General features: G+C 37.4%; 2 protein-coding genes across 3 annotated transcripts in view; one reads left to right on the top strand and one right to left on the bottom strand.

Moving 5' to 3' along the window:
* LOC139147334 (uncharacterized) overlaps positions 1 to 27,746 on the bottom strand; it is a 29,489-nt gene extending 1,743 nt beyond the window's left edge. The window contains exons 1-22 of one of the 2 annotated variants that reach the window (XM_070718393.1): positions 27,556 to 27,746; positions 24,142 to 24,367; positions 23,552 to 23,731; positions 22,174 to 22,232; positions 16,730 to 16,816; positions 15,263 to 15,361; positions 11,545 to 11,664; positions 11,061 to 11,163; positions 10,313 to 10,437; positions 9,628 to 9,796; positions 8,590 to 8,718; positions 7,308 to 7,485; positions 6,231 to 6,340; positions 5,518 to 5,643; positions 5,155 to 5,415; positions 4,455 to 4,603; positions 3,777 to 3,939; positions 3,017 to 3,127; positions 2,430 to 2,710; positions 1,791 to 1,873; positions 1,415 to 1,455; positions 1,181 to 1,277 (exon numbers count right to left, since the gene is read on the bottom strand). In XM_070718393.1, coding sequence (XP_070574494.1) covers positions 1,181 to 1,277; positions 1,415 to 1,455; positions 1,791 to 1,873; positions 2,430 to 2,710; positions 3,017 to 3,127; positions 3,777 to 3,939; positions 4,455 to 4,603; positions 5,155 to 5,415; positions 5,518 to 5,643; positions 6,231 to 6,340; positions 7,308 to 7,485; positions 8,590 to 8,718; positions 9,628 to 9,796; positions 10,313 to 10,437; positions 11,061 to 11,163; positions 11,545 to 11,664; positions 15,263 to 15,361; positions 16,730 to 16,816; positions 22,174 to 22,232; positions 23,552 to 23,633 — 2,573 coding nt within the window. In that variant the 5' untranslated portion in view covers positions 23,634 to 23,731; positions 24,142 to 24,367; positions 27,556 to 27,746. Of the gene's footprint in view, positions 1 to 1,180; positions 1,278 to 1,414; positions 1,456 to 1,790; positions 1,874 to 2,429; positions 2,711 to 3,016; positions 3,128 to 3,776; positions 3,940 to 4,454; positions 4,604 to 5,154; positions 5,416 to 5,517; positions 5,644 to 6,230; positions 6,341 to 7,307; positions 7,486 to 8,589; positions 8,719 to 9,627; positions 9,797 to 10,312; positions 10,438 to 11,060; positions 11,164 to 11,544; positions 11,665 to 15,262; positions 15,362 to 16,729; positions 16,817 to 22,173; positions 22,233 to 23,551; positions 23,732 to 24,141; positions 24,368 to 27,555 lie in introns of those variants that run through there. The other variant, XM_070718394.1, reaches the window with a different exon arrangement.
* Positions 27,747 to 31,777: 4,031 nt separating this feature from the next.
* Positions 31,778 to 71,767, top strand: LOC139147332 (uncharacterized). The gene is made up of 23 exons (XM_070718392.1): positions 31,778 to 31,902; positions 32,571 to 32,761; positions 33,118 to 33,170; positions 34,579 to 34,665; positions 37,790 to 37,888; positions 40,716 to 40,835; positions 41,225 to 41,330; positions 41,875 to 41,999; positions 56,755 to 56,917; positions 57,808 to 57,936; positions 59,035 to 59,212; positions 61,307 to 61,416; positions 63,527 to 63,658; positions 63,851 to 64,111; positions 64,834 to 64,982; positions 65,498 to 65,660; positions 68,623 to 68,733; positions 69,053 to 69,333; positions 69,744 to 69,826; positions 70,177 to 70,217; positions 70,349 to 70,445; positions 70,808 to 70,919; positions 71,114 to 71,767. The coding sequence occupies exons 2-23, from the start codon at positions 32,680 to 32,682 to the stop codon at positions 71,177 to 71,179; spliced, it is 2,748 nt and encodes a 915-aa protein (XP_070574493.1). The 5' UTR covers positions 31,778 to 31,902; positions 32,571 to 32,679; the 3' UTR covers positions 71,180 to 71,767.
* The last annotated feature ends 322 nt before the right edge of the window (positions 71,768 to 72,089 follow it).

Below are 72,089 nucleotides of genomic sequence, written 5' to 3'. Positions count from 1 at the left end.
TTTCCAGAGAGTTTCATGTATGTCTTGGTCAATTTTTTGTAACATTGTGTCGTCTATCTCCCGCAAGGTCGTCTTACAAATTAAAATGTTGTACCTAAAGTTCAAGTTCAAAGAGTTCAACTTTTTTAGAACATTACTGTTACCAGATTCTGAAAGTACCTCATTTAAATGCAGGTGTACGGTGTAATTATACATTACATGTAAAAAAGGAAGTGGTAGGTATCTTCTATTTCGTCACAACAAAGTTTTCATTTTCAATTGCCTTTATAATTTGCCCAGTAGAGTTTATATCCCTCGAGATCAATAAAGTTTGTTCTAATTTTATAAAATACAGAAATGTCATAATGGTCTTCCAGGGTCATTCACATGTTTTTCTCGTGTATTATCGTTTTTGACCCAGCTGCAGGAATAGAGTTGTAGAGATTTCATATTTCAGTGGTTTGTTTAAACAAAAACAAGACATCATGGTTATTCAGAATTCTCAATCTAGTCAGCCATCTTGTATTTATTTGAGGGTCTGGTTTATAGAGATGATCTAATCTGTTGTCAATGAGAATATCTTGTACATACTCTGGTTGACCCCGTCACTAACTTGGCATTACTTTGATAAGATTTATTAAGTGCAATCAAGGCTACTTTGGTCCACCTATAAATGTTCATTTTCGATAATCTATCCAGGTAATTTACACGTAATCTCTCAAGCAAATTGTGAATATCCATCTAGCCTAGATCACCTAAAACTGCAGAGCTGGCAACATCTTTATTTTCTTTGAAAAGAAATTTTAGTATTGTAAACTTCTCAATTTCCTAATGTCTTCTTTACTATGTAACATACATTGCTTCCGTTGCTGATGGATGGCAGAACAATATTGATCCATAGAACATCACCATATAGAAGATGATTTAAACTATTGTGATGATTAATGAATGATTTACAATATGCAATCAGTTTCGTTCCTTTTTGGTAAAATCATATTAAAGAATTACTTTCCCCTCAGGCTCTGTTTGATAAAAGATAATAACTGTCATGGTGATAAGGATAAATTTACAAGAAAACGCTATCTGTTGATTTACTATCAGTTCAAATAATTTCGGTAACTTGGATATACCATAGAGCTAAAAATATTCCCATGGATATACTAGGCTACAGAATCGAATACTGGAAGACACGATTACTTACGCTGTAGGTGTACATCCTTCTGGTTTTAAAGGTCTACAGCCTTTTTGTAAATACTCAATTAAATCTTCCACTCGGACATCCATCAATGGAGAACCGCCTAGTCAAACGACCAAAATGCAACGTTAGACTGTTGAATCTGATATAACTACCGCAAACGTAGTGTGATGGAAAGTTTTCGCTGTTTCACGTACGAGGGTCTACTTTCATTTTTATATGATGAGTCTCAGCACTTACCTAGTGAACCTATTTCCCACAGTAGTATTCCGTATGACCATCTGTGATATGAATAAAAAGGTACAAAATTACTACGTAACAGGACATTAGGAACGACACGTACACAGCAATAAGAGAACACTTTATTCATATTTCAGATGAGAAGTAATCCTAGAAAAGTAATGCCAACAGAACATTCCAATTGTGTAACAAACACTATTGGTAATTTGAATCCTAAAATGTTTCGGGAAAACTCATCGATACAGACGGATGTACATGTAATGCTATCATGTTTACCATATTGATGTGATCGAATTCATTATTATTGATCACAGATTATTGAAATGACATATATTAAGCCTCATTTATGTGTTCATTCTTCGGATCTTAATCTTACCTGTCTCCTTCAAGTGTAAAGGTTCCATCAACGAGAAATTCTACAGGCATCCATCGCAACGGGAATCGACAGTGTTGATTTGCCTGAGAATATATATATATATATATATATATATATATATATATATATATATATATATATATATATATATATATATATATATATATATATATATATATATATATATATATATATATATAACGACAGTTACTGTGGACAAAAAGTAAATGTGATGCGTATCATCCCGGGACAAACCTCTTGCCATTAGAAGGCACATTCAATAATGCAACACCTTTCACAAGGAGGGCAGTATTTCAATTCCTAGGTCAAAAATTAAATAAATAAATAAATAAAAATAAATAAATAAAAGTAAACAAAGAAACAAGAAAAAACGATTTAAAGAGAAAAGATATCAAATCCCACCCGTGTGAGTGAATGATTCACTTCGAAGTCTTTCATAAACGAAAGTCACGAATAATAACAAACATTCCTGTTACACGGTTGAATGTTTACATGAGGTTTTTGTCATTGCAGTCGAACATCTGTATGTGAGTACCTTTTTAAAGGACGGCAACATTTTCCTTGTTCAAAGGAAGACTCAAATGATTTTTCACCAAGCGAAATCTATCAAAAACCCACCCACAAGAGTGAATGATAGTCACTCCCAAGTCTTTCGTAAACATCTCGTCCAAGTCCAAAATCTCCGATCTTGGCTGTGAAATCGCTAGTCAGGAAGACATTGCGAGCAGCGATGTCTTTGTGCATCACACCTTTCATGGACATGAACGACAGAGCATTGGCGATGTCTCTGGCAACTTTTATCAGTCGCGTTTCTGTTTCTGTGCTGAGAAATGTCAGTGATCTAAGGTAGGTCTTCAGATCACCTTCGGATGCATATTCTGTCAGTATGTATTTCGAATCTTGAAGAAAGAAAGCATTTACAAAAGTAAATGAATTTGCTTTTATGGTAAATAACATTTGAAAGGGTTTTGTAAACTTATATCAAATAAAGCAAATTATGGGAACTTTGAAAACAATTACGCATGTGATTCACGTATTGTCTAGTGGTTAAGATTATAGATATTTTCATTGGTCAAGAACGCCTTCATTACTCACGACAAAACTTGACTACATAATTTGGGTAGCTGTTCTATTACACCTTATATCCTTGTCAAATTGCTAGTGTTGGTAATAGTATAAAGCTTTTTAGAATAATATAGTCCTACCTCCGCTGATTTCAATGCCAAGAAAAGAAATAATATTTGGATGGTTTGCCAATTCCATTAGACACCGTACTTCGTTGACGAAATTTTTCCGGCTTATAGCATCTGATCGAGCTGAATAGAAACGAAAAAAATAAAGTTCAGTAGGCACGATCAAGCAAAATCTGACTGATTAGATAAGAATACAGTATACACGAAATCTAGTTTAAAACACATAAAAGAGTGGGTTACGTGTGACTATATTATTCAAAGAAGACTTGGATTTGGCCGAACGCTTTTTGACTTTGATACCTTCGCTAGGTGACTGGGTGCCGTATAATGCGAGTGTGATTCCGATCGAAAATCTACAGTATTAGAATCAGAGAGAGAATCACGATAAGTTGACTCCATCATCCATCAATGATGATACCATGTATATTTTTGTTTGAGTTCGAGATTCCTGTACCGTTTATTCATAGTTTAGAATTTTGAATTTCGTACACGCTGTTGATGAAAAAATAATCATATGATCGTACATGACCATGTCTTTACTTTAACAGCTCACAAGGGTTTCGCCTGAGTTGAAGCACTGTCTCGCCAATCTTCTTGTTTGCGTCGACAGTAATAATGATGAATCTTCTCGACACATAGCTATGTGACGGATATCATAAAATTTGCGTAGTTTCCAATCACTTTCATATCATTTATTCCCCAGGCAAGACAATGTGCAATCCCTCTCGATGTGGTTACTGTATAACCTACGTTAAGAGAAATTTTGACTCACTTTCACAGAGAGTTTTTGCAGCAACTACTTGTTCCCTTCCATCGATGGTCAATCGAGCTTCGTAGACTCGTCCGTACTCTCCGACGCCAATCATCTCTTCCTTTGAAATCTTCAAAGCTTTCCTCTTAACATTCCACGCTGATACTGCTATTGGTAAATGTACCTAGTCCTCAAAGATATAGCAAATTTTGGGTAAAATGGGTGTAACAAAAAAAAGTTAAAAATTAAAACTCCAGGGAAATCAATTGACTCGTACCTTTCATAACCTATGATCTATTGTTATTGTTCCCTACTTGCGAATTTACATGAAAGAATAAGTAAGGCTGAAAATTTTAACAGTTTTATCATTGTTAATAGTCACCATCTAGAGGAATTTGATTAAGGATCTTTCTCAAACATGAAGAAGCTTGGAACTTTAATTCTGTATACATTACATTCGTAATATGATGTGAGCCACCAATAGAAAATCGTAATCCAGAGGTTTCTGTTTGAGAGTTAATTATCTTACGACAACACCCTCCAACATTTGTGCTAAATGTTAACTATTATATGACATGTAACGGAAACTAAAATATACACACTTTCATTCTCATGCGCGGACATTATCAAACATCACTTAATATTCACATAAAATATGCATCTACATTGATATATCATGAATTATAGTGAGCAGCTTGCCTTTAGATAATCGTCAAACTCTTGATCTTTTCCATCTACAGATACGTAAGGTCGTTTCTGTTTTGCAACATACGCAGTCAAGATTATAAGAATGAATACGGCACTTGCTAGTATGACCCATAAATAAACTGGTAAAAATACGGTTCCAGCTGTCGGTAATAAGTTTGCAAAATGAGGTTAGAATATTTAGCTGATCGAACATGTCATGTTTTTTTATTAGTTGTGCAGTCGAGGATACTTTCTTCATTCATGAATTCGTTTGTGTTTTGATTATTACGGTTTGATCGGGGTGCAGTGTCATCACCGATATTAAAGACAGTCCAGAGAATTGTTTCATGTGAAAGGTTTCGTATTTTTTCATTGCGTCAAAAGACTAAGAACAATGTCTCTCCAGGAGAAATGTAATTTTTCGCATTGGCCATTGGAGTGACAGAATCATTTTTTTTCTAAAAACACTTCACAATGGTGTATTTCGGTTTGCGCTCCTGATAATCCGTAAATTTCGAATTTTATAAAAAATATTATACCGAATAATTTTGCGGTCGCATTTCAAGAGTCATTAGTCAACAGTGCACTGAGCTTCTTTGCAATATTCATGTGAAATCTTTACCATAATAACGACTTTTGGATAAATATAAATGCTTCTTCAATGAAATGAATATGCGATTTGCTTTATTACAGAGCATTGTACGCAACTTACCAGTTTCTTCCAGTCTAGCAACAATTACTGAAAAATTGCAAAAAGCTGTGTTATTAGACTGATCAGAAGCCCACATGATGATGTCATGCTTTCCAATGGCAAATCTCTCGCCAGATTCCCGATTTGATTCCAAAACCATTTGCTGACCCGAGTTGTCACTTGATGACGGGTTAATCCATTGGACTATTGCCGAGTTGTCATCAACGTCTGCTAATACGGTTTTGTCAGTCGGACAGCCAGTGAGATTTGGAGCCTGGACGTCTGTTGAGTAAAAAAAACTGGATTAAGTCACGCTTGCCCTCTATTTCAAGGTACCCACAATTTTCATAGCATCATAGAAATATGAAGAATACGGCCTCTCACCCAAGTCGCATATCTTCCCGGTCCATCCATCTAGACAAATGCAACCAAATGATCGATCACATCTCACGGCATGCGTACAATTGCACGTGTTGTTGCAGAAATCACCAAACAAGTCTTCTGCACAATCTATGAAAAAAAATTATAAACATAGCGTTGTTAAAATGTACCAGCTATTGTATTTATATAATATGATCAGCAGCTGATATAAATACCTAGCATAGTATATATTTCAGTTTTATTGATAAACACATTATTTTAGACTTGAAGCCACATCACCTGTACGGTTTGATACATTTTAATGTTTATTTATATATATATCTTGATAACAGTTTTTAAATCTATCAAATCATGTCACAGTGAACATTGTTCAACTTATTAATAAAGTTCAGTGTGTTTCAAATAATGACAATAGAAACTGATTCGTGAGAAGAATTTATTTTTCAGAAAATAAGTCATTGCGTATGTATACGCTGAGTGATGTTTGAAAGGTTCTTAACTTCATATGTCATCTTAATTTCCCAGTAACAAGAATAAAACAATATAATTGTGATTCTAGAACTAATAATATCAAATAGTTTAGCTTCAAACGTTTAACCTATTGTCCCTTTAGAATACAAAGACAAAGTTTAGGGAGGGAAACTAGTGTACAATTAAGTCAATGGCACAGTTGCAATTAGGTTGAGTTATCAGCTAAAATGACATAAAGTAGTTACCTGCATAAGTAACTGTACTTTCAGCAGTGTACTCTTCTCCATCTTGATCGGTAACTGAACACTGGTAAGTTCCGACTCGCTTTCCATCAAAGTGAGAGATTGTCAGCTGACTGAAATATGAAAAAAGATTTTTTATGACAAGTCCTTGGTTGATGTCATATTATTCTTATATTAAACATCTGCAAACTGATATCTTGATTCGGCCGGGTGATCTTAACTTGTTGGGATTGTTACTTAAGTTATTGGATCATCAGGTTGAGATTGTTTATTTTGAGATTTTGCTATCCATACAAGAAAGTATAAAGCCATTTATTTCTGCATTTTCGCTCTGTTTGTTGAGAAATATCTTTCATAATACGATGCGAAAAGGGTTCGTATATGCTTACAGTCAGAAGTATGTTTTTTAATTAGACGTAGATTATATTATTTCATCAAATATCAGTAAACTGCAATTATTAAAATAAATGCATGATCTTTGCCTTCCTATGTATATTATAAAGGAAAAAAGCTGCGGGTTCCAAGTGCTGTCCGGAAGTTTTCTTTTACAAAGGAAATGTCTATTATGCAACTGATAACGAAAAATGTCTTTCTTGTAATTTATGAAATCGCAAATTCTTCTTATTGTATCTGCGCTTTTAATTTGTTTTTGCCCGATCTTTAATGTTGACAAATAGTATTCTTCCACAAACAAGACATGCTGCATAACTTCTTAATAATTGGGTGCTATGGCAATGCCAATGGCGACGGTGTGCGATTGCGTTGTTTTCGAGGTGTTTGCGCACAGATAGACGATATCGCTTCGACGAACAAGCATAGGTAATTGTTAATGTCTGTCAAAGTTATCGTCTGTGAAATCTTCGATGCCAACCCTTACTTTTTCTTGCTAAATCGCATTGCTTACAGACATCAATTTTTGGTTTGCTTAAATTTAAAAGTAGTTCTGGTTAAAAACGTGCTCATAAATGAAAGTTACGGCGTAATTTGTCGTTGTTTGCATAGCAATGCAAATGTACCATTGATATACGCGAGTGCTGAGGTAAGTGAACTTTGGGGTGGCTCACGGCACACATTACTGACCTGCTATACAGTTCATACGAGATCTGCTCCCTTCCACCGTGTAGTATTCTACTCGACGATCCGTCAAAAAATGTCCAGATTGTACCGTTGGTTTTAAACGTGTAGTGGCAGGAAAGATAGAACATTTGGCCGTAGATCGGCTCAGCGCCCATAGCTGTTATCCAAATCTCTTTTAAAGCTGCAATGAAATAAATACACATTGTGTTATCGAGAAAGTATACATGTATTCCTCTGCTAAATTTCACTGTGGTAATTCAGTTATTAAGACTAAAGAATTTATCTGCATTTATTCTCGACTACTCTTACATCAGTACGTGACCCTTTAAAAAAATAATCTTCTAGCACTGAATGAGGTAGCACTGAGGTTGTGACATTTTGTTGTTCTTTTCACTTCTTCCGCATTTTCGAAGGGACGTCTGTGAGTGAATGATGAGTTTGTGTATGAGAGAGACAGACAGAGAGGGGGAGAGAGTCCGTCAGAGTTAGTCAGTCAGTCCGTCAAGTTTTTGTGTCTGTCTTAACTTAAAAACTGTTTCCCTGAAGGAAGTATAATTTTGTATTTAACATAATCATTGATAGAGTTACGTCTGATTAGATTTTACTAATGTGATTTTGTATAATTGACGATGACTTGCATAATTAATAAATATGTGTATTGGGCTTTATCACAAGGATTATTGAACCAAGTTTAATGCAACCGTCAATGCACTCCAACTGTTTTATGGTCTTGCTATATTAAAATGTTGGTAATTGTTGATTACAAATTAGAAGCTCAAATGCCCATTTAATGAATTATTGTACGATAGGCTATTAGATTCAAGGAATACAAGGAATTTTTGTGAGACCTGTAAGGTACGTTAGCACTTAGGTGGCTTATATGCTGAGATGTGGATGGCTTTGACATACTGATTGTTTGCTTAATCATGTATTAATGACTTTTTCTGTAACAGGGACACAGACACACACAAACACACACACACGGTATATATATATATATATATATATATATATATATATATATATATATATATATATATATATATATATATATATATATAGCTTCATACATCGATTTTTAGCTGACCTCTGCGAATCATCGACCATACTCACTGTAGTTTTATTACTGATGTAAGTTTGATGATCGTTATATATTGATTTCAATATTATATGAAGTTTTGTAGTTGTAGTAATCATAGCCAAGCTTATATTGGCCTATGCAGTAATCCATACAGTGAGGCATAAAAGAGGTTTTCACGGCCCTTTAGTGATTAAATGCGATTACCTATATCGCAGGCTGGTCCAGTCCATCCTTGGGAGCATTTACAAGCACCATTGAATCCATGGCAAGTAGCACCGTTTTGACATATGCAGTCTTTATCACAGAAAAAACTATATTTACCTTCCGGGCAGCCTGTTGGACACAATGGTCGAAAATGGAAGAGATATAGAATCTAAAAGTTACCAATTAAAACATTTTCAAAGCGAGAATATAGACTCATTTTGCCAATGTTTAATGCTCGGTGATAGGCCGCACAACTCTTCACTGCTACCTATCGGTATAAAAACTGGCATTACGGAGGTGTTTTATTTATCTTGATATTTAAAAGTTTAGATTTTTATCAGGCTCCTTTCATGAACTTATTTACATACACGGTGTACCAAATTTCAACATTTGACAAGTTTTCTATATAATAACGATTTTATTTATCTCATTATATTTCATGAAAATCTATTTTTATTGTTATGTTGTACTTTAACATGGCAAGCGAGAAATAAAAAGACAAATAAATGTATGTTAAAATGATATAAACATAATAAAAAGTCATAATTTTCATCAACTATAAAAAGTCAACGACAATCGTCTTTCCTCTTGAGGCAATCATTTGTGCTCTAACGTTTATTAAAGCTACTATGTATTTTATGTATTGATAGCACTAAAGCAGCTATAGCTTTCATAATAATTGTTGCTTTGAATCTCAAAATTGTGATTTTGAATCAATGGAGATTTCGCACGGTTGCCAAGGAAGTATATTTAAGCTTATCGAATATCAATGATAAAAAAGTATGCATATTTAAGATCATTAAATATACATCTATGTCGACGAGTCACAGAGAAAGTTGGCCTTGTACTACTAACTTGATTTCCATTTTCTTTACATATAATTGTCACGTTCCGCTGAAGATCGTCTATTATCGTTAGAGTGGCTTTGTGTGTAAAGTGATGTAAGGCAGTTATGTATAATAGGTAAAGCAATTGACATGAATTAGACCGTTATAAAAGTACAGGCGAAGCCACTTCGGTAAATGTTATCTTGCTCACCTTGGTTAACAGTTCTCATCGTAACTGTTTTAATCAATACTTCATGTAAAGTTGCAGCAGACACAAGCATCGATAAAGGAGCGCTTGTTGAATACCCCTCAACTAATAATTCCCCAATACAATCAGAGCGTACCGCCGAATTCTGGGAGAAGTGCCCGGGAAACGTGTCCTGGATCAAAATGAACATGAGTGAGCGATGAATTTTATTATTTTTGAACACTTCCGGTGGCAATGATGAGAAGAGTAACCTCTAATTTGTTTGTTATTTACATTCTCCCTTGACATGTTAAGTGTATGGTTCTATAACAAGATACGGGCTCTGAAAAGGGCTGAATGGACACTGAAAATAGTCAGAATAATAAAGGCGAATCGACCTATCTCTGGTGTCATCTTTTGAATCGATAGCCTTATTTTTAGTATGTAACTAAATTTAACTACTCTAGTATTTGTATTCACAAATGTGTGATTGTTATACTCATTATGATTACCTTAATTAGACCCATGTAGCTATTTATTACATAGTATTTCTAAATAATATCTCATTAATACTTTTAATTGTAAGAGTTTTGCATAGAACGAAACTTACTTTTGGTCATGCAAAGAATATTTTTCCATAAAATAGACTGAAAATATCATAAGATCAACATGATAAAAAGTCACTTTTGATGTTGCAAAATGTACATACCCTTCCTTTGTAAAACTTCGTTTTAGGCTTCGGAATTTTCGGTTCGTCTAGTTGGATGAATGTGTACGGTAAACCGCAAAGGAATGTGAAGGGGTCAAATAAATCTAAGAAGACGTCAATGCCACCTATACAATGAAAAAGACATGCGAAAACGATTATTTGTAAAGAAAAACATTACATCTTTGGGCAATCGAGGTTGCGGAAATGATATCATCAAAAGGGAAACTTTCAAGGCTGATTTACAGCGAGATAGCAACTGCAATTGGTTTACGGAGGAAATGCATTTTCTTACTCTGCTGTCTCTGACATCACCAGCAATGCAATCTCAAATGCGGAAAATTCCATTAATAAACCACAACTACCAGTAAATTTGAATAATTTCACTAACGACATTGTTGGAAAGCAAATTTTATGCTGGGTGAAAATTTCATCTCCAGCAATACAGAGGCCACTGTTATCAATAATGATTACATCTTAATACACCCTCAATCTCCAGCAATACAGAGGCCACTGTTATCAATAATGATTACATCTTAATACACCCTCTGAATTCAATAGAACAAACGAGACCAGTTATGTTTCATGTCCTGTTGGCAATGGTGGCCAGGAACATATTTTGTTGTCGAAGTGGCAAAAAATATTCAAAGAAACAAAAAACAAAATCCCCAAAAGTCTCTAATTTTTATTATTGATGTAAGATTGCTGCCAATGATATAAGTATTCGAAATTTTATTTAAGAGTGACTTACACCGGCCATTGTCAGTGTCTACTTCGAGGATCATAGCTAGAAATTCCAAATCCGATGTAGACATTCTGTAATTGCCAATAAACATATCAAATAAGAGATCGTGCTGCAAAAAATATTGAAAGACAAAATAAAATACATTATTTACCATCGTTCCTCCTGGTTCATGTCATATTTCTTTCGAGTTTAAGAATTAATCAACCGTATGTTTAGTATGTTAATACCTTCTACACGTTTGTCATTTTTGAGTTCAATGTTTATTGACCATAAGAAATAGCTTAGACACAGAGCTTGAGATCTTGCATGCACAACATTTACATTATTTTAGACCGCTGAAATTCAATGTAGTCTAGCAAACATGGGTAAACTGTGTTTCATGGATGATTGAGTAAATGTATCTTTGTATAATTGGATCACAGTTTTGTGTAAGAAAGTAATGTAATTCATCTCTTTGGTTACAGAAACGTATTTCAAAACAACAACTTACGCTGTAAAAGTATCGATCCTTGTAAACTGGAGTTTCACACGTTAAGTTGTAAAAGGGTGGCCAATCTTTTTCATCTTGTAGAGTCACTGCCAAAGTCGCCTCGTATTCAAGTAAACATTCCTATTACAGACATTGCCAAAATGACAAGATTACATGAGGAATTTTTATTATACCTTTTGGTACTTGGTGTCCTGTAGGTCATTGAGAACGTTAGACCATGGGGTGAAACATTAAATCAAAGTGCTTGTATAAGGGCCCATATTAGGAGAACGATATGACGCTGCTTAAAATTGGTTAAAGTAGCAGCTCAGGTTCATTGGCGCTTGTTTTCAATTAACACTGCCACGTATTGATTCTCACATCCGATATGTGTTTCATTTTTCATTGGCTGTGTCATTGAAGAAATCAAACACCTTTTTGTCTCAAAAAGTGCGCATACTTTTGTTCTATTCAAAAATGCGTATTCTCAGTTTTTCACTGAAACGAAAGCGTGCAAAAAATGATAGGTTGCGTAGCTAATTTTCATTCTTATGAATCTTTCTGGCATTTACCACAACTATATGACCAAACACTTTTTCCCCAAAAGAAAGACGTTTCAGGGATTCAAATTTTGGAAAAAAATGCTAAAATGGATCCATAAACCTGAGTCTTTGCGTTTTATACATGTTCGTACACTAAAAGTATATACTGTGTTCGTGTAGCCACCAACCTACGCACTCACATACATACACAGCGAAGTTCATAGACTACTCATACATTGATGGAACGAGCACACACGTGTGCGTCTGGAGCTTGCAAAACTGCAAGCGAGGTATTTGGAGGCAAGTGCAAAAGTCTATGGGTAAATTTAACACGATTGGAAATATTTTGGGTTTATAGGATTTTGAAAAGTTTGTCAAATATTATTGAAAAATAAGGCACCAGACCATAATTTGTTGCTACAGACTAAGGTAAATTTCTTAATTTTGTTCAATCTACTTCTAAACAAAGTTAAGTTAACTGCCTTTTACTAAATCTAGTCAAATTTGCTTTTTTTGCAAATGTAAATACAGTGAAATAGACAAAAATTTTGCAAACTGTACTTATCATATAATTCTGCAGAATGTTTTGAATCTTACAAATTTTGATCCTTTACCTGTTTTTGATATATCACGGTTGTCATATTGCGATTTTTCGAACAGTTATAACCACTACTTTGTTTGACTGCTGATAGTACATTGTAAACTCTCCTATTTTGCTAAACTGTCATTTTCATTGTGTGGTAGATGTTCAGGAAACTAAGGTATTTCATACTTTTGAAGTTAGTACCTCAATAAGGCAAAGTAAAATAGTTAAAATTGTATTTTTTTATTCTATCTACTTAAAAAATACAAGGAGTTCAAGTAGTTGGTGAAATATTTGTATCAAAAAGATATTTTGAAATTGAAAAGTTGAAAATGTCTAAAAATTGTTCATTACAACACTACCTTATATTTTCAAGGCCATCTTGAACATGACCCTATATTTTTCAAGGCCACCTTGGACATGACCCTCTATTTTTCAGGGCCACCTTGGACATGACCCTCTATTTTTCAAGGCCACCTTGAACACGACCCTCTATTATTCAGGGCCACATTGGACATGACCCTCTATTTTTCAGGGCCACCTTGGACATGACTCTCTATTGTTCAAGGCATGGACATGACATGACCCTCTATTTTCTCACATTACTAAAACTTGAGGAATGAACAAAACAATAATAACAATTTCAATTAAAACAATAGGATCTGTCATTTTGAAATGGTACAAATCTATTTATTGTGCAAATTTATCAAAAGTGTCGGGTATCCTATAGCTGAAAGTTACAATATTACAGATTATCCTTAAAAACATTTGAATTGCAAAAACAGAAGAGTAGATGAGCTTAAATTTACTGAATAAACCAATATTACTACAATATCCTATTATCCCAAAATATTTCCAATCGTGTTATTTGAATATTTTTCGAGAAATTAATAACGATTGAAGCGAATTTATCACTTTAAAAAGAAATACGCCTATTTTCTCAGAGAGGTCGTGTATAAGCCAATGAATATCAAAGCGTAGCGTTCAGTGTAATTATGTGTATGCGTCGAATCTGCGGCAGTTTAGTGTAATTCTGTGTATGCGTCAAATCTGCGGCATATGAATATTCCATGGTACGCTAAGTCATCACTACATTGTAATTGCAATGATGGTGCCAACCAGTAATTTCCTTCGGCGAAAGAAGCTACTTCGCAAAGAAAATTGTTTTGACATTTAACTTTTGATAGATCATGTTCGCTACCTGTCGTGATGCTTATTTGTCTTGAGCTTGGACTGAAACATTTTTTTTTTGCAAATCAGTGTCTGGTTGATTGAAAATGCACATTGGCGAGAAAAATGTTTGAAGCAATTAAATTCTAACCCTAGCCTAAGTCAACCTGACCACTTAAATCATAGCAAATGGACATTATTTTCTGCAAATACAACTTTTTGGCGTGGCATTGTCATCACTAATTCTTTATTTTCATTGACCCGCCCACACGTCATTTCATAGGCATTCAGTCTGACGATGATCTAACACCTGCAAAGAGGATTTGTGCCAATAAATACTTTAAGGCGGGTAAATTAGTCATAGATCTTTATCCGACGCACATATCATCGCCATATTGTTATATAATACGGCTAGTGTTCAATCGGGTTCGAACTCACAACATACGGCATCAGTCGCCAAGCGGAGAGGCAACAGACAGAACCGCTCGGCTAAATCCCCACTCTCAAAAATGAGTGGTTCAATAAATTATGCCTTGTTGTTATAACGTGCCCGGCCAAGACTTCGGTGGCATTTTAGTTCTTTGCATACGTATTTCTGCCGACGTATCATAGGATAACATTTTAACTTGATCTAGAAGTATCTATACCTGCCCCGAGATGAAAACACGCAACATTTGGTGAAGCAACCATTATGATTTGAGTCATGGGTTACCGTACTTATGCAAAGTACCCAGCAGTGATGTTAAAGATATGCTGCTCTCAATACAATTATAAAGAAGTGCTATCATATCCAAGTCATAAAGAGGTATACCATAATAGATCATGAAACAATGACATCGAAATTTTAGTTCTTGTACCCGTTTAAACCTCGGACCATGTTTATTACAACCAGTTAGCGAAATCCTATACAAGATCTATATTTTTAATTCCTTACCGAATACATTTAAAAGAAACTGCTTGTAGGTACCGGTTCGCAAACGTTTCGAAAGACCACGTTTTAAAAGAGCGGCTTACTCATTCGTAATCCTATAAATTTATCTTATGGTTTGATCATCAAAACATATACAATCAGGCGCAATGTCGTGACTAGTACAAGTTTTACGTTGATTCTTTACTCTTCTCAATTCTTAAATTTCGCTCATATGGTTTGCAAATTTACAGCGCATACTTTGTTGATTCAAACAAAATGAAATACATCAAAGGGGTTGGGCTCAATCTACCGACTGGCATAAACCTTTTTACTTCTTCATGGCACAAATTTGCGGGTACAAGTACAAGTTATATAATGTGATTTGAGAAATAGCGGCGCCAATGGTTTCTGCGACCACTACAAGCAAGATAGTGGATTCCATACAAATCAAAGATTGTTCATACTTTCATGCATATGTGTGTCTCTTCGTAGGTTCAAAAAGTGCATCAGCTTGCATATTATTCAGCTACTTACCGTGAATGAAATGTGCAGCTTGTAATGAGCGTCTATATCGTAATCCAAAAAGCCACGTGTGACCAGAATGCCATCGTCCGTTATATTGAACCTGTCATCCTAAGAAAAGACATCGGACATATTAAGGTTGTTAGATTAAAAGATAATGTAAATGAAGTTGTACAAAATTTGAATGATTTCTGAAAACAACAGCGCTGATCGCAAAGGACGGACGTAATTTTTTCTCTCATTAATACTCATAAGTAGAGTGCATACTATGGGGCGATAGTGTTTTAGCCGAGCTGATACTTATAAAACCATGAAGAAGCTAATCATAAAGCCGTAACCCAAACTAGCCAACCTGAGGTGGAATGTTCGTAAACCTGTTTTACAAGCATGAATGTTCATTTTTGACAGTTACTCTTCATTTAATTCGATAGCCAAAAAGAACGGCAACCCAGCCAATTATACCATAGGAAACTCAGGCTCCTTGTTCGTTTATTTGTTTGTGCGTGTTTGTTTATTTGTTGCGTGTGATTATTTCCATATCAGATTAAAATAAAGAACCCAATAAAGATTTGTATTTGTGGTCATATTTGTCAATGGAACGGTGTTTGTTTGCTGGTTTGTTTGTTTGTTTGTTTACAAATATAGTCAATAAATGATACTTTAAAAAGTTACTAATACAATCCCACATGTGAAATAATCTATACCCCGCCCATGAAGAGTAAGCACTCATGTGTGGCCACTACTTTCTGAATACTGACACTTTGTAAGAATTCCCAAATATGTTTATTTATATCATTGAAATCATTCATATTTATTGGTCAACGTTTGTTTTGTTGATTAATCTGTCTGAAATGTATGTTCCTGATACGGCATAATTTTATAATTACTTTACAGAAGCTATACTCAAATTGCCTCGGTAAAATGTGGTCCTTTAAAACTTTGACTTAGTCTAGCGGCCTGCGGCCAACAAAATGCAAAACAAAAAACAAAACAAGAAAAATAATATGTTTTCCTCGAGCCGTGCAGCTGTTACTGGTCTTCCATACTTCATTTTTTTAATTTCATACCAAACGTTTTGACAATTTTAGAGTGCAAGACCTAACTTACTTGTGCTTCGCTTAAACTTTAAGTCTGTCCACATATACTAAAAAATGTTATGTTCCTCATTCCGTATATCTGTCATTGTAACGCTGATGTCAACATTGGCGACATTCAAAACGCCTTAGGCATTGCCCAGAGACTAATCCGCTTTCGTATAACACGATTGGAACTAATTTGGGATAATTGGATATTCATATTGTTCAAATTTCTCAAAAGTGTTAGGTGCCGTAAAGCTGAATGTTGCAATATTGCAAATAACTCATAAAACTAAGTGTGTAACGTACAAAGAAAAGCAGATGAGATTAATTTGTAGATGAAATCGACATTACTTCACCATCCAATTATCCCAAATTAGTTCCAATCGTGTTGTATGTTTACCTTGTTCCCTGACAAAATCTGGAACGAATGTACGTTGCTTCCCAAAGTCTCTTGAAAATTGAACACTTCCATGTCACGCCTTGAGTTCTGTAAGAAAGACGGAGACCGTCTGTAACCCATCGCTCAATCAATTATCTGCCTATTGTGTACAATTTTTACACTGGCCACTTGATAACAGGTGTAAATTTAATTTCACAAGTTAGTTGTGATGACATAAGTGCAACAATGACTTCTTCATGTATAGTAAGATGCAAATGATCTATACTAATGTGTATTAGCGTTTAAGAGAAACCACGTACCATATAACCTTACTGACTTTCGTGTCAAATGAAAGAAGTAATATTATTAAATATCACAACAACACTAACTTGTAAAGCATAGCAGCAAATATATATCGGTAGGGACGTGTGCTGCCAACCGGTCATTGGTATCGTCTGACTTCCTGTGTTGTTCCATAGCTCAAATACAACCATTATTGTCTTTGGACCACCAAATGATTGATCTGAACGTCGTTTGAACTGCCTGCACTTATCAGTTTTCCCTGCCTTAAGGTCTAATAAAAGTCAACACAGGAACTCTTGTGCAGACATTTGCTGTCAAAACAATCAACAGAAAACAACTTAGCTGCTTCAACGCTGGTTGGAAAGAAGTTTCATCTTTACAAGCAAAAACTGCGGAATAAAAGTGACAATCGTGACAAATTACACGCAAATCAACTATGGTACTCTGACCTGAATACTGACATTGCAGTAGTTACTTTGAAAAGAGAAATTACACGAAAAAACTACTTACAGCTGTCTCTTGATTTGCGTGTAGCGTCAAATAACTTGTGTCCTGTTGATTGTTTTGACAGCAAACGTCTAGAAAAGCTGATGTTATCAGTTACAAATGAGTCCTTGCGTTAGCTTTTATTTGACCCCCCAAACAGGGGAAACTGATAAGTGCGGGCAGTTTACACGACGTTCAGATCAATCGTTTGGCGGTCCAAAGCCAATAATGGTTGTAATATCCTACATCACCTGAAAATTTTCATGTCACACACACATTTATTTCAATGCTGATAGTTATTTCTACTCACACAAAGAGGTCAAATTTCGCTTTCAGCTTAACAATGGATAGAATGATACAACGGTCTATAAAATAAGAATATTGAAAACCAAACCATACAGCCCTTTGAAAATAAGAGTTTATAGATACAGGATATATAAATTGAAGTTTTTGTCAGTTGATATTGGCAAAGTTTCACTACTGACAATACATCGGTGTAAAGCGTTGTATTCATTGCTTCGCTTCGATAAAGTTTGTGTGAGATGTATGATAGCGTGTGTGCTAGCGTGAGTGCTTCACGAACTCTACGGCGAGTGGAGAGGGCGCAGTCAAATTGTAACATCCTTAGCTCGGTTATTGAACCAATCTTTTTAGGATTGGGGATTTAGTCGAGCGGTTTGACTGTTGTCCTCTGCGCTAGGTGATTGGGTGCCGTGCGTTGTGGGTTCGAGTCCCGGTTGATACCATCGTATTTCTCTTTCCCGGGTCGATAGCTCTGCTGGTGGACAGAATTGTCCCCGAGGCTATCTTCCGCCCGGTGTAAAGCGTTGTATTCATTGCTTCGCTTCGATAAAGTTTGTGTGAGATGTATGATAGCGTGTGTGCTAGCGTGAGTGCTTCACGAACTCTACGGCGAGTGGAGAGGGCGCAGTCAAATTGTAACATCCTTAGCTCGGTTATTGAACCAATCTTTTTAGGATTGGGGATTTAGTCGAGCGGTTTGACTGTTGTCCTCTGCGCTAGGTGATTGGGTGCCGTGCGTTGTGGGTTCGAGTCCCGGTTGATACCATCGTATTTCATTAGCTTCAAATGTGTCAGTGAAACAAACTGTTATCGGTACAGGTCACATGTGTAATCAAGTTTACTGTAAATGTTCATGGGTTTCTGAAAAAATGCTGATTTTCCTGACTCTGTTCAGCTATTTATGACAAAAAATGGCCTTGACGATGTTATTCCAATGCCTGATTTTAGTGTAGCGAATTTTATTGATAACCTTGGCAGTGCCTTTATGTACGCTGCTGAACACTGTAACAAGGTAAAGAAAATTTCGCTGACCAGGCCAAATCATAGCCAGCAGCCTATTTGGTTTGACAAACAAAGAGTGTATTTCGTTAAAGAAAAAGAAATATTGTTTTCTGAGAAAATTTAGAAATAGCAGAGGCGAAACAGGGTTGAAATTATACAAAGATGCCAGAAATGAATTTAGAAATGTCCGTCGAAACAAAAGACGTTATTTTTTAAATGAACAAAAGGCAAAATTGTCCGTTCTTGCTTTCACAGATTCGAAACAGTTTTAGACTTCCGTAAGGCACTCCATGTCTATACGTCCAGTTAAAAACGACATCCATCCTGATGTATTTATGATTATTTCAAAAATTTATTTCCAAAGTAATGTATCTGTTAAAGGGACAAAGATACGAGATACTAGTCATGACCATTAATTCATTTTCACTATGATTTCATTTATCGTGTCTTACAACGGGGTCGAATATATGCATGGTCACCAATTCATCCAGTAGCTTTCAACATATCAAACAATATAGGTAGTATCTTTGTCCCTTTAACAATGACTTTTCCCTTTCAAAAATTGAAAAATTGCTAATCAGCTGGTCCTGATTTGCTGTGAGGAGAATTTTTTAAATCCACAAATCATTTTCGACACCAGGTTTGAATATCCTTTTCAATAGACCATTTGATGTTGGTATATTCCCAAAAATATAGTCTAAGACAATAATTGTACCTCTTCATAAAGCGCTTCATTTAACTCTCCCGACAATTACAGAGGGATTTCTTTATTGAGTATTTTTAGCAAGACTTTCACCTCGATTTCGAATAATCGTCTTACATTTTCCCTTGATGCGCTTGAAAAAATCGACGAAACGCGAGCAGGTTTTCGACATGATTAGTTAACAGCAGATGACATTTTTAGTCTGCAGTCAGTCATTCAAAACTATTTATCTATAGTAAACTTTTGAAAGGTGGTATCAATGGGAAAATGTTTAAAATTTTGAATTCTATGTATAATGATGTTAAACCTTGAGTGAGAATCAATTTTTATTTTACAGAGTATTTCAACTGCCGTGTCGGAGTTAAACAGGGATGTATGCTCGGCCCATTTCTGTTTTCTTTTTTCAGAAATGAATTGACACATGGTGTACAGAATAGTGGTCAGCGTGGTATACAGCTTCCTCCTGCTTTAACTGAAATATTATGCTCATTATTCGCAGACCACATTGTACTTTTTCCTGACACTGTAATTAGTCTGCAGCGCCTTTTGAATTGTTTGCATTCCTGTTGTATAAAACTGAAAATGACGGTAAACTAACAAATTAGCTGTATTTAAAGCTAGAGGTTATCTTGCAAAAACAGAAAAAATGTTTTTTTACCGGAGAAAACGATAACGTATCGTATCATTAGTGTATTGGGTGTATTGGGTGTAGGTTGCAGTGGCCAATGTCTACAAAAACTCTTGCACAACAGACAAGAAAAGACAGGTAGTTTTGCATTTGATACTTTTTTCAAGATTTTAGATTCAATGGTGTTCCAATACTGACCTATGGCTCAGACGTATAGGGATATGCAAAATATGATTATCTTGAAAGAATCCAGTATTTGGCATGTATGAGTTTCTGGGTGTTTCAAGTAATACCCAAAATGTTGTAGTGTTGGGCAAGTGTTGCAGATTTCCAGTTTACTTGTATACAGCCAAAATGTGTTAAATATCGATGTAAATGTTAAAAAATACCAGAAAATCGTTATTCAAGGAAGTGTTATGAAATGCTCGTATACATTTCAAAATTTTATTGACTACTTTTAAGATTGTTAGAGGTGATGCACCGCTTTATCTGACCGATTATTTGATTTGTATGTACCGACAAGAGATCCGCGATCTTCTGACAAATTGCATGTAACTCCTCCTCCTTGTAAGTCCTACGGTCAGAGAGCATTTTCGTTATGTGCTCCTTTGCTGTGGAATGCACTGCCTTAAGAAATTCGTTGCACCATAAATGTAACTTCTTTTAAACGTTGTATGAAGACCCACCTTTTTACTAAGTTTTACCCGTAATTGTAGTTTTTAGTTTTTAGCTGATTTTTAGATTTGTTAAGCACTTGTGTTGAGCGCACTGAGATGTTTAAGGAGTGCGTTTTTTGCGAATTAAATATTATTATTATTATTACTATTATTTGAAAATATCATTTTCCTGTCAATTATTGTTTATTTCTGCTTCCTTTGTTAAGTAAGTATGCTAGGTCGATGGTCTAGTACTCTAGAACTACTGAAGAAAGACATTACGTATATATATATATATATATATATATATATATATATATATATATATATATATATATATATATATATATATATATATATATATATATATATATATATATATATATATATATATATATATATATATATATATATATATATATATATATATATATATGAAAATTGTTTGCTTGTCCATGCAGGCTAAGTATAGTGCTCAATGCATTTCTGTAGGGCGGTAATACTGAGAATCTATGAACTTACTGTCTAGTAGTTGCCACTCTACAGGCTGTTTCATGCGCTAAGCAATGATTGCTTAGCGCATGAAATAGGCTGTAGAGTGACAACTACAAGTTCATATATATATATATATATATATATATATATATATATATATATATATATATATATATATATATATATATATATATATATATATATATATATATATATATATATATATATATATATATATATATATATACTGAGAATCTTGGAACTTGTAGTTGTCACTCTACAGGCTGTTTCATGCGCTAAGCAATCATCAGGAGTGAGTATTTGGCGGGAATGTGACTGTTTATATTGTGTTTCAGGTGAGTATGCATATTCAAATAAGCGGTTGCGGCCAATGGCAAGTCAGTTATAAATGAGGAGGAATTTGCTGCGGTGTCTGCATTTCGAGAGGAATTCTGTTCGTTTGTTAAGGGTTGATTTGCTGTCTGAATAAATTATATGGAGCTTTTATGGATTTTATGGAGCTTTTATATATATATATATATATATATATATATATATATATATATATATATATATATATATATATATATATATATGTATGTATGTATATACATATATGTATACACACAGACAGTGACAGACAGACAGACAGACAGACAGACAGAGAAATCTGCAGTTGCGTTCTCAAAGACATTTCGAAATAATGAAATATGATTCTGTACACAGAAACTGTGCCTGACTTGATCAAGATATTTCTAGTATCGCTTCCATCCGACATTGCGCGATCCAATTTCACCAGTTTCACCATCGATACAAACACATTTATTTCCACGCTACTTCCACAATTTTCTGTGGTTGAAGAGACATGAATAGCTCTGGCATTACTTACTTCAGATATGCAGGCACTGAAGTTAAGGTTAGCATGGTGTTCCACTGGCTTTGACGAGGCTTCCATTGTAAAATATGCACAAATAAAACAATTAAAATGATAATAAAGGGGAGAGAGAGAGAGAGAGAGAGAGAGAGAGAGAGAGAGATTATTCCTGTGCCAGTCTCTCAAGAATTACAAATTTGGACAACAACGTGTCAGCACAATGTGTTAAGATTCCAGGACAAGAAATTGACGTTTTTAGCTAACGATTCTCTAGTGGTAAATAAGCTCAGAACCCCCTTAAATTATATATTTTCCGAAAGCCTAGATATAGGGGAAAATTGTTGTTACCATAGTATCACTATTGTTTACATAACTATCACTTGACAAGTAATTTGCATAACCTTTCAAAAATCAGTTTTCCTTATGTTTTGTTTCATTGCCTTGAGATATGAGGCTGAAATTTGTGTGAGTGCAAGCTGTCCTAAGGATCTTCAAAAGTATGTCTCAGAACTTTTTTAAATCTTCTTAAACAATTTTTATGCCACAAAAACTTCCAGAGTGGTGTATTTAACCCTACTTAATTTCTTTAAAATTGTATTTAAAAAAAACTAAGGCCAAAAAAAGAAGAAGAAATGTTTCTGGTCAGGTCTTTCTTTAAAAAATGGTGCGGCGACGCGCATTTTATTTTTTTTTATTTTTATTTTTTTCCCCTCAAGGGAGGGAGGAGGGTCAGTTTTATAGTTTTATCAATATAGTCACATATATACTGTTCATTCAGTCACTGATCATGCCCCCCAAAGAATTTTCTCTTTCTCTTCAGCCATTTTGGTTTGGTGTCAGCCACGGCCGCCGGCCACAAACAGAAAAAAAAGGGTGACGCGCTGTTGTTCAAGTGACGCGCGCGCTGACCAGAAACATTTCTTTTTCTTTTTTTGGCCTAAGCAAGATATAGAAAAACTGAGACACACTTTGAAAAAGCGTTGTGACAGTTTGCATTCCAGCAAGTTTGAGTCATATATTTTGAAGTATTGAGACAAAACATAGGGAAAACCGAATTTTAAAGGTTACGCAAATTACCTGTCACGTGATAGTTACATAAACAATGGTGACACTGTAGTAACCAAAATGTTCCCCTATATCTAGGCTTTCAGAAAATGTATAATTTACGGGGGTTCTGAACTGATTAACCACCAGAAGGTCAATTTCTTGTCTTGGAACGTTAAGCAGTGTTAAGTGTGATCATGTCACAAAGAGGTTTTCAGAGCTTTTCTCTGTACACTACAATATTATACGAGCAAAGCAGAGCCTTGCGCTACTTTCCTTTCAGTGAAATCTCTCGTGAATATCATACAGCTATGAGCAAAGATCAGCTTTCGGCTTTACACAAACTTACCTAAACAGCATATACTGATAAACCTGAGTAAGCACAACAATCGCCTGTCCTGGTAACACTCTTCTTGTCTGACGGTCTTCATAATGGAATTTCAATAAACGCGAATGCTTGAAATTGACTTCTTTCGAATTTTAAATACGGATATGAAAGCAAACCATCCCCTTGTCACCACGTGACACACTGAAAACAATGGGATATTCCATGACCAGTTTCAAAAACAGTTTGCTTTGTTGGACTTCCTCCCACATATTCATTCTCTTCAATAGTGCCTTTCACTGAAGTATTTTAGAGCGCTTTACGCCACTAACATAAAAATAAATCGCAACCGGAAAGGCTCAATTAATGAATTTAGTAAAAGGAACATTTAAATTCGAGTGATGTAGGCTAGTCATACTGGGACTTGTATGTATGATATGTTTGGAATATTATGACATGCGAAATGAAAGTATAATTACCTCGAACATGTTCTCATAAACACAGAATCCAACAACGGGAAGTCATGCCGATTATGATTACTCGCTCATAATTGTGTGCACATGATGGCACCACTTCTATTTGTGAACATGTAGTTTTGTTAGAGTAATAATTACCTCAAAATTAGTCTTCTAACCTCTACTTGATACGGACCAAACAGTGCTTATGTCCTTGTCCGTTTTACCATGCATTCTTCACCATGTTACCGTACATAATTATTTTTTGTAACTGATCGTTGCATGTTGTTGTCTTGCACTGTAATGATTCTACTACCAAATAAAAGAGGGCGTACGGCGGCGTTTCACGGACTTGGTACGTTCATGCCACCAAAGATATCAAATGCTGACAAACCAATGCATACAAAAAGAAACGGAAATATACGTATTTCTATGCGTGTTTTTGCAGTGGTTTTTGTTCGTACCGTGTTCTATTTGAATTCTAGGTTTAGGCTATTGCATTATATTAAATAAAAAGCAAACTACAATGGAAAGGCGCATATCTTTGGGTCAAACCTCACAAAGCGACCAGGAAGCGATGAGGTTATTTGTCGAATATCTGGGTGATTTTGAATGCTTATTATAATAATAGACGAAGATGAAGGACATTTTCGCCATTTCATCAAAGGCAAGCCAGCAGAGTGATAGAAGGCTCTGCGAAGATGTCGAAAATATCCATACCCCATAACCTAAATTCACTAAAATACGCAATGGATGTTTTTCACATGTCATATGGCCTCGACTGATGCTTACGATTTGGTGCAAGATGTAACACCGTTCAATTTTCGCAAAGTCAATAAACCAGAATTTTAGCCATGGTTTCCAACATCCAGCAGAAACTACTGTTGCATATAGCGATGTTACGGTATAATACCATGCCAAGCTGTGACCAAGTTAAGTGGTGGCCAGCACTGTTGGGAGTCAACAAATCCACTGAAACGTCTCAGGCATCGTTGATGCAAAAATGCTATTCTCGCTTTATAACTTTTTTCGACACCAATGATATAAAAAGCACTGTTCTTGTAGGTGGAGATTATTAGAAAAAGAACAAATGATACGAGGTACCAAATGTAAAAAAAATAAATGAACACAATCACACTTATTTTAGATTTTGAAGATAGAACAGACGGAGTTCTTTTGTTTCAAGGTCCAGATGTACTTGGACAACTCAGTACAGTGTTGATACCTTTCGTTACCAGGTCTTTGACATTTCGTGGTTAATTATTGACAAAGCATCAAACTACTCTAACATAAGCAGGGCATGTAATCTTTGTATATCAGAAAAACTGTACCTTATCAATGCTGACAAATCTACGCTGGTAAACAAACGCTCGGAGTTGGTTTCAAAATGTCGTCATTAAAACAAATATTATCTATTAAATTATAACATCACCTATAAATAGAATGGTACGTCCCGATCATACATAGTATTACTTTCACTTCATCTGTCTGCTGATTGCAGGATGCATGAAACTTAAGTAACAGATACAATTACATTGTACTTGAAGTAATTTTGTGTTATTTTATATATTATATTTATCATATACCTATGCCCTGTATCGTGTCTGTACTGAGTTCAGTGATATGATTTATCATGTTGATTTGCATGTCAATCAAGTGATACGCCTTGTTGATTTGCATATGAAAGGAATGATCAGCGCGTCTTTCTTTCGTTCAATTGAATATTTGCATATGAAAAAGTGATACGACCTGTTGATTTACATAACAAAGCCTGATACGGCCTGTTGATTTGCATACCGGACTACTTACATGGTGGTGCCCTAATCAAAACAAACCATGGTGCCCGTCCATGATTTTGACTTTGACTACGATTTCGTGTCCGATCTCCAAAAGTGGCAGGGTTTTGAAGCATAGGGAAATGCGGGGTAACTAAATAAAACACATGTGTCGATATCGGATTAACCTGCTACTAAAGAGCAGAGCATCACACCGTACGGGCACTGACAGATCGATGACCGATCAGCTGTTCCGTCCGTGCTAAGCATAGACGCGCAGACGACAAGCAAAAAGTGCTATCGGACATGTCGGAGGACCGGCAAATTCAAAAGCACAACTTTCAAAAATTTCATGTATTCATGGTAAATGCGTTATGAAAAATAATACCAAACACAACACTTGCATGTACCGTACCGATTTGGAAGTAAAATGAACTTCATTTTACACAATTTTCATCATCTGAAATATTTTGTGATTTTCATGAGACACTGGTATAAGACGGTCACTATAACAACAACCTTGCCATTCCACCATGTCTGTCAGCGAAAACCTGCAGGAGCTTTTCAGTCTGTCAGATTTGTTAGCTGCGGAAGAAGTTTTTGACAATTTACCACCCCAACCCGAACAACAACATCAACGGTATGTAGAGTTTACTGAGAGTGACCGGGAGGAGTTCGTCAGTCTACAAAAAAAGAAAAATACCGTGCGAAACACTAACACGGCTACCAAACAGTTTCAGCTATGGTTGAATGCTATGAGGCCAAACGAAACCCGCCGAATATGTGACATCCCTCCTGCTGAGCTTGACGACTATCTGGCAGCGTTTTTTTAGGAACTCGCCAGAAGGACGGCAGCGACTATGAGCCTGATACACTTACCAACTATCAAAGAGGTATCGATCGGTTTTTACAAGACAGCGGCTACGGGTTTTCCATCATACGCGATAAGTTGTTCGAGAAGTCGCGAAAATGCCTCGCAGCCAAAAGAGTAGAACCTTAAAAGCACGGAATGGGAAACAAACCAAACGCAACCGACAGACTGACTGAGGAAGAAGAAAAAATTCTCGTTGACAAGGAAGTTATCGGCCGATCAACCCCTGAAGCTCTCTTCAATGCAGTGTGGACTAACAACACCAAAATGCTCGGTTTCCGCGGCGGGCAAGAAAATCGTCAGCTGAAATGGGGTGATATAATGCTGAAGAAAATCGCCGGCGGCCTAGAATATCTCGAATTCAACGAGCGGGAAACAAAAACGCGATGGGGGCAAGCAGGAAGTTCAACACGACCGTTTAACCCCAAGATATTTGCGACACCCAACGCCATGAACAGCTGCCCGGTCGAGATTTATCGTCAATTCGCTAGCCGTCGTCCCCAAGAAATGAACACTCCGGACAGTCCGTTTTATCTCAGTATCAATTACACCCCCACGACTCATATTTGGTACAAAAAAAATCCAATGGGTCCAAACAAGTTGGCTAATGTTGTCAAAACGATGTGTAATAAAGCGGGAATCTCCGGGAAGAAAACTAATCACAGCATGCGGAAAACGGCCATAACAAATTTGCTCCACGCCGGGATTCCCCCAACCCAAGTGCAGCAGTTGTCTGGACACCGTAACATTCAGAGCATAAACAACTACGCCGTAGCGTCGCTCGAGCAACAAAATGAGATGTCCAACATACTATCCAACAGAAACAAGGAAGAAACAGCAATGGTTCCATCATCGGGAAATGTGACGGAAGCAAGACAAGCAAATCCACCATTTCAGTTTCACAAGACCATCAACGAAAGCACGTACCAAACCCAGGCAGCAGCCACAGCTGGTATATTCAGCGGGGCGGTTATTTACGGCGGTTCATTCACCATTATGTTGCCACGTCCACGTTCAAGTCTCCACCACGCAAACGTCGTAGGGCCGTGATATACGATTCTTCGAGTTCTGACAACTCCCAGGACTGTTGATCTTCCGAAACCAGATTTTTCCAATTTCGTTCGTGCACGTATTCATGAGATTTCACACGCTGGACTCAAACATGTGACTGTTGTGTTTCATTGAAGTTGAATTTGAAATTGCCGTGTTTGTTTTTTTCTCGCCAATTTAATGACTCTTCCAGATCAAATATCAGTTTAAAAACATTTTATTCGTGATTTTGTTAAAATTGTCCATCCGATTTTAATTGAAATTTTAACAAAAGTTTTCCGATTGCATGCGTATGTGGAGGATATATCATTGTCAACAATGTCGCTCCCGATGTAGTAATTAATTCGTGAGCTGTTCAGCCTGAGTTTCGTAGTTATTAAAGAAATTTTGAACTTACATCGATGCAGTGTCTGTGTAGTGAATAAACCATCTAAGATGCTTCATTTTCTCTGTGAAGGAAACTTCGGTAGATATCCTACATGTTTGGTGACAGATTCAAGCATTTCTCTGCTCAACCGTAAAATAATTGTCAATGAGCCAGCTGATTGATTACGTCAGACGCTAGTATATCAATCCGCCAGAGCGAGATGACGCAAACAAATGTAGTCCATCAAGAAAAACCACAGTGAAACGTATCATATTTTAATATACGAGATTTATTCATTCAATAACGTGGGCATAGGTATATGATAAAGAGGTTATCCCTCGATATCACCTCTTGGTGGGGTCGTATTTCTGCTCGTGCGGTTGTGGGCCGCATCACACTCGTCTTCGACTCGTGTGATGCGGCCCACAACCGCACTCGCAGCAATACGACCCCACCAAGAGGTGATATCGAGAGATAACCTCATATTATCAAATGAACTGGCCCGTATCTCCACATGTGTGACGTACACCAGCACAGATAAGAAATCCATATTACCCATGTTATACGTCATCAACCGGAACTTTTTTTCCTGCAATGGTACCGTTCGTACATGCACGTCGCGACACAAACCGATTTGTCGTAATCGTTGCCGTGCTCTCATGGCATTTTGACAAAAAGGTGAGCGATTAATTCAGATATGGAAACATAGAAGGCATGTCCAACGAAATTCCGAGTCGCTAAAGCTTTAGCTATTCACAAAAATCGAATGAGAATACCCTCGCGATCGTTTTAATGGCTCAGTAACGTCACGGCTCCAGTCGCAAGGCTCAATGTGGAATTCGTCGTACCTGACGATCGCCAAGCGACGTCATACCTGGCGATCCCGGTTGGTGATAAACCCGAAAGATACACTTCAACGAAAGTTCAACTTAATAAATAAGTACCGTATAATCTTCGGGAAAGCGACATAGAAGGCACAAGCATAAAGTCATTCTTTGAACAACGATACATTTCCCATTATTCCGTTGTTTCTCGATCGGAATCAAACCTGCAGCGTAAGGCTGTAGTGAAGACATACGCTGTCGTCGACCTATTGCCTTAACTCTGCAGTGCAGCGCAGTAGAATCCGAAAAGTTGACTCCGGCAATACTCACAACAGAACAGTGTTCCCGTCAAGTAACAAAATTGTGATGTACCTACGTTCGATATATGTGTCACAGAAAACATCAAAGTCCGTAAGACGAAAACATTGACGACTGAGATGGCCGCCGGCGGAGACCGGTGTGACGTCAGTGCCCACTACAAGCGTACACTCTGTGTGTCATCGATCTGAATCTTTCGCGCTCGCCAAGGTCGTAAACTTGTGATATTTTAAAAGCCACAGCATCTCTAAGAATGATAACTACTGTTTCGATCGTGTCGTTGCATTAACTTCATAAATATAATTGTAAATATTCTAAATAACTCAAAATGCCATAATGGTTATCCGTCTCTAGCGCGGTGAAAGCTATGTCCGCCGATGGCAGACTGGCGTTAACATCGGTCCAGCGCGAGACAATGATTGAACCGCGCACGTGACCGAATCTGTATGTCTGATTGGTGGAGATACCATTCCATGTATCAAAAGTTCAGCTTAATCGGATTTATGAATGAAAGTATACCTGTAAACATTTGCACATCTCCTGGGTGACAGGCCGCATTACTTATTCAATGAAAGTACTCCGCGTAAATAAAACACAAAATCGCGATAAAAATCATGCAATTTGTTACAATAATTTTGATCCATCCACATCAAAGAAAAATAAGAAGACTGTTCATGTGATAAATATATAATCCCATGGAATTTTTCTCTGTTTGACGCCATCGTACACTCGTGTTTTTCGCGGAGCCGCACTATGGCTTTTATTGAAACTTTGAACACCAAGTATATTTTACTGTTTTACGTACATAAATAAAATGTCTTTAATATTCATGAAATTTCATTTTTTAAAAACATGTTTCTGGTGTTCATTTTTAACGGAAGTAACCTGAGGAAGGAAAGGAGGCTGATGATCAATATTACTTACTGTCACTGTTTTCTTTCGCAGGGTCGATATCTATATTAAATTTCGGTCGATATCTATATATTAAATGGTGACCCTGGACAACAGAGTGTACCTGCCTCTGCATTGCTAGATCTAATCTTGGAAGTAGACACTGACAATGGCCGATGTAAGTCACTTTTAAGTGAAATCCCAAATGCAATACCCTTAACAATTGTACATCGTCAACAGACGAAAGCGGAAAGAGCCGTTGGGTTTCACAGCAATATCTCTAGAGGCTATTCTAGTATCAAGGAATTCAAATCTTTCTGTGCTTCTAATTGGGCTTACAGTAAAGAAGTAGGCCTGTCTTGTTACCTTACCTATTATGATTTCGTCGATGCACATGCTTTCTGAAATATCAATATGCTCATAGATTTTAGATTCACTTATAATGCAAAGCTTTCATCGTCCGTTTCACTCAATTCAATTGGTGCAATAAAGTGTCACATTGTTGAGATTGCATGCATATACGTAAGTGAAAGAACGAAGTATTTCTGGAAAAACAGAACCCTAACAAATGAAAACGTCAGTGCTATATTTGGGGTATCTGTATGGGATGGGTGCGTTATTTGCCAGCAGTTCGTTCTCGAGGGTAGCAAGTGAAAAAGTTACATATACTTAATATATGCAGTAAGTACTAACGCAAATATTACATTAGGGTTCCAGGTTACGTTTTCACAAACTTACGTTCGTTTTCACACTGTAACTTGCAAATACGTTGACTCTGTAAATTCAAATTCTGACTTTGCGAACATTTAACGGTGCTCAATCTTACTTTAACTCGATTTGGTGCATCAGTCTAGGCCATATGAAATGTAAAAAAACGTCCATCGCGTATTTTAGTGAACTAAGTTATGGGGTATGGATATTTTCGACATCTTCGCAGAGCCTTCTATCACCCCGCTGGCTTGTTTTTGATGAATAATAAACACCTATTGCCTGGTCATGAGGGCTATAGCGCCCGTCTATTACCCCGAGGGTCCGTGTGTTACCAGAAACACATCGCTATTCCCCGAGGCCGTAGGCCAAGGGGTATAGCGATGTGTTTCTGGTAACACACTGCCACGAGGGGTAATAGACGAGCGCTATAGCCCGAATAAAGACCAGGCTATAGGTGTTTTATAACACACCACATGCCTATGTTGTATTATTATATAGTTTTTAATGTGTTTTGATATTTTGCACCGCAACAATCCATTGTGACTGGTTTACTGGGCGATGTTTCCACAGCGGTTTCAGTTGCACATGGTACCACTTCCTTTCAAAAAATATTCTGAGCATGCCTAGCGACATCCCTAGTTGCACTTTAATCTTTTCCGTCGATGAGCTGTTCAAGTTCATACGCTGTTGGAATGTTTGAAAATGTTGGAAAATCTGTTTTAGAGAATGTGTCGTCACCTATCCCGGATGCACATCACGTTCTAGTCACCCGCCATTGTTGCAAAGCTGCAGACGACACTACGGTCACGTGATAGAGCAATTTTCCAAATTTGGTCAGAAATATTTCCCTAGGGAAATAGCTTTTCAAAAAATACCCTCTGACGTCACTTTTGTCGGTCCGATGGGAACTAGACGTATCTATTTTCTCGTCACGTGACGTATTCTGGCGAATCGCGACACGGAATGAGCATGTGGCGTGTTATAATATACGATAAGTCACTTACAAAAAAATAATAATGTACGGTAACATGGTAAAGAATGCATGGTAAAACAGACAAGGAAATAAGCAGTGTTTGGTCCGTATTAAGTAGAGGTTAGAAGACTAATTTTGAGGTAATTATTACTCTAAATGGAACTACATATTCACAAATAGAAATGGTGCAATCATGTATAAACATGTGCACACATTTTGTCGAGTATTCAATATCTGCATGACTTCCAGTTGTTGGGTTCTGTGTTTATGAGAACATGTTCGGGGTCATGATATTTTCGTTTCGCACGTGGCAATATTCCAAACACACCATACATACAAGTCCCAATATGACTAGCCAATATCACTCGGATTTAAATGCTCCTTTTACTAATTTCATTGATTGAGCCTTCCCGGTTGCGGTACATATTTATACCAGCGAAATTTGAGAATTAAGTTACTTTAGAGTGAAGTATTGTCACGTGAAACATTTTACCAGTCACGAAATTGTGTCTCATTGTATATGCTTTGATGATCAAAGTGCCTTCAAATATTTAAGCGCAGAAAAGGCACTATTGAAAAGAATGAACAAATATCAATTCAATTCAGCCATTTTGTTGGCCCTTGCACATTTATCATGCACAAACTAAGGTTAAATATTACTGGAATTCTTTAATCTGTTTGCTCCTGGTCACATACTATGCACTTATTTCAGTGTGTCGTGTTATACAATGAGGATAGCATGCGATTTTGGTTCTCATCTCAAAGTTGGAGGAAGTCCAACAGAGCAAACATTTTTTTCTTCTGTTAGAAAGTGGACAGTATGTCTCGTGCTGACAAGGTTATGGTATGCTTTTCTATCCGTATTTAAAATTCGAAAGAAGTCCATTTGAAGTATTCGCGTTTATTGAAATTCCATTATGAAGACCGTCAGACAAGAAGAGTGTTACAAGGACAGGCGATTGTTGTGCTTACTCAGTCTTATCAGTATATTCTGTTCAGGTAAGTAATATATGTGAAGCCTAAAGTTGATCTCTGCTCACAGATATATGGTTACCTCGAGAGATTCCACTGAACCTCAAGTAGCGCAAGGCTCGGCTTTGCACGTACGATATTTGGTGTTCAGAGAAAAGCTTTCAAACCACCTTGTGACACGATCACACTGGCAATTTTGAAGCCCAGCTGCTTAACAAATTGTGCTATCACACTGTTGTCCAAATTTGTAATTCTCGATAGACTGGCAAAGAAATAACCATCTCTCTCTCTCTCTCTCTCTCTCTCTCTCTCTCTCTCTCTCTCTCTCTCTCTCTCTCTCTCTTATGTTAATTGTCTTATTCGTGTATGTTTCACAATGAAAGCCTCGTCAATGCCATTGGATGCTAATCTTAACTCCACTGTCAGGATATCAGAAGTAAGTAATGCCAGAGCTATTCATGTATCTCCAACCACAGAAAAGGGTGAAAGTGGCGTGGAAATGAATGTGTTTGCATCCATGCTCAAAATGGTGAAATTGGGTTGTGCAATGGCAGATTGTATTTGAAAGCGACAACAGAAATAGCTTAATCAAGTTAGGCACAGGTTCTGTGTATAGAATCATAATTCAATATTTCGTAATGCCTTTGAGAACGCAATTGCAGATTTCTATCTATTGTCAGTATGGAAACTTTGTCATTTTTAGCTGACAAAAACTTTAATTGATACATCCTGTATCTATAACTCTAATTTTCAAAGGGCTTTACGGTTTGGTTTTAAATACGGATAGTTTTCAATCGGATTCGAACCCACAACATACGGCATCAGTCGCCTAGCTGAGAGGCCAGAGACAGAACCACTCGGCTAAATCTCCACTCCCCCAAAAAAGAGTGATTAATTATTTTAAAAACCGTTGTATCATTCTTTCCATTATTCAGCTGAAGGCGAAGTTCGATCTCTTTGTGTTAGTAGAATTAACTATCAGAAATAAAAGTGTGTGACATCACGAAGATTTTCAGTTGATGTAGGATATTACACTGTATTTGAGCTATGGAACAACATAGGAAGTGAGACTATACCAATGACTTGTTGGCAGCACACTTCCCTATTGATGTATTTACTGCTTAGCTTGACGAGTTAATGTTGTTGTTATGTTCAATCATCGCCTTTGTTGAATTTGACACGAAAGGTCACGAAGGTTATACAGTACATGGTTTATCTCAAACGTTAATACACAGTATCTATCATTTGCATAATACTATACCGTAATTCGTTTGACGGTGAAGACGTTTCACTTTTGTCGTCACATCTAACTTGTTAACTTAAATTTACGCCTGTTATCAATCTTTCCATTGTTCAGCTGAAGGCTACGTTCGATCTCTTTGTTTAAATAGAAATAACTATCAGAAATAAAAGTGTGTGACATCACGAAGATTTTCAGTTGATGTAGGATATTACACTGTATTTGAGCTATGGAACAACACAGGAAGTGAGACTATACCAATGACTTGTTGGCAGCACACTTCCCTATTGATGTATTGGCTGCTTAGCTTGACGAGTTAATGTTGTTGTGATGTTTAATCATCGCCTTTGTTGAATTTGACACAAAAGGTCATGAAGGTTATATAGTACATGGTTTATTTCAAACGTTAATACACAGTATTTATCATTTGCATATTACTATACCGTCAATAGTTCGACCATGAAGAGGTTGCACTTTTGTCGTCACAACTAACTTGTTAACTTAAATTTACGCCTGTTATCAAGTGGCCAGGATAAAAGTTGTACACAATAGGCAGATAATTGAATGAGCGATGGGTTACAGACGGTTTCCGTCTTTCTCACAGAACTCAAAGCTTGACGTGGAGGTGTTCAATTTTCAAGAGACTTTGGGGAGCAACATACATTCGTTCCAGATTTTGTCAGGGAACAAGGTAAGCCTACGAAAATGGATTAGTCTCTGGGCAATGCCTAAGGCGTTTTGAATGTCGCCAATGTTGACATCAGCGTTATCATGACAGATATCCGGAATGAGGAACATAACATGTTTTAGTATATGTGGACAGACTTAAAGAATAAGTGATGCACAAGTAAGTTAGGTCGTGCACTCTAAAATTGTCCAAAATTTTAATATGAAATAAAACAAAAAAGTATGGAAGAACAGTAACAGCTGCACGGTCCCAGGAAAAATATATTGTTTTTCTTATTTTGTTTTTTGTTTTGTTTTTGTTGGTTGCGGGCCTTACAGAATCAGAAAAAGTTCTTTATTGAGAAATGCGAACACAAATACAACTCTTAATTGGTTCTTTTATTGTATATGGAAATAATCATACGTAACAAATAAACAAACACGCACAAACAAACAAACAAACAAACAAACAAACAAGGAGTTGGAGTCTCCTGTGGTATAATTGGCTTGGATGCCGTTCTTTTTAGCTCTCAAATCAAACGAATAGTAACATAACTGTCAAAGATGAACATGCATGCTTGTAAACCATTTTTCCAACATTCCTCCGCAGATAAAATGAAGGCCATATACAAAGAAACAAAATAATGAAATTTCAGTTCAGTTTCAGTTCAGTTTATTTCGCTAGAAATATAAACTTACATTCACTCAAAAGACACATGAAAAAAAAAATAAAGATAGAGAAATTGGTACAAATGCTAAATTTATGTTCTATAATTTAGCAGGTATTCCTAGCTGGGACCACAATATAGTTCTTCTGAACTAGTCGAGTTGTGGCCCCTAATGTTTATACTATATAGATAACATAAGGTGTACATCTGCGGATATGGACAGAAAAATCTATAGCAATAATTACAAACTATATTTCATATCAGGTACAGATCAAAAAATATATTACGAGAAACAAATGATATGAGACAGATCATAAAACAACAAGACAACGTGACCAGAATACCCCACATCTTTTGGGGAAAATAGTATCAACAGGCAAGAAGCCAGTCTTTTAAATGACGTTTGAAATGTTTTCTTACACTTAACTTTTTTATAGAATCTGGAAGTTTGTTCCATAGCATAGTTGCAGCATATTTCAAATTATGTTGGCTCAAAGTAAGATTAACCTTAGGAATATAGAAGTTTTCACCAGTTTTAAGACGTGTTGAATAACTATGAGGCACTGGATCGAGGTAACGATATACCGAATGTGAGAAATGACTATTTTTAAGGTCAAAGATAAAAGTACAAGTATTAAATTCACATTGCTTATGGACATTGAGAATTCCCAGTTGCTGAAATAGAGGGGCGGTATGAGCTCGCGCAGCAGAGAATGTGATAAGGCGGACAACCTTTTTCTGTAAAATTAGGATAGGTTGGAGTAAAGAACTGAATGTATTCCCCCAGATCTCAATACAGTAACAAATATGGGGTAAAATCATGGAGTTATAAAGCAAAAGCAAAATTTCTTTGGGGACGATATGACGAATTTTAGAAATAATTCCAACCATCGGGGCGATTAATTTTCTAACTTTATCAATGTGAGCCTTCCAAGTCAAGTGCTGGTCTAAAATTACCCCTAGATAATTTGTTGACGAGACATTCGCGACCATATTTCCATCCACACTCAAGCTGCCCTCTGTATTTACCAGCCTCTGGGGTGTTTTAATTAACATAAAATTTGTTTTTTCTACATTAACAGTGAGCTTGTTTGCACTGCACCAGTCACAGGCCTTCTGAAAGTCAACATTTATCTGGTCAAGGTTGATGACACTTGTGTTTTTAATAAATTTGAACATATTTGTATCGTCAGCAAATAGACGAAAATCGAAAATATCAGTAGAGTTTACAATATCATTATATATAACAAAAATAAAATAGGACCAAGAATAGACCCTTGTGGAACCCCACATTCAATTGACCTATATGACGAAAATACATTGCTTATATTGACGGTTTGTTTACGTTCTGAAAGATAGCTTTTGAACCAGTGTAGAGGCAACCCCCTTATACCATAATAGTCTAATTTTTGTAACATAATGTCATGATTAATTGTATCAAAAGCCTTTCTAAGGTCTATAAAAATCCCAAAAGTTGTGAAACCATCGTCAAGTTTTTCCATTATATCAGAGATCAAATCGGCCAAGGCAAGTTTTGTACTATGTTTTTTGCGAAAACCAAATTGAGTCTTGAGGAGAATATCATACTTCTCCAGGTAAGTGATGAGTTGGTTTTTTAACAACAGATTCAACTATTTTACTGAAGACTGGTAAAACGGAGATAGGCCGATAATTTCCAACATTCGTAACAGAGCCCTTTTTATAGACTGGTATGACTTTGGCAACTTTTAAGTCGTGTGGAAAGATGCCTTGGCTTAAAGAACAATTTATTACATGTGCCAATGGATAAGAAATAATGTGTGCTGCATGGTTTACAAGCCTAGGGTGAATCATATCTTGCCCGATGGATTTATTGGGGTCAATCTTCCTAATTTCATTGAACACATCATTTTCAGAGACCGGGCGAAAGAAAAAGAATTAAGATGGTCGCCTTTTAGATATTGACGAAAATCCCCGTTGTTACGAATTTTCTCAGCAAGATTAGGCCCTACACTGGTAAAATACTCATTAAACTCTTCAGCAATATCAACACTATCCGACAGACAAGGCTGGTCGGGTCTATTTGTATGCAATTTGTCTGGGGTACATTTTGTACAGGAATTGTTCAAAATTTCATGTAAAACTTTCCATGTCTTATTGGTGTTCCCATTTGCATTAATTACCAGATTAGAATAATATTTTTTCTTTGCTGATTTAAGTAGCTTCGTCAGTAGATTTCTGTACAATGTGTACTTATTTTTAACATTTTCATCGTAAGGATTATTTTTCATTTTACTAAACAATTTATGGTTGGCTAGTTTAGGTCACTGCTTTATTACAAGCTCCTTCTTGGCTTTATAGGTATCAGCTCTGCTAAAACACTATCGCCCAATAGTATTCCCTCTAATGCAATTATTTTCGGAAATCATTAAAATTTTGAACATCATCATTGACAACATCTTTCAATCTTTCAACCTTAATGTAATTAATGTCTTTCCTTAGGACGACAGGTTCAGTATAACGCCCAATGGCGTTGTGGCTACACGTGGCTTTTTGGATTATGATATCGATGCTTATTACATGCTGCACATTTCATTTACGGTAAGTAGCTGAATGATATGTTAGCTGATGCACTTTTCGCACCTACGAAATGACACACATATACTTGAAAGTATGAACAATCGTTGATTTGTACCAAATCGATCAATTTGCATATAGTGGTTGCAGTAACCGTTGGCGCCGTTGTTCCTCAAATCACACTCTATCACCTCCATGTGTACTTGTATCTGCAAATTTGTGTCATGACGAAGAAAAAAAAGGTGATGCAAGTCGGTCGAGCCCAGCCTTATTTTCTTGTGTAGGAATCAGCAAAGTATGCGCTATAAATATGCACACCTCATACCAGCGAAATTTGAGAATTGAGTTACTTTAGAGTGAAGTATTGTCACGTGAAAGATTTTACCAGTCACGAAATTGTGTCTGATTGTATATGTTTTGATTATCAAAGCATAAGATAAACTTATAGGATTACGACTGAGTAAGCTGTTCTTGTAAAATGTGGTCTTTCAAAGCGTTTGCGAACCGGTACTTGCAAGCAGTATATTTTAATCGTATTCGGTAAGGAATTAAAAATATAGATCTTGCATATGAATTCGCTAACTGGTCCTGTACATGTATACATTCACGGTTGTAATAAACTTGGTCCGAGGTTTAAATGGGTATCAGAACTAAAATTTCGATGCTACGTTTTCGTGATTTATTATGGTACACCTTTTTACAACTTAAATATTGCGCTTCTTTATACTTGCATTGAGAGCAGCATGTCTTTAACATCACTGCAGGGTACTTTGTATAAGTAGGGAAACCCTTGGCACAAATCATCGTTGTTGCTTCAAATAAATGTTGCGTTTTTTTATCTTGGAGCAAGTATAGAACTGTTTTATGATGTTGAAATTTTGATGATACATTGCATGATATTGTATTTATTCAAACAACCATAGACCTTCGAAAAAAAGTTTTTTCTCTACTCTCTATGAAAGAACTAAAATACTGAAGCCTGGGCAATGCACGTTATTGTAACAAGGCATTATTTAGTCCAATAAGAAACTGTAATTAATTTACCTGCCTTAAAATATTTATTGGTACAAATCCTCTTTGCTGTTGTTAAAATATTTGTCAGTCTGAATGCTTATGAAATGACGTGTGGGCGAGTCAATGAAAATAAAGAGTTTGTGGTGAAAATGACGCCAAAAGTGGTATTGCGGAAAATAATCTCCATTGCTATAATTTAAGCGATCAGGTTAAGTTAGGCTAGGTTTAGGATTTGATTGCTTAAACCATTTTTCGCGCCAATGTGCAATGTGATTTGCAAAAAAAAAAAGCTTTAGTCCGAGCTCAAGACAAATAAGCATTACGACAGGTAGCGAATATAATCTATCAAAAATAAAATGCCAAAACCATTTCCTTGCAAGGTAGGTGCTTCTTTCACGAATTATTGCACAGTACGGTAAATTTCCCATAATTCATTGCGATTTGTATTCTCAGAGATTCCCCAGAGAAGTCTACCAGGTCTCCCATGTGTAGACAAATTCATAGACTAGTTGTAAAAAATCTGAAAACGTACTTTTAAGGACACCATTCTTCTCAATTCTCATTTTAAATGATTTGGAAAATTATGCAAGATTGAGAGAGGAGATAGCATTTTTGTAAAATTTTCCACTGGTTGTGTCTTCAGCCATACAGAATAATGTGATGGAAAGTAGGGAGACCAGTTGCACCTGTTTTTTTATACAAAAGGATATTGGTTTTTTTCCAATGGGAATGGCAAAAGAAATTTGCATTCTAAGTTTTCTCAGAGGGTGACCCCTTCAGTTCTTCATAACTTGCTGCCTAAAAAGTAAGGGATTTGTAGTACCTACAAAACGTGACTTCCATGGTTGTTTAATGGTTATTTGGAAACTTTTGCTGAAATTTCTAAACGTACTTTTACTTGATATTATTTATCAATTATTCTGATGCTGCACATTATTACTTGCACACAGAACTGAAAAAGTTATTAGAAAAGTAACCTTCAAGGATACAAATCAAAGAGAATTGTGGGTAATTTATTGTACTGTGTATTGGTTGGCACTATCATTGCAACGACAATCTGGTGACGACTTATAGCGTACCATGGAATATTCATATGCCACAGATTTGACGCATACACAGAACTATACTAAACACCACGCTTTGATATAATTTGGTTGATACAAGACCTCTCTGAGAAAGGCGTATTTTTTTTCAAATAATAAATTTGCTTCAATCGTTAATAATTTCGCAAAAAATATCCAAATTTACCCAAAGACTTCTTCGCTTGCTTCCAAATACCTAGCTTGCAGTTTACAAGCTTGAAACGCACACAGTACTTTCAGTCGATGTGAGCAGTTGACGCACTTCCCTGTGTATGTATGTGACTGTGTAGGTTGGTGGATACCAGTATATACACTTAGTAGGGGAAAAGTATTCGGTCATATAGTTGTGGTAAATTATTGAAAGATTCATAAGAATGAAAATTATCTGCACCCCGTGTCATTAGTTTGCATGCTTTCGTTTCAGTGAAATACGCAGTTTTGAATAGAACAAAAGTATGCGCACTTTTTGAGCTAAAAGCCGTGTTTGATTTCTTCAATAAAAGATGAAACACGTATTGGATGTGAGAATCAATTCGTTACAGTGTTAATTGAAAACAAGCGAATCTGAACTTCCACTTTCAGCAACTATATAAACAGAGTCATGTTGTTCTCCTAATATAGGCCCTTATACAAGCACTTTAATTCTATGTTACACCTCCTGGTCTAACGTTTCCAATGACCTACAGGACACCAAGAACCAAAGGTATAATAAAATTCCTCATCTAATCTTGTCATTTTGGCAATATCTGCAATAGGAACGTTTACTGGAATACGAGGCGACTTTGACAGTGACTCTACAAGACGAAAGAGATTGGCCACCTTTTTACAACTTAACGTGTGAAACTCCAGTTTACGAGGGCCGAAACTTTTACGGGGTAAGTGGTTGTTTTGAAATACATTTCTGTAACCAAAGAGAAGCATTATATTACTTTCTTACACAAAAACTATGTTCCAATTATATTAAGATAAATTTACTTAACCATCTATGGAACACAATATCCCCGTGTTTGTTTGACTACATTGAATTCATTTCAGCGGTAGCAAATAAAGTAAAGCTCTTCGTCTCAACCATGCCTTATTTTCATAAGTATTACCCGCTGTACAATCAAAAATGAACTAAAATTATAAGTTTTAACGTTTAAAAGGTACAAACATACTAAAAATGCTTTTGATCAATTCTTATACTCGAGAGAAACATGATATGAATCAGGTGGAAATATAGTAAATAATGTATATTATTATGTCTTTCAATACTTTTTTGCAGTACAATTATCTCTTGATTGATATGTTTTTTGGCAAACACGAAATGTCAACATCCGATTATGAATATCTCACTTGTATCCTGGAAGTAGACACTGACAATGGCCGGTGTAAGTTACTCTTAAATATAATCTCGAATACTAATATCATTGGCAGTTATCTTACATCAATAATAAAAATACGAGGCTTTCAGGGTTTTTTAGTTTCTTTGGATAGTTTATGCTAATCGAGACAACCAAATATTAATCGAAATATATTCCTGGCTACCAACTGCCAGCAGGACATGAAATATAAGTGGTCTATTGAATTTAGAGGATGTATTACGGTGTAATCGTTATTTGCACCAGTTGCTTCTGTATTGTCAGCGATGCAATTTTCATCCTAGTACAATGTCGCCAGTAAAATCAATGAAGTTAACTGACAGGTGTGGTTTATTAATGAACATTTCCGCATTTGGGATTGCACTGTTGGTGATGGCAGAGACAGTAGAGTCAGAAAATGTATTTCCTCCGTAAACCTTTTGTAGCTGCTATCTCGCTGTAAATCAGCCTTCAAAGTTTCTCCTTTGGTGATATCCCTTCCGCTACCTCGATTGCCAATAACTGTAATGTTTCTTCACAAATAATCCTTTTCACATACCTTTTCATTGTATAGGTGGCATTGTCATCTTCATGGATTTATTTGATCCCTTCGCAACCTTTTGTGATGTACCATTCACATTCGACCAACTAGACGGACCACCAATTCCTAAACCCAAAATCAATTTCTACAAAGGAAGGGTATGCAACATTTTGAGTTGATTTTGCAACCTCAAAAGTGACTTTTTATCATTTTGATCTCATGATATTTTGCGTCTGTTTATGCGAAAATATTCTTTGCATGACCAAAAGTAAGTTTTGTTCTTTGCAAAACTCTTACAAAAGTATTGATTGGATATGATTTTGAAATACTGTGTAATAATAATTTGCTATATGGATCTAAACATAATAATGAGTTCGCCAATCTTCGCCAGTTTGTGAGAAGTAAAGGGGACGTTATAGACAACTTTAGGGTCATGACCCCTAAAGGACCCCCTAACTCAGTGAAAATAGACATAATGAGGTCTTGACCCTGAAACCCCCCCCCCTAGCATGTGAAATGAAATTAACCAGCCTCTCCCATTGGTCCATTTAAATGCGACAAGGGATACTGGGATAGCAATGTGCTTTCCTGATTGGTCAGTTGCTTAATATATACAAAAATGAGGGTATATAAGTTCTGAAAGTGCCATCTAAGGGCCAGTCTTGCTCTAGAAGTCCCAACCTCAACAATAAAAACAAAAACAACAACCCAACCATTCCTAACCATGGCAACTCCAATACTGTCACCAAGACTACTGGAAGAAAAGACCTTCTACACTCCTACATTCCTCATTTCCCATCAAATATTCAAGATACTCAGCATTCATCAAATTCTTCTGTCTCCATGAATACCCAAGAATTTAATACTAAATGACAGGCCTTCCTTTCAAATAATCATCAGCCTTCCACACAAAGTTCTTCCCCTCATCACATCCAACATGTCAGATTGGAGGGGGGGTCAACTGATGACCAGTCGTCAGAAGATTTGCCATCAGATGAAGACAGTGGGCCAAAGTATTACAGAATCATACGAGTCCGTGAACCATGTCTGTTTTTTCTGGCGATAATCGAAAAAATAGTTGGAGCCGACAAACAACGAAGAAACACGCGTATTGGCAATTTAAGTCTCATTAAGTCTCATTAATCCTGCGAGAAGAAAACATGATTTTAATTCCAGAACATTCTGTGTTCTATCTTTCTGTTGAAAATGTTCCATATTCTAGAATAACCCGAAATTCAGTAGGTTTCGTTGTCATTTCCGCATTTATTTGGCAATATTTTGCGGCCGCCATTTTGTTGAGAACTCCATGATTTTTTGAAAAAGGGACTGGTCAGTTTCTTCGGCCTGGGGGGGGGGGGGGCGGTGGATTATTTTTTGCCGACGTCAAAAAGTGGCTAACCCCCATATTCCAAATTTTGAAAACAGGATGAACCCCCCCACACGCGACAACTGTAATATGTAATAATATAATACTGTAATATATTATATATATATATATATATATATATATATATTATATATATATATATATATATATATATATATATATATATGTATATATATATATATATATATATATATATATATATATATATATATTCGAATATTAGCTTTTTTCAGGTTGAGATCATTGGTATTTGTAAGAAATTTACGATCGTGGCGACTATATAAGCTGTAGCCTTGTGTCACCTACGGGCGCCATCTTTGAAATTAGGTGGCTACCAAAACAGACAGCGTGGGCAAATTATATGCCGTAGCACGATCACGGAACATAATATTTGAGATCAAAATGTCAAAAACTAATGCTTACAACAATTTTACAACTCAACATGCTTGCTCAATTTGTTGAAGTAAATTATGTTTTTGAACAATTTACGATTACGGCAACCGGCTATGTGCTTGAATTCATCATGCACACCGCACTGTAAGTGACATAGCGAACTGCCCGCTCGCCCGTTCACTCAATCCGACTTAGACCTTTATATAAACTGAATGCTATTATGATTTTAGAAAAAACCGAGCTATACTTATAAGGATTTTTTCTGTGAATTGTGTGAGTATGGTGAAATCATATTTAAAGCAGTACAGTAAGGTCTACAAATAAATGTTTCCATCTCGCTGACCACAGGTACATGTGGCCGTGTTCAACGGGAGAGGTGACACGATGTACAGGTTAGCCAGCCAGCTTCCCGTATGCTGACAAATTTTCCGTTGTTGGCCAAGAATTTTAAAACGTGCATTAGTATGATTTTTATGGTCTTTTATGCCAAAAAATGATAAAAAGTATATTTCCAACAATATATTTACGGAGCTTTGCCCTGTCTCAAAGTTTGATGAGCCTCATGCATTGTCTATGGGCTCAAAAGCAGCCCTACGGGAGGTTTGATTGTTGGTTTGTATTTCGTTCCTTCAATTATGTTATCACACCGTAACAAACGTGGAACGACAAGGGAAGAAATTCAGTGCTACAGCTCATGACTACGAGATAAGATTCAATGATATCCAACCAGTGCATGGTTTTATGCAAGTAATGTTAGTACTATAAGATGTGTTTGAGAGTATTATTAGCCGACTCACCCATGGCATCTCTCCCAGGGACAGAGTACGCATTACACTTGAAAGTCCGTCCCTATCAAATCTGGTTACCTTTTTCCCCTGTTCAAGAACTGACTGTTGACAGAGTGTTGGGCGAAATGAACATGTACTGCAGTCCTATGAAGAATTCACCCTAAATGAGAATGTTTATATCAACTTCATTCATGTGCACATGCCTGCTGGGACGGGAAAGAAGTGGGGATGGAGACCTGTCAACATAGCCCGTCGCCTCCGACTGATGGGAAGTATCATTCACATCACTAATACCGATGAATTATGCTGTGCACGAGCGATAGTGACAGCAACAGCCCACATCAACTGTAACAGTGATCCAGGATGGAGCTCTGTGCGACAGGGACAACAACAGCAGAAAAGACGTGCACCCGAACTCATTGCCAAAGCAGGGATTTCATCAGGGCCCTGTGGACATGAAGAACTTGACAAATTACAAGCTGTCCTTCCATCGTATCGAATCCATGTATTTCAGATGAGACATCGGGTTCACTTGCTTATCAGGGAAAGGACACCTCTGAACACAATATTTACCTGTACCATCATAACAATCACTATGATGTAATCACATCAAATCAATGCCCGCATTTCTACAGAGAAACTATTACTGTCACCACTGTCACAAAGGGTACCAAAACGTGCAGGATCACATCTGTGAAGTTTTCTGCAAGTGTTGCTGTGTTCCATCTGTATGTCCAGCAACAGGTAATCAGGTCTACTGCAAAGATTGTCATCGCTACTTTCGAGGTCAACAATGCTTCAACAACCATAAAACACCAGGTCCCCACGCTCAATATGCAACATGTCAAGTCATTCGTCGCTGCAAGTTGTGTGGTGTAACCATCAATTGGGAAAAGAGAAAGAAAGATAATGACCACAATTGTGGTGAAAAATACTGCAGAGTATGTAAACAGTACCAAGACAGTGACCATTTATGCTACATCCAGCTCATCCACATGAAAAAGAAGAAGTCCACCAGAGATAGTATTCGTGACGATGATGTTGACTTATTCGACTTTGAAGCTGAAGAAGGAGAAGAAGATGGCAGAGAAGAAGAGACGAAGTACTATTTCTTTGATTTTGAATGTACCAAAGATGGGGGCGTCCATGTACTCAACTTGTGCATTGTCCTTTCCGAGTCATGTTCAGAGCAGATGTTCTACGACCCTAACACCAAGCAAGAGTTTTGTGATTGGGCACTTACAGAAGAAAACTCTTCCAGTACTTTCATTGCTCACAATCTGCAAGGTTATGACGGACAATTCACACTGCAGTACTGCCATGAAAACAACGTTCAACCTGAAGTCATCATCAATGGAACAAAAATCATACGCATCTTCATCCAAGACTTAAACTCCAAGTTCTTTGACTCTTATAAATTCCTACCTGTGGCTTTGGCTCAACTTCCTGATATGTTTGAGCTGAATGAATTGCACAAAGGCTACTTCCCCCATGTCTTCAATACAGCAGAGAATCAAGATTACGTCGGTCCTCTCCCAGATTCCAGATACTACGGTCCTGATGGAATGAAACAACACGAGAGAGAGAAATTCCTAGAGAGGTATGAAGATGAAAGATTGAAAAACCACCCCTTCAACCTGAGACAAGAGCTTGAAGACTACTGCAGAAGTGATGTAGACATCCTGAGGAGAAGTTGTCTGTCAAACAACTTCTCCTCAGGATGTCTACATCACTTCTGTAGTAGACAGGTTCAAACAACAGAACAGTGTAGACCCATTCAGAGATTGTGTGACCACCGCATCAGCCTGCAACGTTGTTTTACGTAAGACTTTTCTCAAGAAAGATACCATTGGGGTCATTCCAGACCATGGTTACATCCATCGAAGAAATCAACCTGTCATCGCATTGCAGTAATTAGAATTGATTACATTCAAGAATGATGTCAACATCCAACAAGTCCACAGTGGAGGTGAGAAAAAAAATGACCGCCATTGGGTAGGTGGTTATGACGAAGAAAGCAACACAGTATATGAGATGCACGGTTGCTACTACCATGGCTGTCCTCAATGCTATGAAGACAATGACATTGTCAACACGAAACTAGAGAAGACGATGGCAGACCTTTACCAAAGTACCCAAGATAAGATGCGATTTCTACGTTGCCATGGCTTTAGAGTGATCGAAAAGTGGGTGTGTGAGTTCAAGAAAGAAATTTATGAAAACCAAGAACTGCAAGAATCCATCAAGTCACTTGATCTACAGGAGCCCCCTCATCCACAAGATGCATTCTTTGGTGGCAGAATCAATGTCACTACTCTATACCATGAATGTGTTGATGATGAAGAAATTCACTATGTGGATTTCACAAGCCTCTACCCCTACGTCAACAAGTACTGTAAGTACCCTATCAAACATCCGGAAGTCCGCACCAAGAACATTGTACTCCCTATACATTATACTTTGGTCTGGCGAAATGTCGAGTTCTGCCTCCTCGAAAACTCTACTTTCCTGTTCTCCCCCTCAGAGTGGAAAAGAAGCTGATGTTTCCCCTTTGCAGAAGTTGTGCAGACACCAAACAACAGTCACCATGTGAGCATAATGACGAACACAGGTCCTTCGTGGGAACTTGGACGACACCTGAATTAGCCAAAGCTGTCGAGAAGGGGTACAAGATCATCAAAGTGTTTGAGGTATGGCACAACAGAGAAAGAGAAGTGTACAACAGAGAATCGCACACAGGTGGGCTCTTCACTGATTACATCGACACTTTCTTAAAGTTGAAACAAGTCAGTAGTGGTTGGCCTTCATGGTGTCAGACAGAAAATGACCAAGATAGGTACATCCGTGAGTACTATGACAGAGAGGGAATCCTTCTTGACAAGACGAAGATTCACCGAAATCCAGGCCAACGAGCATTGGCAAAACTAATGCTAGATTCTATGTGGGGCAAGTTTGCACAACGCAACAACTTTCCACAGCTGCAGTACATCAAAGAACCTGCAGAACTCTTCCACCTGCTTACAAGTGAACAACACATTGTCTTTCATCAATGACGACATGGTTGCTGTTCATCATACACTTTGGAATGAATTTGTCGAGGGGGCTGTCAACACCAATTTTGTCATTGCTGCATTTACCACTGCATATGCTCGTCTGAAGTTGTACAATCTCCTTGAGGCCATTGGTGAACGGGTCTTGTACTCAGACACTGATTCAGTCATCTTTGTCAGCAAACCAGACCATTAGGAACCACCTCTTGGTGATTACTTGGGTGATCTCACCAGCGAATTGGATCCTCCCAGCAATTTCATCACCAAGTTCGTGTCAGGGGGAGCTAAAAACTAGGCCTTCTGTCTAGCACAGCAGGACAGTAAAGGTAACACAACTCTTTGTAAAGTCAAGGGAATCACCTTAAATTGCCGCAACAGCTTAGACGTCAACTTTGATGCCATCACTCGTCTTGTCACCACCTGTCCAACATCAACCATCACAGTGATGTTTGAGTGAAATCTACAAACCCTCGAGCATGATAATTATTAGGACAATGCCTATTTCTGTCAAAGCACTTGAAACTACTTGAGTGAAGCAAGGTTGTGAAATATATGAAACAAAATCCGACGTGTTGGATGTGATGTAGTATCGAAAAGCGAAAGTAAAAAATATGCCCTAGTTCGTGATAAAAGAGCTCTGATTGGAAATTACAAAACTGTTCCCTATGGTTATTGAAACTGGACATTGTCCTTGAAATCCCCATAAAGAAATATCAATAATTTGCCAAATGTTTCGTATATTTCACAACCTTGCTTCACTCAAGTAGTTTCAAGTGCTTTGACAGAAATAGGCATTGTCCTAATAATTATCATGCTCGAGGGTTTGTAGATTTCACTCAAACACAATATTTAATGTCAATGTTACTTAGCAATGACAGCTATATGAAGTGTTATTCTTTCAAGTCATCTGAGGTTGAAGTAATGAAGTGTAGTGAAATGTTTTCACAATTTGCATGTATAATCCAGCAATTCACTGTATAATGTTTTTTTAAAGAAAATTTTTTTCAAAACATCAAATTCAGTAGATTTAAAATTGATTTTGCTTATAAGCAGTTTGACAATTTGAAAAAGAAAATCTCCTGAAAAATCAATATTTTTGCAAATGTATTCTAATCATTCTTTTTGTAAGACTTGTAGTTGTATATTTCACATGATTTTTTAGTCTTTAAATGTATGTGATTCATATTTGCAAATGAAAACAAAGAAAGAAGAGGGTGTACTTCCCCTTCAAACTTCAAATATTGAATTTGGAATTGAACATGATAGACTAACAGTTTGTTTGTTTTTAAATTGCAACTTTCAAGTCTTTTTACATGGTAACAAAGCCAAAAATAGCAGTTTCTGGTTTATCTTTTGAAATGTAATAAACCAAAGTCAATTTAATTCATTTGAAATGATTCAGAGGCTGGTTTGAATTTATTTGTCTGTGTTTGTGTGTAAACATTTGGTGAATGAGTAAGAATGTTCGTCTGTTTGTGTGTGTGTATGTGGTTGTGTGTGTGTTTGTGTGTTTGTGTGTGTGTGTCCCCTTGCCCCAAAGGTCAAAAAGTGGGCCCCACTGGCCCGATGGCCACCAAGGAAGATTAGTCTTTGTCGATGTATGAGATCACACTTTCCCTGTTTATGGACTCCCTCCACCCCTCTTGACCCTTTGAAGGCCCCTCAGCCCCTCGGGCCTTATTTTACCCTCCCTCTGTCAAGAAATAGAACATCCTTTCTAGTACAAGCTAGTACCTTTTTAGAGTAAGGCTCATTTGACGTGATGGGTCTCATTCTGCAAACACTCTTGAAACTGATCATCACTAATCAACATTTCTCCAATCCTATGTTCTTCCTGTATTTGTGTGTGCTGCCATACATCATCTATGATAAGTTTATCAAAAGGAAGCCAGTTTCATGTTATGAAAACATATATTGATCTAAGTGGAGAGATTGACTGAAAGGAAATCAACCAAAAAGTCCCATCACGGTGAAGATTAAGTTGGCCAACTTGGTATACCATGCCACTCGTGCAAAAGAACTGTCCTTACCCTGGTTGTCATGCAAAACAACTTGTAAGACTAGCAAATCATCTCACACAAGTGCATAATATTGAAGACAAAGTTGAATTCAGAGATTTTTGAAACTGACCAGACAATCTGACACTCATCAATTGATGTGCCAGTTGATTCGAATCGTTCGTCTACTGTCTGAACAACATCAATCAAGTCAATCATGGATGCAAGACTACAACATCCATTTACTGCTCTCATATGTGGACCCACACAGTCAGGCAAAACCGAATTCGTCAAACGACTGCTGATGGAATGGGAAACTATGATTTTTCCATCTCCTGAGCGTATTGTCTGGTGCTATGGAGAATACTGACCTGCCTATACAGAACTGGCTGCCCTTATCCCTAGCATTCATTTTTGTTGAAGGCATTCCCGAAGAGTTGGACAGTATGTATTCCCCTCACCAATCCAACTTATTGATTATTGATGATCTGATGTCAGAAACTGGAAATGACAAGAGAATCACAAATTTGTTCACCAAAGCTTCTCATCACCGTAATCTCTCTGTCATGCTCATCTTACAAAATCTGTTTCATCAATGTAGAGAGACTCGAACCATGAGTCTGAATTCACATTATCTGGTCTTGTTTAAAAATCCAAGAGATGAATCACAAATCACTCACTTAGCCAAACAGATGTACCCAGGACACACCTGTTTCATCCAAGAAGCTTTCACCGATACCTCCCGTAAACCCTATGGTTATCTCCTCATTGACCTGAAACCCAACACGCCAGAAGTCCTTCGCCTGCGCACGAACATCTTTCCAGGAGAGACTGCCTTTGTTTGTGTCAGGAAAACATAAAATAGACATGATGAGATGAAATGCCATCATTTCATCATGTCTCAGTGAATGAGAAAATATGCTCATTTTATCTCTGTGTTAGCCAAGGGCAATCCAAAGCAACAGAGGGGGATCATTGAGGGAGCAAGTAAAGACTTAATCCATTGCCTCTGTGAATGTTGTCTGAATATTCTTTGGGGGAGTGTTCCACTGTCATCTGCTCAAAACAAGAAATTGAGCAAATACAAACATCATCTTCACACACTGTCAAATAAAAAGGTTTCAACATCAAAGAAGAAGAAGATACTTGTGCAAAAGGGTGGATTTCTCTCAGCCGTCCTAGGGCCTGTGCTGTCTGTGTTGGGAAGTCTCCTTTTTAAGTGAATTGTCACTATGCTCATGGAACATGCAAAGAAGATGGCATTGTGCCACAGGAATTACTATACAACTACAGTAGAATCAATTAACAAACCCCGTGACGAAGATGCTGTCCTCTCTGGATAGGGAGATGCAACAAATCTTGGAAAGAACAGACATCACCGATCATGAAAAGGCAAAAGTGTACCAACAGACTCTTCAGCAGTACAGGGCTTACATTGATAAAAGGAAGGAACCTGTTAAAATCAGCTGAAACTTCAATGGGTACCACTACAGCTGTGTCTTCTTCAGGGCCTCCTTTAGATAAGGGCAGAGAAGAGGAAGTCACTGACAAGCCAAAGCCATCGGATAGTGTGGAGCAGGATGTTATGGAAAGTGTGCCAAAGTCCCTCCGACGAAAAGCACAAACAGCATGACTCCGTGGATTTGAATGAGAAAGGGGAATTAATGTACGATGGCAATCCCTTACCTGGAACCCATATGGTAGACCTCATCAAGGACACCTTACGTCGGAGGAAAACTTTCACTCCTAGAGGGTGGCAACAATTTTCCCAAGTGCTGTCTGACATGAATGTACCACAAGATCTGATTTGCAACAAGGAAAGATGGAACTGGATTCAGTCTCAGCGAAAATCAAAAGGATTGTTTCATCCAAGAGGTGATGATTGAGAAGGTGATCATAGAGTGTTTGCTGGACAATCATCCGCTAAAAAGATAAAGATAAGGAGGGAGATACATCCTCTCATTTCAACTGCTGCAAGACCATGGCATTGACCATCCATGACAGGGAATTGGCTCAACTTTTAAAACATCATTCTACAATTTGATGATAGTCATTCCAAATAAGACCTCTGTCATGGGGTGTTGTCCACCTTCTCTATCCCTTGGCGTTGTCCTCAAACGGATGAGGTGCCTCTGTGCTTGCTGTTCTGGATCCAAAGTCATCAAACATGAAACCTGTGACCGAATTGATGGACTTGGATCAGCACCTCAGCCAGGTGTATTACGATCCAAGTCATTCCGCAAGTTTTGGAGGAATCGATGCTGTTTACCGTGCTGCAAAAGAGAAGGGATTTAGGACCACCTGTCAGAAAGTGACAGAATGTATGCAACATCAGGACACTTACACATTACACAAACCAGTGAGGTGGAAGTTTTCAAGGACTAGAGTAATTGTCGGTGGAATGGATCAACAGTGGCAAGCCGATCTTGCTGACTTCAGTTCACTAGCAAAATACAATTCAGGGTTCGGATACATCCTCACTTGCATTAACATTTTATTCAAGTATGCCTGGGTCATTCCCTTGACAGACAAACGAGGGGCCACTTTGGTGGCAGCGTTTCAACACATTGTGAAGACTTGACTAAAACCAGAAAAAAAACTGTAAACGGATCAAGGGAAAGAATTCGTGAACCACCTATTTCAGAAATTTCTGGAGAGTGAAGACATTCAATTTTTCACCGCCGGAAATGAAATGAAAGCTTCTGTGGTTGAGCGTTTCAATCGTACCCTAAAAACTAAAATGTGGAAGTACTTTACCAGAAACAACACCCTAAGCTACCTATCGGTTCTTCCTCAGCTAATGCAATCTTACAACAACACACACTGGGAGAACAAGTGAGAATCAGCAAAACTAAATGTATGCTCAAGAAGGGTTACCTGCCAAATTGGACAGAAGAAATCTTCACTGTGTCGAAAAGGATATCCAATCGACCACCTCTTTACAAGCTGAACAATTTTGATGATGAGGAATTAGAAGGTACTTTCTGTGAACAAGAACTACAAAAAGTCATCGAGAAAGAGGATGACGTCTTCAGAGTGGAAAAAATACTCAAAACAAGAAAGAGAAAGGGCAAGACTGAATATCTGGTCAATTGGTATGGTTGGCCATCCAAATTCAATAGTTTGGTCAGGGATCTGACAAAGCTATAAGAAGGATGACTCTGTTCAGAGAGTCACAGTCTGACCCCACTTCCATCATGGCTGAACATTCATTTTTCATGACGTTACCAAGCAATGGATCCATGGACGTTTTCCAAGAAAATGCAGTGACAGGCTACACTGTGAAATTACCCAAACATATTTCTCTGCAGGGCAACTGGGAAATGGCATTAATGGACAAACACTACCCTTTCTCTTGGTACAATGTGGTCGAGGGCAGAAACTTGCTGGTGTACAAAATTCAAGACCATAGAAGAACACTTGTCAAAATAGTTACTTCGATGATTTCGGAAGTATACTGACCACTATGAGAGAGCAAGGTTTACCCAACAACATCCAGTTGACTTTCTACCCGGTGTCTAAGAAAGTAACCGCTGATGTGAGTGAGGGTACCAGCCTCTACTTTCTACCAGGTCTGGCTGAAATCATGGGATTTTATCCCAATACCATGTTGAGGCAGAAGAACGATGCACCTTTCATGTTCAGTGTTTGAAACCTCTCTTCTCTATATGTGTATTGCGACCTAGTGGACGACCAGTTGGTGGGAGATACCTTTGCACCCCTGTTGAGAATAGAAAATGTAGAAGACATCCATGGACAGATGATCAACCGCACCTTCCACACTCCATACTTTCTTCCCCTGAGAAACCACGAATTTGATACAGTAGAAGTCTACATAAGAGATGATGTGGGTCAGAAAGTGCCATTTCAAGGTGGGAAAGTGATCGTGACACTAGCCTTCAGAAAACGACGCCCTACACTATTGTAGCCTGAACCATGCTGTATAGACGTAAACTCTATGAAAGCAACCCAGCCACATACATGAAGTTTTATTCGGATCAGGTGGGAAATGGAGCATCGTTCCAGGTGGCAGCCATGCAGAAAGGATATGGCTTGGGCGGTATTTAGGGAGGTCTCTTCCGTGCAGCCACACCACTGCTCAAACAAGGTTCCAAAGTCTTAGGGAGACAGATGTTGAAAACGGGACTCAACATTGCAGGTGATGCACTAAGTGGACGTAACATCAAGCACTCGGCAAATCGATGGTTGGTGGAAGCTGGGAAACAGTTGATGACAGGCAGGGGTTCCAGATACTCAGTTCCCCCAGGCAGTGGTATAAAATGTAAAGCTCCGAAACGAAGAGTCATTTCCTCCAAAGCCAAGCGAAAGAGAAGATCTCTTGACATTTTTAACTATTATGGCATTTCTTCACGAACACTCCTGCAAGTGTACCAAGAGTGAACTTGACTTGTTCACAGTTCCTCCAACGCAGACCAGTGTCGAAGAGGGACAATGGGAAGAAGTGCATCCCCTGACCCACATTATGGAATCGGGACTCATCGAATTTGTGATTTTAGGTAAAGGGGAAGACTTCATCGATCTGTCCTCAACACTCCTTCTGATCAAGGCCAAGATTACAAAAGTTGATGCTACTAACCTCAGTGCAGATGCAGCAGTGGGTCCCGTCAACTTGTGGCTCCATTCACTGTTCAGCCAGGTGAATGTGCACCTCAATGGCAAAATGATATCCAACCCTTCCCCTACTTACCCCTACCGAGCGATGTTGGAGACCTTGTTGAATTATGGTGAAGAGGCCAAAGACACCATAATCGGTTCAGCCCTATTCTTCAAGGACTATCACTTGAAAATGGATGAAGTGGACCCCACTAAAGAAGGTGGAGAAGTGAACAAGGGACTGAAAAACCGATATTCCTTCACATCTGGCAGTCTTTTGATATGGTAGGACCCATCTCTTCTTTCAGCCAAAGTATCTAATGAATGGTGTCGAATTACGTCTGAAACTGAACAGAAGCAAGAATGCCTTCTCCCTTGTGAGCTCTGCAGAAAATCCAGGCTTCAAAGCTGTAGTCACCGAAGCCACACTACTTGTCAGGAAAATAAAACTCAGTCAATCGGTACAGCTGGGCCATGCAGACGCTTTAAAGTAGGGACCGTCCAAGTATCCCATACATCGTCGTGTGATGAAGGTTCTGTCTATTCCTGGAGGCACCATGTCTTTCAACAAAGACCACATCAGAAATCATATTCATTAAATTGTAGCTAGTTCTTGTGTTGGCTTTCCTGTTGGTGTCCAATAAATTTTTCAAACTTGTTCAATTGAAAATACAAAGCATGTGCGTCTTTGTGTTTTTTTCTCAAGGATGATGGGCATAAAGGGGGATGGGAGGGGACGGGAGGGGCAGTCAATCATACTCATTCATAAAACAATCATACTTTGCTAGCTCACAAAGAGTATAGACAGACAAGTTATTGGTTTTCATTTTAAACAATAACAGTAAATTTTATTTTCTCAAAGTTAACAAAATTTAACAAGGCAAAAAACATGAAACACAACACCTTTTTTTATTGCAAGTGTCTCTCAATGTGTTTTGCAAACTTGTATGTCCGAAGGGAAAAAAACATTTATAAAGTGAAGGAAATCGAAGTGATTAATTGCTTGCAGAACCAAATTTTGAACATGTCGTTGCACAAAACCATTCCATAAATAGACAGAGTGTCCAATAAAGCTTCAAAACATCCTTCAGGGTCTTCACTCAAGCGATAGTACAGCAACTCCAAGAGATCATCAAGATCGAGTAATCCAAGGGGAACATTATGATCCAGGGTGATGTAACACAGTTCAGCCATGGCGAGAATAGACCTCTGCACAGCCAGCATGTTGACTCCTTTGGCAGCATCTCTAAAGTATTTGATGATCACATCCCGTTGACTTGCGGGGGCATCACCATAGTACAGGCACTCATGGTCTCTCTGAAATGGGTGATCTTCCCTGCATCCCTCACAGTTTTGATTGATGATGGCATTGACTTGGTCCAGGATGAACTTGGCGTAGACATATTTGGCCACTCTCCTTACTACTTTCCTGTCCAAATCATTTGGCATATCGCTGAAGGAAGGCTCTGAAAAAGGATGAAAAGTGGGTCGGTGAGTACCAGGTCAATTGTACGTCAGTGGCTTGGCAGCATCATCAATACTCTGCACAATACTTTTCAGTCGATTCCACTGATCCAAATTCAAATTGATTCCCTTCTTTGTCGGTATCAGTTCTCCAGTGCCGGGTTTCTTGAAGAATTCACGTATTCCGACGTTCACATTTCCCTTGTACATCTGCACAATCACAATCCGAGCTGACGTCTCTGTGTCACGCAGAAGAAATCTTAATTGTCTCTCACCTGCTTCACTGGTTGTGCCAGGCTTGGAAAGTTGAGGGACCAAAGCAGCTGCTGATGGCTGACTGGATGGAGTCTGATCAAGCAGGGGCACTTCCTGATAAGGCTCTGGCAAGTCAGGGCTCTTCCTTCCTGGAACATCAGCATACCTCTCATCTTGGTAAGAGACTGTTGGCATTGTCCAGACACTGGTGTTCGTCTCAATGTTGAAGTAGTAGGGCCGTTCAGCCTTTATTGAATAGCACCTGCGCCATCCCTCTTCCAGTAGTCTTGGTGACATAATTGGAGTTGCCATGGTTATGAAGGGTTGGGTTGAAGTTGTTGCTGTTGTTGTTGTTGTTGTTGTTGTTGTTGTTGTTGAGGTCGGGACTTTTAGAGCAAGACTGGCCCTTAGATGGCCCTTTTAGAACTTATATACCCTCATTTTTGCATATATTAAGCAACTGACCAATCTGGAAAGCACATTACTATCCCAATATCCCTTGCGGCATTTAAACGGACCAAAGGGAAAGGCTTGTTAATTTCATTTCACATGCTAGGGGGTCTTTTCAGGGTCTGACCTCGATATGTCTATTTTCACTGAGCTAGGGGTCATGACCCCAAAGTGGTCTATACCGTCCCCTTTACTACTTTTGTGAATACAAATGCTATGATTTAAATTAATTTATTCAGACTAAAATAAGACTATTGAATCCAAAGATGACCCCTTGCAAAGTTCGATTCGCCTCAGTTCGATTTGCCTTCATTATTCGGATTATTTCCAGTGTCCATTCAGCCCTTTTCCGAGCCGGTATGTTACTATAAAACCATATACTTAACATATCAGAGAAGAAGGGGACATACCTCAAAGCAAATGACAAACAAGTGAGAGATAACTCTTCGTCATTACCGCCGGTGGTGTTCAGAAAAATTAACCTGTATCGCTTACACATGTTCATTTTTATCCAGGACACGTTTCCAAGGCACTTCGCCCAGAATCCGGCTGTACGCTCTAATTGTATCGGGGAATTAATAATTGAGGAGTACTCAACCAGCGCACCTATATTGTTCCTTATTGTTACTACTCCTAAAGTGTTATTTAATTCAGTTAAGATGAGAACTCTTCGTCGAGGTGAGCTAGATAACATTTAGACAAATGGCTTAACCTATACTTTTATAACGGTCTAATTCATGTCAATTACTCTGCCTATTGTACATAACTTCCTTAGATCACTTTACACTCAAAGCCATTCTATCGAGTATAGACGGTCTCAAGAGGAGCTAGCTAATTATATGTAAAGAAAATGGAAATCAAGTTAATAACACTGAGGCCAAATTCCTGTGACTCGCGAACATAGATGTATATTTACTGATCTTAAATATGCATTCTTTTTCATCATAGATATTCGATATGCTTGAGATACTTGGCTGGCAACCGTACGAAATCTTCATCGGTTCAAATTCACAATTTTAAGATTCAAAGGAACAATTATTCTGAAAGCTATAGCTGCTATCAATACATATGATAAATAGGAGCTTTTATAAAAGTTAGAGTGCAAACGATTGCCCTACGAGGAAAGAGGATCGAAATCGAGTTTGTAGTTGATGAAATTTAAGACTTTTTATTATGTTTACGTTACATCACCATACATTTATCTATTTATCGCTCTCCATGGTAAAGTACAACATGACAATAAAATTAAATGTTCATGAAACGTAATGAGGTTAATAAAATCGTAATTATACAGAAACTTACCAAACGGTTGAAATTGGCTACACTGTGTATGTAAATAGTTGTATGACAAAAGATGATAAAAATGTAAACTTTGAAATATACACCTCCATAATGCCAGTCTGTGTACCGAGAGGCAGCAGGAGGGAGCTTATCCTTGGGTTGTGCAGCCTACCACTGAGCATGAAAAAATGGCAGAATGAGTCTATATTCCCACTTTGAAGAATGCTTTTTATTCGGTAACTTTTAGATTCTATATCTCTTGCATTTTCAACCATTGTGTCCAATAGGCTGCCCTTCTGGTCGATATGGTTTTTTCTGTGATAAAGACTGCATATGTCAGAACGGTGCTACTTGCCATGGGTTCAATGGTGCATGCAAATGCTCCAAAGGATGGACTGGACCTGCCTGCGATATCGGTAATTACATTTGATCACTAAAAGGGCGTGAAAATCTTACCTTTATGTTTTACTGTATGGATTAATGCATAGGCCAACTCAAACATAATAACAACAGACGTATTTGGCTTGGTTATGATCATTACAATGCAAAACGTCAGATAATATTGAAATTAGCTAAAATCAAAATGTAATGACCATCAAAATGTCATCAATAATAAAACTAAGTATGGTCGATGATTCGCAGATGTCCGCTCAATATCGATGCATGCATTATTGATACATGTACATCCTAATTACAGAAAAGGTCATTTATACACGTATAAGCAAACAATCAGTATGCCACACCAATCCACATCTTAGCATAAGCCACCTGAGTGCCAACGTACCTTACAGGTCTCACAGAATTCCTTGCACTGAATTTGATAAATAGCCTATTGTACAATAATTCCTTAAATGGGCATTTAAGCTTATAATTTTAATCAACGGTTACCAACATTTTAACATACTAAGACCACAGAACGATCGGAGTGCCTAAACGGCTGCATTAAACTTGGTTCAATAATTCTTGCGATATAGCCCATTGCACATATTCCTTTATTATGCAAATGATCGTCAATTATACAGAATCACATTATTATTAAAATCTAATCAGACGTAGATCTTTCCATGATTATGTTGAATACAAAATTGTACTTCATTTAGGGAAAAACATTTTAAGTTATGACATGCACAAAAAGTTGACAGACGGACGGACTCTCTCTCTGCCTCTCTCTGTCTGTCTCTGTCTGTCTATCTGTCTCTCTCTCAGACACAGACACACACACACACACACACACACACACATATACACACGCACATTCACTCATAGATATCCTTTGCAAATACGGAAGAAATTAAAAGACAACAAAAATCCACCACAACAGTGATACCGTAATCAGTGCTGGATCATTTTTAAAGAGGTTCATATCGCCAAATGTTACGTACTAATATAAGAGTAGCCGAGAATAAATTCACAACAATATTTTAGTCATAATAACTGAATTACCACAGTGCAATTTAGCAGAGGAATACATGTATACTTTCTCGATAATATAATGTGCATGTATTTCATTGCAGCTTTAAAAGAGATTTGGATAACAGCTATGGGCGCTGAGCCGATCTACGGCCAAATGTTCTATTTTTCCTGTCACTACACGTTTAAAACCAACGGTACAATCTGGACATTTTTCGACGGATCGTCGAGTAGAATACTACACGGTGGAAGGGAGCAGATCTCTTATGAACTGTATAGCAGGTCAGTACTTTCTAACGCACACGCTACTCTCTGGCATGAGCCACAACAGCTTTAAACAGAGTTCCTATGAATGGGATAACGTTACGGTTTTTCGGTATTACCTATGGCACTCAGTTCACTTACATAAGCACTCGCGTGTACCAATGGTATATTTGCACTGCTACGCAAACAACTAAAAAGACATAACTTTAAGTTTAAGGGTACTTTATAAACAGAATTACTTTTTAATTCAAGCAAACCAAAAATTGATGTCTGTAAGTAATGTGACTTAGCAAGAAATTATGAGATTTTGGTGTCGAATATTTTAAAGACGATAACTATTACAGAAACAAGTCATCGTTGATGACACAGTCCCCACTTGTTAATGGGTATTTTGATTACAGGTCCTCAGAGAGGATAGAGTCCTCTTCATTAGGTCTGTGATAAAAAATACTTTTGAATGAATTCGCTTGATACATGTCTGAGTTATGGTTCAGGACATGAAAAAAATCGTAACAAAATGGTCGCACAGTGGCCATATTGGATCGCATCACAAAACAAATTGATGTGCATAGCTATGACATTGGTCGATGTCCTTGTACCAACTTTGAATAAATTGGTCGAAACATGCGGATATGCCTGAGAAATGGCTCTGTACATGAAAAAATCGTAATAAAATTGCCGCCTGGCGGCCATATTGGATCGTATCACAAACAAATTGACGTGCATATGTATGACATAGGTCAATGTCCTTGTACCAACTTTAAATAAAATCAGTTGAGATATGCCTGAGTTATGGCTCTGTACATGAAAAAATCGTAATAAAATGGCCGCACAACGGCCATTTTGGATTGTATCACAAAACAAATTGCCGTGCACAGCTATGACATTTGTCAATAAGCTTGTACCAACTTTGAATAAAATCGGTTGAAACGTGCCTGAGTAATGGCTCTGTACATGAAAAAATCTTAATAAAATGGCCGCCTGGCGGCCATATTGGATCGTATCACAAAACAAATTGACGTGCATATCTATGACATTGGTCAATGTCCTTGTACCAACTTTGAATAAAATCGGTTGAAACATGCCTGAGTTATGGCTCTGTACATGAAAAAATCGTAATAAAATGGCCGCCTGGCGGCCATATTGGATCGTATCACAAACAAATGACGTGCATCTGTATGACATATGAAGTAATCCTTGTACCAAGTTTGAATGAAATCGCTCCAGGCATCTCAGAGATATCTGCGTGAACGGACGGACGCACGCACGCACGCACGCACGCACGCACGCACGCACGCACGCACGGACACACGCACGCACGCACGGACATGACCAAACCTATAAGTCCCCCGGACGGTGTCCGTGGGGACTAATAAACACTTAACTATTCTTGTTCTTTAAAGCACTATCGTCTATCGGTGCGTAAATACCTCGGGAACACAGCGTTCACACTCTCTTCGCCATTAGTATTACCATAGCACCGAATAATTATAACGATGTGAAGTTTTGTTGTGCGGCATGTAATGCTTTGCGAAGGAAAACCATTTCCCAGCCTTAAAGATCAAGCAAACACAAATTAAAAGTGCAGATTTTGAAGTAGAGTTTGTGATTTAATGAAACGAAAGACATTTTTTCGTTATCAGCTGCATGATCGTCGAGACATTTCCTGTGGACAAGAATACTTCCGCATAGCACTTTTAAACCCACAGCATTTTTTCCAGACACGGACCATGCGTTTATTTTAATAACTGTAGTTTACTGATATTTGATGAACTATAGGTCTCGTTTCATCTAATCTTCGTCTAATTACAAAACATACTGATGAATGAAAATCTACTTTTATACTTGATATACAAGGATATAAAAACCCCTTTTTATATGGTGTTATAAGAGACGTTCGTCACGAATACAACAAAAATGCGAAAGTAAGTGACGTACATTCTTGTAAGCAAAACCATTTTAAAAATTCTCAACCTTATGGCCTCCCAGCCTACCTAAAATAATCTCAACAAGTTTAGATCACCCGGTCTAATCATAAGTAGATGTTTTATACTATTTGAATAATATGAGGTCAACCAATGACTTGTCAAAATGCGTCTTCTTATGTTTTAGTCAGCTGACTATCTCTCACTTCGATGAAGAAAGAGTTGGTACTTACCAATGTTCAGTTACCAATGAAGATGGAGTAGAGAACACTGCTGAAGCTACTGTTACTTATGCAGGTAGCTACTTTGAATCATTTTAGCTGATAACTCAAACTAATTTCAAACACACAATTGACGTAGTTGAATAATACTAATTTCCCTCTCTAAAATCCGTTTGTATTTGGTTTGTATTCTAAAGGGACAATACTATTATTTTAGGTTTAATATTTGTATCTATTTTGATTATTTTTGCTCTAAAATCACAACGATGTTCTTCTTACTGCGAAACTAAGATGAAATATGAAGTTAAGAACCTTTCAAACACAACACAGTGTATAGTTATGCAATCGAGTTTTCCCTGAAAGTTTTATGAATCAAGTTTTTTCTTCTCAAGACTTAGTTTCTATTGTCATCATTTCAGAGAAACAAACTGTGTTAATAAGTTGAACAATGTCCATTCTTATATGATTTGGCAGATTTTAAAACTGTTATCAAGGAATATGTATAATTATCACACACATAGACCCAGTTATCCCTATAGTATGACGTCACACTATAGGTATACGGTTTACAGGATTTCCGTATACCCCTACTTCTAACATCAGAAGTAGGGGTATAAGGTCGGCACTTTTTCTTCTACTGAAACTGTTTGTACGCATTCTGGATCAGATGAAAATTGAGTGGGCACAAAGGAGTTTACTGAAAAATGCGGTAAAGGTAATATATAGCAAAAACTTCAAAGCTTTTGGTAGCGATTGTGAAAGTTTGTCTGGTTTTTTCAACTGGGGAAAACGAGAGTGTTCATTGTCGTCTACTCCCTACGTTTGCTACAACCACTGTACTGTGCTATCTCGTCACGAGCCGTAAACAGCCGCGTCTTCGCTCAAAATCGACAAATTTATCACCGAACATGCATCCAACACATATATTAAGAATATGATGTTTCAAATCAACACATCATCCTGTCAGGTGATAGGTCAAATTCTTAGCATCGGCAAAGTGTTGTATTGCTGTTGAACTTCTGCGGTAGGCTGTATTAAAGCGAGAATGTTTACTGTAGTAACGTACGGCAAACGCGGTTTTCAGAAGCTTGTGCCACTTCGTCGACAGCTCGATAGGAGACGCGGCCACAATGAAGTGTTTTCATAAGACACGAGTAAAATCGAGATCGAATGAACGTTACATGGCAAATGTTAAAAGTTTCTTGTTGCGCTTTGTTTACTGTGATTGTTTATGATTTTAGTTTCATTCATAATTACGACGAACGATGATACACTTTTCCTCTCACTTTCAAACAGCGTCCAAGGCGCTGAGAATATATGCGAACGTACGATCTTCATACGGCATCGTACTCCTCCAGTCCTCGCCAGTTTCGAGCAATATAATTTTCCTAGGTGCAGTATGGTTACATAAATGACCAACAAGAACGATGTGATACAGTTCAATGGTGGTTTTATTCATTTATTATGACCGAAGTCAGGAACTGACAAGATTTTTAGATAGCAGTAAAAATGATGACTGCAGCATTGCACAGTGTGTACAACGTATAAGCGCTATGAACAGCAAGACAAGGTTAAATTTCGATGCATTGCATTTTTTTTACATTATTACTTTACCTTTAAACAAAATAATACATCTGAATATACTATATCATCCTCCTTTCCCTTGTGCTCGATGATAAAGGTTATATCCATTCAAGTTTTGCTCGGAAAATCCGACAGCGAGAGACTACTCTGACGCATCGAGAGGAACGTGCGTTCGAATGTGAAACGGAATCAGCTGGAGCCGTACTACTTCACCCGCCACGCTGACATGATAAAGGTCCAAATTACATCGCACGGGAAAGTGAATTTTATTCGAATAAAAAGTGGGTCTATGCATGTGATAAATATATAATCTCCTAGTATTTCTCACTCATGTTTCCCTCAACCTATCTGCCGCTATGTTGGGGGAACCCTCGTCTTCGATGACGTCACACTCGTTCGAAATACCGGAAGATTATATATAAGTATACATGAAAACATATCAAACCGTACAGCTGATGTGGCTTCGAGTCTGAAATATGTGTTTATAAATATGACTGAAATCTATGCTATGCTAGGTATTTTATATCTTCTGCAAATCATATTGTATTAATACAAGATATTGTACATTTGAACAACTTTATGTTCATAAATTTTCTTCATAGATTGTGCAGAAAACCTGTTTGGTGATTTCTGCAACAACACATGTAATTGTACGCATGCCGTGAGATGTGATCGATCATTAGGCTGTATTTGTCTAGATGGATGGATATGGACCGGAAACATGTGCGACTTGGGTGAGAGGTTTGAGTTTCAACGTATTTGAAATAATTGCTCCTTTATGCACATTTTGAATTGGTTTACTAAATTGTTGAATTTATAATCATTATTTTTAGGCCTTATTCTTCATGTCTCTATGATGCTATGAAAATTTTGGGTACCTTGAAATAGAGGGCAGGCGTGACTTAATCCAGTTTTTTACTCGACAGACGTCCAGGCTCCAAATCTCACTGGCTGTCCAACTGACCAAACAGTGTTAGCAGACGTTAATGACAACTCGACAATAGTCCAATGGATTAACCCGTCATCAAGTGACAACTCCGGTCAGCCAATTGTTTTGGAATCAAATCGGGAATCGGGGGAAAGATTCAGTATTGGAAAGCATGACATCATCATGTGGGCTTCGGATCAATCAAATAACACAGCTTTTTGCAATTTTTCAGTAGGTGTTGCTAGACTGGAAAAAACTGGTAAGCTGCGTACAATGCTCTATAAGGAACACTTTTTACCGGTCGAACGACCTTACATTTAACTTATAACATCCTTAAATATGATAATTTTCTCTCCTCGGCTTGACTGTAAATTGCATATTCATTTCATTGAAGAAGCATTTATACTCATTTCAAAGTCGTAATTATATATATGGTAACGATTTCACATTCTTACTGCATAGAAGCCTGATGCGTTAACGTTTTAGACTAATGACTCTCGAAATGCGATCGCAAAATAATTCTGTAAAATGTTTTGTAAAATATTCGAAAGTTTATGGATTTTAAGATGGCCAAAACCCAAATACTATATTGTGAAATTTTTTAGAAAAAATGGACATCCTGTCTCTCTGAAGGCCGATCCGAAAAATTACATTTCTGTATGGGATATGATTGTTCCACAGTCCCTCCACGCACGTTTTGGCGCTATTAAAATAGATGAAAATTTACACGAAAAATTTCTCTCACATATATCTCACTCCATCATGGCCATTGGTTTTATATAGAAATTCACCACACATGCTACCAATGTGCCAACGTTTATGACACTGCAACCCGATCATAGCCAAAACGCAAACGAATTCCCGAAATGAAGAAAGCTTCCTTAAGTGTAATAAATAACAACTGCACAACTAATAAAAAAAACATGACATGTTCGATCGGCTAAATATTCTAATCTCATTTTAAAAACTTATTACCATCAGCTGGAACCATATTTTTACCAGTTTATTTATGGATCATACTAGCGAGTGCAGTGGTCATTCTTATAATCCTGATTGCGTGTGTTGCAAAAAAGAAACGACTTTACGTAGCTGTAGACGGAAACGATCAAGAGTTTGACGATTATCTAAAGGCAAGCTGCTCACTATAATTCATGATATATCAATGTAGATGCATATCTTATGTTAATAATAAGTGATGTTTGATAATGTCCGCGCATGAGAATGAAAGTGTGTATAGTTTAGTTTCTGTTACATGTGATATAATAGTTAACATTTAGCACAAATGTTGGAGGGTGTTCCGTAAGACAATTAACTCTCAAAGAGAAATCTCTGGATTACGATTTTCTTTTGGTGGCTCACATCATATTAAGAATATAATGTATACAAAATTAAAATTCCAAGCTTCTTCATGTTTGAGAAAGATCCTTAATCAAATTCCTCTAGATGGTGACTATTAACAAAGATAAAACTGTTACAATTTTCAGCCTTACTTATTCTTTTATGTAAATTCGCAAGTAATGAACAGTAACAATAGACAACAGGTTATGAAAGGTACGGTTAATTGATTTCCCTAGAGTTTTATTTTTTAAACTTTATTTTTGTTACTCCCATTTTATCCAAAGTTTGCTATATCTTTGCGGACTAGGCACATTTACCAATGGCAGTATCAGCGTGGAATGTTGAGACGAAAGCTTTGAAGATATTAAAGGAAGAGCCGATTGGCGTCGGAGAGTACGGACGAGTCCACAAAGCTCGATTGACAATCGATGGAAGGGAACAAGTAGTTGCTGCTAAAACTCTCTGTGAAAGTGAGTCAATATCTCTCTTATTGAAGGTTGTACTGTAACAACGTCGAGACGGATTGCACTTCGTCTTACCTAAGATGTAAATGATATTAAAGTGAGTGGGAGTGCGAAAATTTTATGATATCCGTCATATAGCTACGCGTGGAGATAAATCGATATATATATATGTATATATATATATATATATATATATATATATATATATATATATATATATAATATATATATATATATATAATATAACTAGAAACGTGTTTTGTAATATGACAAATTCCACATTTTCTGTAGCGTGGAAATTTAAATTCGAAACTAATGAGAAAAATCACACAACTACATCGAGTGTCTCTACACTGCAAATAATTTGGGGTTGAAAAAATGGCCTATGAAGGACTTGAACCCACGTCCCCCGAATTCAGTCCGGGTGCTCTACCAACTGAGGTAACGGATCAGTTGAAGATTGTTTACGTGTGCCGTCTACACTACACAACTATATATATATATATATATATATATATATATATATATATATATATATATATATATATATATATATATATATATATATATATATATATATATATATATATTATAAATAGTACTATTATAAAATATATATATATCAATAATGTTAGCTGTTAGTTCGTTTATAAGACCCCCAGGGGGTAAACCCGAATTTTGACTGGAACAATAGAGTCATTGTCATGTAATGAGACAAGGATATCCACAAATCTTACGCTGCTTATCAAAGTCACAAACAAGTGTCAAAGTGAAGTATCAAACCTCACACATACGCACACTATTGTTGGAGTTTTGAACATGTAAAGTGGGAACAGTTCTATCATTTCCTGGCGATTTCACTACCTAAATGAACATTAAAAGAGTCGGATTTTTTAGCGTCTCGATGTCGTCTTTTCATTACTGTCATTTTGCTACCATCAAAATAAGCAGATTTTTCAACATCTGATTAAGTACGAATCAAACATTTCGATGCAATTTGGCTACCATGAAATGAACATTTAGGATAGTCGGGTTTTTGGACTTGTCGATCAAGTACGATTCGCTCATTTCATCACGATCAAACAAACACAATTTACACTCATACAAACACAAAAAAGTTTGGGTATCAGTAGTTCTCTTTTTGGAGACTGTTGTGGCCCTTAAAAGGGCCGTTTCTTTTTTTGTCAGCGGCATGATTTGGTCTGTTTTAGTGAATATGTACGGTGAAAACAGTACCTCAGACTGATTGATTTGGCAGAGGTACAGCCGCATTATTTGCCAAATAAAACCCGACGTGGCATTTCTGTGCCATGCCAATTCTTGGAGAATGGAAGAATGCCTTCTTCTTTGCCTTCAAGTAGTATTTTTTGTTAACTGACATGTCACGATCGATGATATTCGAAATTAACCGTGCCCGGTATCCGTGCTACCTCTCGCTTCAAACTTTCAACTTTGCAACCATCTTGAACAACGGCTACAGCATTTCGATCGTGTATGTTGTCTGCATCTCGGCGAAGTTCATAAAGCAAACCAAGTTCTATAGCTGATTGCGACGGTAGTTAGGCATGCCGACAGCGAGAATGTTTTTAATAATTACTTTTTTTCTTGACCATGATGATCGTGCACTGTCTTATGACTTGTCAGAAAATAAAGTCTACGATAACCGACGCATTTTTATAGGATCTTGTGACGATGTCGGGAAATCCTTTTGCCGCCGTTATCAATAGAAAATTTGGGACGTGTGAATGACACGAGCTTTGAACTTCTTTCGCTCAACTTTTACACTTTTGTTTTCATACTACTAAGGCAAAAGACTACGGCACATGAAAAGTTGTTCTTTAAATGGTATGCTTATAAAGATTTTTTCAACAGTTTTCTATCATGTAAGGTATCTTTTGTGATCATTGTGAATAGCTGCAAGTTTTCTCTTACGTTCAAATTTACCATTAAAGTATAAAAAGATTTTTGGAACAGATTTCTGTCACGTAAGTTTCTTTTGTCATCATTGTGAAGAGTTGCAAGTTTTCTCTTACGTTCAACTTTACCGTATAAGCAATCAGTGAAAATAGAAATATCATTGGTATCGTAAAATCTTTCAAAAAGATTTGATGACGATATCGACTTCGACGGGTTTGACTTCGATGAAGAGGGTATATGCAATAAGAATACCTGCATGAGGTCTCAGAATAGATAATGAATGAAGATTTTATTGAGTCACAACCAAGAAGACACAGTCAGAAATAATTAGACTTCCATGGGAAATAGAGAAATCCAGTGAAGAGAGATTGTATTCTGGTACATTGTATTTGGCTGCAATTAAACACAATGGTTTGTAATCGCTCTGCTCCATTAAAGTTTCTGATTACAATAACATTTTCTGCCTAACAATACAAGAAAATGTAGTTAATATATTAACAATTTTCAGGGTGATAATAAGTTCTAGCTTTTTTCATGCCACGATGTTTCCTGTAAACTTACTCTTTCCGTCGACTATTTGACAAAAGTGTTTCAACTCAGGAGAAAACCTTGCGAGCTGTTATAGTAAAGACATGGTCTCAAGCACGATCATATGATTGTTTTTTTCATCAACAGCGTGTACGAAATTCAATATTCTAAACTAAGAATAGACGGTACAGAAATCTCGAACTCAAATAAAACTATACATGGTATCATCATTGAAGGATGAAGAAGACCAGTTATTGCAATACTAAACCTTCCTTTGATAACAGGCGAGAGGATTCTAATAGTGTAGATTTCCGATCGGATTCGCACTCACAATGTACGGCATCCAATCACATAGCGACGGCATCACAGTCAAAACCCCTCGGCCAAATCCTATCCTGCTTTGAAAAATATACAGACGTAACCCACACTTTGACTTGTACTCTTTTTGACTTCTTCTACAGTATTCTTATCTAATCAGCCAGGGTTTACGCCTACTGAACTGTATATTCTTGTTTCTATTCAGCTCGTTCAGATGCTATAAGCCGGAAAAATTTCGTCAACGAAGTACGGTGTCTTGTGCAATTGGCAAACCATCCTAATATTATTTCTTTTCTTGGCATTGAAATAAGTGGAGGTAGGACTATAATATTCTTGCTAAATTAATAGCGTATTTGTATTGATAAAAGCTTTGGACTATTAGTAACACTAACAATTTGACAAAGATACAAGATGTAATAGAACAGCTACCTTAGTTATGTAGTCAAGCTTGTCTTGAATATTAGAGACGTTCTTGACCGATGAAAAGATCTATAATCTTAATAACTATATATGTGGAATTGTTTTCAAAGTTCTCATACTTTTGTTCATTTGACATGGGTTTGCAAAAAAATTTCCAACGTTATTTACCATAAAAGCAAATTCATTTAGTTATGTAAATGCTTTCTTTCTTCAAGATTCGAAATACATACTGACAGAATATGCATCCGAAGGTGATCTGAAGACCTACCTTAAATCACTGACATTTCTCAGCACAGAAACAGAGACACGATTGATAAAAGTTGCCAGAGACATCGCCAATGCTCTGTCGTTCATGTCGGTGAAAGGTGTGATGCACAAAGACATCGCTGCTCGCAATGTGTTCCTGACTAGCGATTTCACAGCCAAGATTGGAGATTTTGGACTTGGTCGAGATGTTTACGAAAGACTTGGGAGTGACTATCATTCACTCTTGTGGGTGGGTTTTTGATAGATTTCGCTTCGTGAAAAAGTATCTGTGCATCTTCCTTTAAACAACGAAAATGTTGTTGTCCTTCGAAAAGGCACTAACATGTGGATGTTCGACTGCAATGACAAAAACCCCATGTATACCTGCAGCCGTGTAACAGGAACGTTTGTTATTATTTGTGACTTTCGTTTATGAAAGACTTCGAAGTGAATCTTTCGCTCTTGCTGATGGGATTTGAAATTTTTGCCATTTAAATTGTCCTTTCTTGTTTCTATGTTTGCTTTGTCCGCCTTGTAAAAGATAATTCCATTGTTAGAGGGGCCTTCTAATGGCAAGAGGGTTGTCCCGAGACGACATGCATCACATTACTTTTTATCCACAGTAACTGTAGTAACATATATATATATATATATTCTCAGGCAAATCAACACTGTCGATTTCCATTGCGATGGATGCCTGTAGAGTTTCTCGTTGATGGAACCTTTACACTTGAAGGAGACAGGTAAGATGAAGGTCCGAACAATGAACACATGAATGAGGCTTAATCCATGTCAGTTCAATAATCTGCGATCAATAACAATGAATCTGAATACATCAATGTGCTAAACATAATAGTATTACATGAACATCTGTCTGTATCATTGAGCCTTCCCGAAACATTTTTGGTTTTGCCTTCAAATTACCAATAATGTTTGTTACACAATCGGAATGTTCTGTAATTACTACTTTCCAGGATTACATCTCATCTGAAATATGAATCAAGTGTTCTCTTATTGCTGTATACGTGTCGTTCCTCACACTCTATAATGTCCTGTTGCATAGTAATTTTGTACTTGGTTATTCATATCACAGGTGGTCATACGGAATATTACTGTGGGAAATAGGTTCACTAGGTAAGTGCTGAGACTCATCATACACAAATGAAAGTAGTCCCTCGTACGTGAAACAGCGAAAACTGTCAATCGCACCAAGTGTGTGGTAGTTCCATCCGATTCAATGTCTTATGTTCCATTTTGGTCTTAAGGTGGTTCTCCATTGATGAATGTTCCAGTAGAAGATTTACTTGAGTATTTACAAAAAGGTGGTAGACCTGTGAAACCAGAAGGATGTACAACTACAGCGTGAGTGATCTTGTCTTCTAATCTTTGATTCTCTAGCCTGGTATGTCCAAGATGCCAACGTCGTTAGACTGATAGTCAATGAATTGATAGGGTTTTTATCGTTATCAACATGACAGGTTTTGTCTTTTATCAAATACAACTGCACTATTGTTCCTCGGGGGAAAGTAGTTCTTCTACCAATAGAAATATACATTAAATACGTAGATAACATAAGCCAACCACCCACACTCGAGCTCCATGCCGCCACCAACACTACTCTCAGCACCTATAAGGATTTAAGAGCACTAATACTATACCAGTTGTGCCTACACACGGCATAAGAATGTTGATTATCGTAGACTGTTATGTTTCATTTCTCGTAGATACCAGATTATGCAGCGCTGTTGGCATGAAGACAGGTACGAGCGCCCAACACCAGACCAACTCATGACTGACTTCGATCGTATGTTAAGGACACCAGCGAATAGTTCTCAAGTACGTTCTCCCAATGTCACATCGCCTGTTGTCCTTTGCATTCTTCTTTCATTTGTAACATCTCCAGTACAAATTTGTAGGAATACAACATGTAGTATTGTTATTATTTGTATTGACTGATTTCTGTTTATCTTTTAATGCATTACTTCCGGATATCCATAACATTACAACTTCAGTAATTTCATTTTTTGCAGAGATTTTTTACCGCAGAAGTCAAAGAACTAAACAACAAAACAACCGATGATCAATCGCGTGAATGAACTGAAATACTCAAATGAGTGAGTGGAATATTTAAGACCAGTTCCCTATAGTGCCAAGGCTGAAGGCCTTGGTGTGCAACCTAGTAGCGCTCAGCTTACTGAGGACTCGTGTTACATTAAGACTACAACGGTCTTGAAATGTCGAGCATAATAAGAAACTGTCGTTCGACGGATATATAATTTCGTATTTTTCAGTGTTATCACTTTTGCCGACCGTGTATAAAATGCCCTGTCTATGCTACGTGACTGTCAAACACATTGTCTGGAATTGGGGGGGGGGGACTTTTTCATGGGATAGCATCATACTCTACCATTATTGGTTGGAATACCACGTAATGGTATACATGGCTTGCATTTTGATTACATCTCTAGAATTATATAAATGAAAACAACAAACGACTAAATATCTATCCCATGTATCTGATAGTTTTCTGTTTGCTATTTGTGGCGAAGTCATTTTAAGTAAGATGTTTACCGAATTCAAAGCTGACCTGTATTAGTAGCCCATATGATAGATGTGAATATTTTCATTTTATCTTGGTTCTTAAATTTCAAATTAAAATTGTTGCTTTCAACAATACGCAGTACATGTTAGGCATTTGATTGAGTCACAAAACATTATTTCACTGCCCGCTTAACAATTCGCAATTCGCAACTAAAGGTGATGTGTGCTTGTTCGTGCAATATTGGCGGCACATCGGCATGTACTGTAAAACATTCGACAGAAACAGACATATCGTCATTATCAACAATACTTGGATATGTGAGAAGTTGATTTTGTGACCCGAGGGTCACAAAGTACCATGGGTGTGACATACACAATTGGAACTAATTGATAATTGGATAGTGAATTTATGTCTTTTAATCTGCAAATGTAAGCTAAATCTGCTTTTCTTTTTAAGTTACACAC

This window comes from Ptychodera flava, chromosome 13, assembly GCF_041260155.1.
Source record: "Ptychodera flava strain L36383 chromosome 13, AS_Pfla_20210202, whole genome shotgun sequence".
In the NCBI taxonomy this organism is placed as follows: Eukaryota; Metazoa; Hemichordata; class Enteropneusta; family Ptychoderidae; genus Ptychodera; species Ptychodera flava.
This window is presented reverse-complemented; position numbering and strand designations above follow the sequence as displayed.

What these genes read in the sequence shown, in the direction of transcription:
- LOC139147332 (XM_070718392.1), top strand. Translation starts at nt 32,680, where the DNA reads ATGAAGACCGTCAGACAAGAAGAGTGTTACAAGGACAGGCGATTGTTG. An exon ending in AGATTTTGTCAGGGAACAAG is followed by an intron (nt 34,666 to 37,789) that starts GTAAGCCTACGA and finishes GTCTTTCCTTAG; the next exon opens with GACGACAGGTTCAGTATAAC. An exon ending in TGGACCTGCCTGCGATATCG is followed by an intron (nt 57,937 to 59,034) that starts GTAATTACATTT and finishes ATTTCATTGCAG; the next exon opens with CTTTAAAAGAGATTTGGATA.